At 40.6% G+C, this 72,089-nt stretch overlaps 1 pseudogene; it reads right to left on the bottom strand.

Moving 5' to 3' along the window:
- Nucleotides 1-13,550: 13,550 nt before the first annotated feature.
- Nucleotides 13,551-66,302, bottom strand: LOC141632385 (ABC transporter A family member 2-like; annotated as a pseudogene).
- Nucleotides 66,303-72,089: the final 5,787 nt, after the last annotated feature.

The following is a 72,089-nucleotide window of genomic DNA, read 5'->3' as shown; positions in this document are numbered from 1 at the left end:
AAAAAAACATTCAAATGTTATGTTGTATATACAAATTTGATTTCTCGTTAACCTTTTTCTTTGAGAAATTCCATTTTACACAAAATATTTACTTTTATAAAAATATTTTGATTATCTTGGAAATTTTGAATTATGACTAGTTTCAAAGTTTTGAACTTCTCATTCTCTTTTAGTTTTGGGTTATCATTTAAAGTTGGTTTTGTTTCGAAATGACTTGAAATTCGTTTGAAAATACTTCCGAATTTTGGTTTTCAATACTTTGGTGCCTTTAGAAACTTTCAAATTAAAGTGGTGTTGTATTTTCAAAATTTGATTTGTTCAAAGGCTTTAAGTAAAATTGGCACATTTACTTTTGAATTTCGACATTGGTGGATGCTAGGACTTGTCATTAAAGACGTTTAATGACCGGTTCAGTACTTGCTGATGCATGGGTGTAAGATTTGATATTTCAATTGTTGACTTACCCTCATCTTGGACGACAAAATCCTGATTCGCGACAGTATTCCCTCGTTCCATGAGATGAGACAAGTGATTTTTAATAGTTCAATTTTGAAAACTGGTTTAAAAATTGTTTATGCCTCAACAATGACTTTTCGAATCTATTTGTCAGGAAAAAAAATGTCTTAAAAGGTCTTTATGCCTTAAGTTTTGTTTTTCTACATTCGAGTTTCGAGGACGAAACTTTTTTTTAGTGGAGGAGGTTGTAACACCCGTCATTTTTCTAATTTGATTTCGTAATCGTATTTCTTTTTCGGCTACGGTTTAATTGGTATGATTCGAAATTTATTCTCGAGTCATTTATGTTTTTCCCTTGAATTCTTTTTATCTCAAATATTCTTTTATTCTCGAGATTTATTATTAGTTCTTTTTATTGCCGCCTTACTTTATTTAATTTTATTCCGCGTTAATTTGTTGGACTTTGGAATTTGTTTCTTTTGAGCTCATTTTATTCTTTTTAAATGGGAAGATATTTTTGGTTGTTTAAACAACCATTTTGCCCAGTCAACTTAAAATTTTTAAGAAACCTTTATTTCTTATTTTAGTCTCTTTTGTGTAGATTCATTAGGGTTCCATTCAAAAAAAAAAAAAAAAAAAATCAAAACTTTAACCTACTGCTTCTGCCGGCCGCTATTTCTAAAAAATCTACGTGATTGCCTTCTTGGTTCTTTATTTCAAAATTCTACGTACGTGCTTGCCTTCTTGCTTCTTTATTAAGATCGATCTTCTCTCATCATCCGTTCATCTATACTAAAGGATTTCGTGATGATCCGCACAAGGACGAGTACTTAATTGATTCGGATTCGTAACAAGGTAACTTCGACGTTACTTGGTATTACATCGATTTATTTGTTGTAGTAGTATGTATTATTGGATTTTTAATGTTTTATGATGATTTATTGATACATATGGTTTTTGAAACATTTAATTTCTGATCTTTTGACATCCATAATTTAGTTTGACTATGTATAATTTTATTTTGTCAATAGGGTATTTATTTTGGTTGATTTACAAGTTTTATGATCAAATCTATTATTATGATATAAAGAGAGTTTAAATTCGTTTTTATGATTTCCATGTGGTGTAAATTATTTTTCTGGGTTAAATGATAGATTTTAAGATACCATGAATTTTCGTGGTAATTATTTTGGAGTTTTAGTATTTATTTCGTAATTTTAAGTATTGACGCAGTTTCTGCGATTACAGCGATTCTGTTCGGTTTTAATTATGTTAAAAATATACTAAATAAAATTATAAATTCACAAGATTTTAATATGTGGCAGAGACATGGAGTATTAGGTTGTGTATAGATTTGTAGGTCTTTAATCATTATTTTCGATTTATGGTGTATTTTACAAATTTGATGCAAACCGTTGTTAAATCTGTCAAATATGTTTGCCTGTTTGTAAAAATCATATCACCTGTTCTTATTTCGAATTTGCAAAACTATAAAAAATAGACTCCTATTATTTTAAAGTGTAGAGTCTGCATAAAAAATTTCATAATATTTAAACTTACGGTTTGGTCAGAATAAATTATTTGTAAACAGCTCGCTTGTAAAACGCGCTTCTGACTTCTCTCAAAGATTCATTTTTAAAAGATATTTTTCTTTTGATACAGTAGCTAATATTTTTATCAAAGAAACTTTATAATGTTTAATTATGTTTAAAATTATGCTTTGTCTTAAAATGTTTTCTAAAAGTGGATTTATGGACTGAAACATTATGGGTGACGTTTTCTGACAGTTTTAAGAAACGAATTTTTAGACCCCTGATACTTTCGTAATTTAAAGTTGGTCAAAAAATGAAAGTTGTATCTTAAGGCTTCAGGAAACCAAGAAAATTAGCCTTGCATCATTTCGATGTTTCTGTAATTAATAATGAATTTTACAATACTGCTGTTCAGTTTTATAAACTAATGTAGAACTCCGTCTCACTAAAGCCTAAGTAATAAGTCTTTACTAAAGTACCTTAAGTCAAAGGATGGTCTTTAAAGTTTAATTTCAGTAACTTCATTTATTTAAAGTCCTTAAATAAATTTTATACTTTTGGATTTAAGTTTAAGTTTTCTAATTCGAAGAAAATAAAAGTGTAGTTCACTTACGAACCATTTGAATAATATACTATCCTTGGGATATTTTTAAGTTTGGAATAATTGAAGTAAGGGCAAAGAATAATAAACTAAGGCATACGGGTTCTTATACAGCTATATGATTGGGTACCCTTGTGAGAGGTACAGATTGTCGTAGAGTCATGTACATGTACTTAGACTGGGACTACGCACTGCGTGGTAAGACGAGTCATGTTATAGTTTGTTGTCTAGTGAGTGGACTTGGAGTTGGTCACCTTTGCGTGACACTGGGTTCCCGAAACTAGTGTAAGATGCTGCGGTGTCAAGGAGTATAGCTAAAGTTAAATATCTAGCCCGAACTATATTATTTCCATTCTATCATTTGAGGAATTTTGCTTTTAAGCATGCAACACGTTTATTTTAAGCGTGAGTTTGATAATTTATTTTTGTTACATACTTACATATGTTTTTGATATTTCAATCTACTTTTGATATATTATTGTTTCTGTAACATTTATATCATGTGATATGGCTGGGAGAACGTCGAGTTACTCCCCACTGATTGTGGCTGTTATGTTTATAACATGATAGGTATTTGGTTTGGCCGGGATTTTCTGTGTGAGCTAGCGAGTAGTTTGCAGATCCTACTCTGTTTTATGCTTTCTTTTATGGTTTTTAGTTTTAACACTTTTGAGGAATTTTATTTTCGCCCTTTTTATAAAAGTGGCAATTGTTTAGACTTGACCAATTTTTTTTTTTATCCTTGAGAATTTTATACATTCTCAATTTATAACAGTTAGAACTTTTATCTTTGTGTATTTAATCTCATTCGACAGTGTTTCCGCCATTGTTTTGCACTAGATTTTATAGGGGATTACAATATACTTCATATATGAACTTCAACATTTGCTCTTATAAATATTTTTTTCTCAAATTTAATATTTTTAGTTTTAACTTCAATGTTCTAAAATAAAATATATAAGAGTTTTAATTAAAACTAATAAGTGATAATTAATTATGCATGATCAACGTTTTATAAATAAATTTATTACTGGTGAAATATCATATTAATCAAAATATAATTTATTCGAATAATACAACAATCAACAATAAGCTCTCAAATTATATCATTTCACGATACTTTATGTCTCAAATCAATTAATATTTATTCAAAATGATGTGAACATAATTTTATGTAATTTTTAATTTTTTATGTATAACATGTGACATTTATCTATCAAACATATAGAGTTCAAATTCAACTTATTCAAATGTTTTGATTCTGTCTTGCATGTGATATGTGTCAAACATATTTATGAGAAATTTGCACCTTTTGTTTTTTTAAACAATTATATATAATGATGTTTAAGAGTTTATTACCTATAAATATAATAGGTTGAACTTTTTCAAATATTAGTTTTTGATGTTTAACTTCGAAGTATTTAAAAGATAACATATAAAATATATAACTAAAAATAATACGGAATATCTGGTTAGTCATAATCAATATTTATATTTAACTTATACATATTTAATTAAAGATATTAAAGAAAAATGTAACGTATTTTCTACTTTTTCAAGCTCTATATAATACTATATTATTTAATAATCATTAGTTTTGTTTTGATTATTCAAATGCACACGCAATCACTATGTACATACATACTTGTACACATACTCGTTATCACACTATTGAAACCTATCAAAATCTCATATGTATTCAATTTGTTCAATATAATGTTTTTCATTCTCAGACTATAAAAACTTGTCTCTTAGTAGTGTTTTAGAGTTGTGTTTTCAATATATACAATGACTCTTACAAATATATTTTTCTTAATGGATTTAATAGTCTAAGTTTTATAACTTTCTCAAAATGTTTTTTTTTACGTAAATGTAAAACATTATGAGACACTCACTTTAATCTTTTCTACAGATCAAAATAAATAATTTAATAAATATAATGAAAATTATACTCAATTGAAAGCATTTTTCACAATGAACGTAATTATTTACATTTTGGCATTTTTATCAAAATAACTTTTTAGTAAATTTAGAATAAAATCATCGTGTAATTATTTAATGTAATTTTATAATAAAATTTATTAAACTATAATTAATATTTTGCCGAGATTTATACAGCATTTATTATGTTTGTATTTAATTTCAGCTGTAATTAATACGTGTATTTAAGGCTGGGTTGACACGTGGCGCATCCACAGCGTTTCACCCAGATTATATATATATATATATATATATATATATATATATATATATATATATATATATATATATATATATATATATATATATATATATATATATATATATATATAGTATTGGGTTCATCTAAGTCCACCTCTTACATCTAAGTCCATAAGTCCTCCTTATAGCCCTTGGATGAAGAAAATGAAAGGCTGAGATTTACACAAAAAAAAAGGAGATTAAAGCTAACAAAACCCACTCTCTCACTACCACACTAATTAATCCTAATTATTCACTAATTTAATATATATACCTTTTTCCTCCCACCTACTTATCTCTCATCCACACAATATCCTTTCACACTCTCTCTCAAAACCTCTCACTCTCAAAAACCCTAAAATTCAAAAAAAAAAAAAAAAAAAAAAAAAAAATCCCGCCTTCCCCTACCCCCACGACCACCACCCCGGCCCCACACCATCACCACAACCCCACCATGGCACAACGACACCCCCTTTACCACCGACCACAACACACCATTCTCGCCACCTCCCCGACACCACCACCGCACCTCCCTCACGCAACCTTTACGACCAGCCTTTCCACAACCCCCTCACGCCACCCCCTACGACCAGTCCTCCCACAACCCGTCACCACCACCACACCTCCCTCACGCCACAAGCACAACGCCGCCTCCACCAGTTCAAATCTGCCGACACCACCTCCCTTGCCGACACCACCGTTCCTCACTCCTACCACCCCATACACGCACCACCGTCACAACCACAACCTCACCACCTCGTCTATGCTCCTCCTAATCTGCCGCTCCGCGCGCGTCCCTCTTCTCCTTTTCTCCCTCATTTTTTCCTTTTTTCTTGGTTTGTTCTCAGTTTTTCATTGTTTAAGATCCACTTTTTTTTTTCAAATTTTGTTTCTTGCTGTGTCGTGTGTCGTCAAATCTTGTCTTTTTTCTTTTTTTTGTGTATTTATTCCACATTAGTCTTGTTGTACATATTGTTTTCAAATTTCCTTTATATTTTTTCCTAGATCTTATTTATATTTTGTGAGATCTCATTTTTTAATTTTTTTTACTAAATTTTTTAGTCTTGTAACTTTTTTCGGCTAGAATAACATTTTTTTCGGCTAAAATTACACTTTTTGTTGTCAGAATTACACTTTTTTCTGTTAGAATTCCACTTTTTTTTCTGTTAAAATTACACTTTTCTCCATTAAAATTACACTTTTTTCTGTTAAAATTATACTTTTTTCTGCTAGAATAACACTTTTTTCGGCTAAAATTACACATTTTGTTGTTAGAATCACACTTTTTTCTATTAAAATTACACTTTTTTCTGTTAAAATTACACTTTTCTTCATTAAAATTACACTTTGTTCTGTTAAAATTATACTTTTTTTCTAGAATAACACTTTTTTCGGCTAAAATTACACTTTTTGTTGTTAGAATTACATTTTTTTCTGTTAGAATTACACTTTTTTCTGTTAAAATTATACTATTTTCTGCTAGAATAACACTTTTTCTGCTAAAATTACACTTTTTGTTGTTGTTAGAATTACACTTTTTTCTGTTAAAATTACACTTTTTTCCGCTAAAATTACACTTTTTTCTGTTAAAATTATACTTTTTTCTGCTAGAATAACACTTTTTTCGGCTAAAATTACACTTTTTCGGCTAGAATTACACTTACTACTATTGGACTAATGTTACACTCTCCATGGACTTGGTCATATTCTCATATTCTCATTGGACTAATGTTATACTCTCAATAGACTAAAATTACATTCTCAGTGGACTGAAATTATACTTTTCTGGACTAAAATTACACTTTTCTGGACTAAAATTACATTCTCCTTGACTAAAAATAACAATCTCATTGGACTGAAATTACACTTACCTGGACTAAAATAACACTTTTTGTCATTAAAATAACACTCGTAAAATGCTAAATTACAATAACTTGTGATAAAATTACAAAAATTCAAAATATTATTCGTTAAAATCACTCGGAAAAGATTGAAGTTAAACTTGTAAAACGCAAAATTCTCGAAAATATTCCTTAAAATTACACTTTTTGCTGTTAGAATTACACTCGTAAAATCCTAAAATGTCGAAAACTTGTCTCGAAAAAAAAAAATATGAAAAACCGAACCAGGAAAAATGTTAACAAAATTTTCACAAACTTTGAAGTATAAGACAAAAGGTGGTGTTAATTGTGTATGATAATGAATTAGTGAATGTATTACTAAAACTAGAGAGAGAAGTAAATTAATTAGTGTTAAGTGTGTTTCTTGCTTTCAATCTCAACCTTCCAAAGATGCATGATCCAAGGGTTGTGGGAGGGACTTATGGACTCAAAATATATAAGGGACTTATTTGAACTTGACACTATATATATATATATATATATATATATATATATATATATATATATATATATATATATATATATATATATATATATATAATTAGGATCACATGAGTCCACCCTATCTTTTTGAGTCCCGTGAGTCCACTTATGTATCACACGCTCTACACAAAAATATCACGATTTTTTTTTATGAATTAAAAAAAAAAAAAAGCCCTTCATCTCCCGCTGTTTCACACCCACATTCAAAAGATATTCATCAGTATTGATTACACCGCCATTAATATCGTCCTTTAAACTTTCACCCTTTTTAAATTAGAGTGATCTTCCCTTTGGCTGGCATTATGTTCCTGTGAACTCTAATTATATTTAAAGTGCAAGCACTAGAAACACAATTGACAGATCAACAAAAGACGAATACAATTGTCATCCTATTGTGGTACGTAATAGTTTGAAGCATTCACTGATTCACATAAACTATGCCAGCATTTTTTGACTACTCGTATTTTTTTGGTTTGAACAATTGAACTTAATCTATTTGTAAGTTTGTTGGCTGTGATATTGTTTTGTATAACCCGTGATATTGTATCTGAGTCAAAAAAGTATCACAAGTTATACAAAACAATATCACACCTTACAATAAACAATACCACTGATTGTACTAAACAATATCACGAGTTATACTATACAATATCACATCATTGAACCTAAAATACGTTTTCTAAATGACTAAAAAACAAAGCTAAACTGGGATTCTTGTGTTTTCCTCATTTGATTCCACGGTTAATGGGTCGATCTCACGTGTACTACTGTCTTATGTAAAGTTTAAAGAAGTATGGACTATGGAAATCTAGAAAAATTGCTAATTGGGAAGTTCCATTCTAAATTTAGCCGGAAAACTCAAATTAATTTATGTACCCAACGTTGAGGTCTTACCAAGGACCGCCACTAATGATGCCAGCGCGATCAGTTCTACAACTCGTTGGGGTTGTCTGAGGTCTGTGCTTATAAGCACCTTTAACAATTGAGTAGGAGATGGCCACCGAGATCAAAACAGCAAATCGTTCAAATATTTCTTTGCACATAACTGAGATATGTACTGCAGACAGTTGGACAGATTGTAAATCCATAAAATTTCCGGTAAGTATATTGGGCTTATTTCTTTGATTGGCCAACACGATTGCTTTTGAATAATTGTTGAACTCGTAATAACTTTTGAAAAAGCGGTAGGAAACGGAATATGAACAATTATTGTGCAAGTAAGGGATTCTTGCGTTCATGTTGTGCGGATAGGCTTGTTGTTTGGTTTAAAAATTAACAAGTGATATTCTTGTGTACAGCGTGTGATATTTAAAGTGGACTCATGAGACTCAAGAATATAGGTGGACTCACCGGATCTTGCCTCTATATATATATATATAGTGGGTTATATATATATAGATTTAGGATCCGGTGAGAACGATCACTCGGTGAGAACGACCTACAATTATTTAGATTATAAAAATATTCAACGCTGAATAATGCACACAATTTTGTATAACCCACTATTTTGTCCAAATTTCTCTCTCTGTCCTATCATTTTTTCGGCACTTCAATCTCCCTACCCAATTTTTCCCCAATTCAATTTCCCCCAATTTAATCGCACCAATTCATTTTTTTCGTCAAAATTCATGTTAATCGAATGATGACAACGACGAACGGCGCTCATTCAACCGCAATTTGTTCAGCTTAGTTTCCGTAATCGAATGTCTTTCAGTTTTGTAAGTAGTCCTGATTCAATTGTCAATTCCATTTTAATCGCCGGTGTTAACCATTAATGTCAGCCAAAAAATGTTTATTTCAATGTCGTCAATTTCTGCAGCTCCTAATGGTGATTTAATTTGTGTAATTGAGAGTTTATCAATCAATCTGATTGTAATTACGATGTAATTAGCGAGGTCGACTTCGATGCTCAGAGCTTTGATCTTGATGAATCTATTCATTCACTTTTCGATAAGTCTTCAAGAGGCTGGCAGAGAGACCACCACCGAAGCAACTCCGGCGAGTCCAATGAGCATCACGAGTCCCCAATTTCCCGATATTAAAAGCCCAGGTGTGGAGTCTCCTCCTCTGATTGTTGCCGTCTATGACAACCATCAGAAACGCCGGCGAACATAAATGATTCCGGCACAGCTCCAGCGAGACCATGGAGTATCACAAACCTCCAAAATTGCCGATTTTACGAAGCCCAGATATGGATTCTAATTTAAGTTTTACGCCTCAATTTTGTTGAGTTTGTTACCTGTTATACTCATTTATGTTTAGTTGTTAGTTTTAATTCTAATTTGGTGCAGTGGCGACAAGCCTTGGTTGTCTCGATTCAATTGCTAGATTGATTTTCTGTGATTGGTTCAATTAGGAATGTTTTCTTGTCGAAGTTGCGCCGTCATCAGGTCGACGATCGAAAATAAAAATGGAGGGAGGAGTGGAGGAAAACGAAAAGTGTGCTGGAGAAAGGAGGGATATGTCGACGACAGAAGAAGTGTGGAGGTGCGGTGGCACGACAGTGAGAATGGCGGCAGTTTGACGGTTAGTTTCACATCAACGGATGGAGAAACATGATAAGAGAGTAACGTTAGTGTTCGTCGGCGTCGTCTGATAGTGGTGATTGATCCGGAGTCGCCTGGTTGTGGTGGTCGTGGTCGGTGGCAGGCGTCAGTTGTGGGTGTTGTTTAGAGGTGATGGTGGTAGTTAGGGTGGTGGTTGGTGAATTGATTTTTGGAAAATAGGGTTTATTATTTGGGGAAAGTGTATCTAGCATGGAAAAATGGGTATATACATTTTTATTAAGTGTATCCAAAATTTATGTAAAAAATCGTATCTACATTGTCAAAAAATGTATCTATAATATCAAAGAGTGTGTATAGAATTCTAAAAAAATGTATCTACAATGTCAAAAAGTGTATCTAGAATTATGAAAAAAAATGTATCTACGATAAGTTTTAGTGTACCTGAGATTTTTGTTAAAAAAAAAAAAAGTGTATCTAACATAAAGAATTTGGTAAAAAAAAAAAAAAAAAAAAAAAAAAGGTGTTTCTACATTCTTAAAATGCGTATATAGAATTTTCTTAAAAAGTGTACATACTTTAGTTAAAAGTGTATATGAGTTTGGGTAAAAAAAAAAAAAAAAAAAAGCGTTTCTACATTCTTAAAATGCGTATATAGAATTTTGGTAAAAAGTGTACCTACTTTAGTTAAAAGTGTATATGAAATTTGGTAAAAAAAAAAAGTATCTACATTCTTAAAATGCGTATATAGAGTTTTTAAAATGCGTATATAGAGTTTTGTTAAAAAAGTGTACCTACTTTAGTTAAAAGTGTATATGAGATTTCGTAAAAAAAAAAAAAAAAAGTGAACCTTTTATTTGTATTCTAATGTATCTAGTGCGTTCTCACCGTTCTCACCGGATCCCACCTCTCTCTCTCTATATATATATAAAAGATGTATGTGTCAGAACGTATGAATGGTTAAATGATCCTCCTAGTGAGGATGTCATTGCATGTCTAGCTAGCTGAAGGGTCTCGCTTGTAGTGGATTATATTTTGTGTTGGTTGATTTATCAATGAAAGATTAACCTTTTACAAAAAAAAAAAAAAAAAACAAACAGAAACACATCTTGCACTAATCAATCAGAACTCATAAGTTCCTTTGATTGCCAACATCTTACTTTTTTGTATCAACCCATGTACATGTTGTACACAACCATCTGAACTTCGAATATTTCATATTGTTGTTTGAGTCCCCGAAAGAATAAGAAGCAAAATACAAAGTAAGGCAATTTGAGGAAAAACTTATGTATCCTAGCAAGTTTGGTCAACCAAAATGTAACTCTTATCCCACACTATTCTACCACCATTATATACACATGTAATTATGTATCCACTGATCACCATTTGCGACAATCACTATTCTACCCCGTTCCAAAAACTCATTTTCCTAAACATGTAACATTATTCCCAAAATGATTCGAGGCAGACAAACAAAAGCTTTGACTTGACTATCAACAAGAGGCTTGGTAAAATTAGCAAATTCATCTTCAAGTTTTTGGTTCGACTCCTCTTCATCAAAATCACATCTTTACATCACCAAAATCGGCAAAAAGTGTTATTTTTTGGCTGGGTCAATTTAAGATAAGTTGGGTTTTGGTCATGCTATAGATTTCTAGCGGATCTGATATGGGGTATAGCAGTTCTAGTGGATCTGATCTGGTATGGTAGATTATGCTAAAAGTATAAGATATCACATATCAACATTATAATCAAAATTTCAGGTGCTTACGCTAATTACACATTTGAGATATCATATGAATAAAATTCATCTTGTAAATAATTTATAAGCAAGATAGTTTTGAGTTTAAATAACGTGAGATGAAGACATGGCTTGTGAAATAAAAGCTGACAAAGAAAAGAGATTATAGGTACGAAAGGCTCTATCCGAGATGAGAGCATTGGCTCTGGACACAGGCTCAGGCTCTATCTCCATCTCACCTGACATTGGAGTAGTTCAACCATTAGGCAAATCAAGCTTTCTATTAGCAAGTCCATCCAACTCTCTTGTATTAGCAAGTTCAACCAACTCTCTTGTCGAGTAGTTAGAATTCCATCAAAATAAAGTAGAATATATAAAAATATAAAATCATCAAAGATTATGCCAATTTTTTGAAAAGTGTACAGACGATACTTTTTGTTTAAAAGTCGGAATCTTGGAGGAATGGTTGAATCACTATAAGTGAAAGGGAAAAAACATGAATATTTTTTTACATTCAGGCGCTACGCCTTCTAACTAATGACAACATAGATATCTTGTACTGAATTTGGATGAAACCTCCCCCGTCTGATCTTTAATGTCATTTAAGTAATTAAGTGTATTTTGGTTTTTATTAAATTAACCGATCAAATTCTCTTCTGCTTGTTCGATAGTTAAGATAAAGAATGAATTAAGTCTCATTACCTTGTGGCCTTTCCCCCAAGTATGAAGTGAAACGGTCTAAATTTCAGTTCACTATGTTGTTCGCCTTTATAATGCTTGTAATTATAATTTTAAATTAGATGGTCATAAATCTCACTCAAAAAATATTGTATGTCAGCTTTTGCAATGTTTAATTAAAATAGAGAGATTAACTATAACCGTATGAACATTCAAAAAAACTTAAAGACCAACAAAGTGAAAGAAAAAAAATACCTTCTCCTCATATGAGGCTCTAAAATGAATATTACACATTTTAGACACCTGTAAAGTTGCAATAATGTCAAGAAAGGAACTGCGAAATAGCAATTGTTCCCCTTTTGATGGATAAATTGATCGTTGTTGCCGCTAATTTTAGTAGTAAAGACACTCAACCCATTACTACTAATTTGATTGATCAAGTTTTTAGACCTTACTATGTATTGTTTGCACAGTAAACATAAACAAAAGGTAAATATCTTGTGATGTCACAATGGCAAATTATAACAAAGAGGGTTTCTCTCCATTTCCTAAAAAGAAATGGAGAGGCCATTTCCTTTCCGTGGTCCAGATCGTATTCTGGCATCATCGAACGGCTCAAAATTAATGGGTAAAAATAAAGGAATAATGAGATTTGGTGGGAAAAATATTATTAAATGAGTTTAAGAGAGGAAATGGAGAGGAAATGAGAGAAAGAAATGGAGAGGATCGATTTTGAATTCTAACCAACAACCCCTTAAAACCAACACGATTATCACTGTCCCACCCGGTCATTTTCAAAGGCCAACTTGCAAAAAGCCTTAAAAACCAGATATCAATACAGTTAATAACAAACACGGTAAATAATTGGCAACATAAACCAAAAGTTACATTTAGATGATACCTACCTAGGAGAAACAAGTGTAAGGGTTGGATAAATATATATACTGGTTCTGCCACTGTCTTTTCATCAGTCATCAGTAAATATATACTTAATCTATCCCGGTCTTTTATTTAATCGTTAAAATCCTTGAAAAGACAAACAAATGAGTGGGAAGGATTATATATATATATATATATATATATATATATATATATATATATATATAAAGAGGAACTTGAAGAAGAGACATGGCGCAGGTTATGTAACTGTGCATAAGGCCTTGACAGTCAAATCCAAAAAGATCAGATATTCACCTTGTAGGCTCCCTAAGTCGTTGATACTGACCAACCTTTGCACATAAAAAAAAAGGAATTAGAAAGGTTATAGCAAATAACATTTAAATGATTTGGAGTACTCAAGTGATGATTACTCTGATATCATAATTATACCTCTTCAACCATCCCAAAAACTTTAGATCTGTTACAACTTTGGGATTGACTAAGGTGAAAACGTGAGATTACCGAACAAGCTGTTATGATGCCTTCAGATACAATTTATCTACTATCAACATCAAGAGTCAAGGGAGCTATTCCAAAGAAGACATGGGCTTGAAAATATAGCAAAACATAGAGCAAAAGGGCCGCATATAGATATGGAGCCTAACAGAAATAAGAAGTTAAATTTATTATCAAGTTAAATTTAAAATAGTATAATAACCTGCAAGGACACAATATCATAAACAATGTCAACCTAAAGGCAGAATTTTCCATTACTCCACTGCTCACTTGAAACTGTTGCCCCCACCAGTTCCAGACATCGACAAAAGCATATTTTGTTAAGCTGATTAAATACATGAGTGCTACAAAATGTAAGGAACTAACCTTTGGCGTCAAACCCACGAGCACCTTAATTAGGTTTCGGTATATTTTTGGCGATTCTACCAGGTTCCTTCTGAAGGACATTACCTTCCCACCAGCCATTGTGCCGCCCTACATCAATGAATACAGAAAGATGAGATTGGTTAAGTAAATTAACCAGAAAAACAAGCACCTGCTAATTACAGATATCCTAAAGGCTGGCCAGCGAAAAAAAAACTATAGGGATTTATGATCAACAACAACAACAAAAATGGGAGGTTGGATTTGTGATCAGACCAAGAAAATAAGAAACTATCAAGAAGCCTAATTTATATATATCTGTAAGAAGAATCAATCGTCAATTTCAAGCTTGTTACAGTTATTCTCAACACGTAACCCCAGAAGCAAAAAAAATGGAGTATGGGAAGTAAAACGAAAACACCTCAAAGAGTATGGGAATTAAAAAGAAAACACCTCAAAGAGTATAGGATTTTTTTTTGTTCTTTATGATTTTCTTCATAAAGATCAAATTTACACGGAATCACCTCAAAGAGTATAGGAATTAAAAAGAAACACCTCAATTTAACTGGTATCATGTTCTTAAACTTATAAATGTTCGGTAATTTTATATTAATCATCTGCTCGAGAGTTCATAACGTCACCCTGAAATACAAAAGAGTAGAAATATATAGGAGAATTAACTTCATTATAGTTTCCGATTTTACATCTTTCATCACAATCCAGCACATTAAAACTAGCCTCCATAACGATTATATACAGTGACTACCATTAAGATCGTGAAGAAACCAATCCAAAAGTTCTCCACAAAACGAAAGGCAAGTATTGCATCAGAGATAAAATTAATTAGTTTAGTTCCAACAAAATTCACTTACATAGTTTCAGTGGTAAGGTGACCTCGGTGTAAAATGTTCAATTGATAAGCAACAAAGTTAGTGTCCTCAACATTTATTATTGTTTGGAAAGAAAGTTAAGTAAGTCGATGGCCCTGGTTATCTAACTTAATGCTCAAAGACAATATAAGCTACCTCTATTTCACTCTAGAAAAGTATATTAATATCCAAGTAATACCCTTTACATCAATGCTACGACACTCCTGGAGTTTCTGCAAGAACTGTATTAATCGAAGTACTAAACTTAGGACAAATCACATATATGTGGAACTAAAGCCACTTTTTTCCATATAACATCAGAACAATGAAAAAATAGGTGTACAAACTACTGCCTGATTGGAAGTGCTAGCCCTATTAGGATTCTCACACTATAACCTCAGCAAATGCTTAAAACAACTACAAAGCACCCAGTTCCGTGCAATTTCTACCTTCCTCTTCCCACCCTAAACTATACTCCCTCCGTCCGGTTCATCTGTTTACCTTTGATTAAAATACTCCTCACAAAGAATTATAAAAGGTAAACAAATGATTGAAAGGACATATTTTTGTCATTTTGTTCAATAAGCCTCATCCGTCTTTCTCTCCGAGACGGATTTTGAGTCGCGGAGCTCATTGACTGAAATATACGTGGTAGATAAGGACCAGTACCTTGAACCTTACTCCCTACTTTGCCAATCAAATAGCCAGGGTACAAAAAGTAAAATGCGGATTTTCTCACTCCATACGGGTTTGGGATTATGTTGTCCATGTAAAGAGCGAAGACAAACCAAAGAATGAATGATGCAACAAACCATATAAAGATGTCGTTTTGCAGTTACAAATACAAGAATTAAGCATCATTGATATTATAGAATACGGGAGTATTCAGAGTATGATTCGTAAAAGAGAAAGAGTCTTAAGGAATATTTAGAAAACAAATGAAGTCCATTTCTAACAGATTAAGCGGACTGTTTTCGTACCATTGTAACTATACAATCATCGTCATTTGAAGAACATTTGGTCCTACCATTCCAGCTTATATACCAGGATCTCGATGTGTTGCAGTCGCATCTGTGAGCATCTTTAAAGCTTTGGCCAGCAAATTTGGAGGGAAGAAGGACCATATGATCCTGTACCCATTAGCGAGCCTATCACTATACGGAAATCCAAATTGTGTCACAGCCCGCATAAGTGGAATTAATGGCAATGTTGTGAAACATGATTGTTCCGGGTGTAATTCCAGAGCAGTTATACGTTACCACCCGTTCTTGTAGAATGACGTCTTTGGTTGACTCCTCCTTGCGGTCTCCTGAAACAATGAGCAAACTGAGGGCTCGGCTTTGGGCCGAGCGAACTCACTCCGACGCTCAAGTCAGTAAACTTAGAAAGATAAGTTGTTGTTACTTGGTGAAGTATATATTGTAGAGAGATAAGGAAGATATTACCGGATGAATAGTGATTCTTAGGTTAAATTGTGGATCTCCTCCTCAATGAGAGTTGAGGAGTATTTATAGACTTTCACCTTTTGTCACGTAGTGGCCAAGTGGCCAAGTGGCTAGCGGTGGAAAAGATCGATCTACCCCTCGGCCGAGGGACCCATGGCAGGCCGGCGGGCCCCGTTGACTCACCGCCGAGGGGTCTTGGATATGAGTACGCGGATGTGTGCCTCGGCTGGCTAGTTGTCCCCGCCGAGGCACAAGAGACAGGCCGACAGGTGGCGTCGGTTAGGCTGTCTAAGCCGTTGACTTGTTGTGGATATCTTTGACCTTGCTCAATATGCTGACTGGTCAGCGGGTGCAGAATATGCCCCCATCAATTTGCCCCCACCGTAGTCTATGCCGTGGTATGGGCTCCGATGTATGTTGAGCGTATATTCTACGTAAGTAAAAATTTCTGCCCCGGCTTCTTCTTCCTCGGCATGGCTCGCTTAGGCCGTACCATATCCCCCTCCACATGGATGTGTAATGGACATCCGATGTGGAAAGAGGCAATGATATTTGGCCGAGACCAGGGTGGAGAGTGCCGGTTGTTTCGATTGCCCCCGGCAGGTGCTTTCTGGCTTGGTTGATCATGTGGCCGGCGGATAAACGGATACTTAGGAATTTGTTGGGGAAGATGAACAGGCAGAGAGATATGAAGGGGCGTGTTGAAGACGCTTGGTCACTGTTGCATTGATTGACGTTCAACTGTTGCAACGATTGACATTCCGTGGTTGCATGTCTGACACGTGTCTGTTTGCTGATTGGCTGACGTTTCATGGGCTGTGCCCTGATTGGTCCTTCTTCATGGGCTTTTTCCTATAAATAGGGCAGTTAGTCCCTGAAATTGGGCACCAATTTCATTTTCTCAAAAATTTTCTTCTTTCTAGCCCTCTTTGTCGAAACTCCTCTCTAGCTTTCTTAATCATTACTCCGGCGTGGCATTTTTCTTCAAGGTAAACAAATAAATTTCCTCTTTTTAACTCGTAAGTTTTGTTGTAACATGTCTTCTGCTGGTGCCGGACTAGTAAGCTGCGCGCCGGGGCTCCCCGTCGCGTCTTGATGAGGAGGAGATACTAAACGCCATCCCGATAAGGTTTGGGGGCCCTAGGTCTCCGTCTCCGAAGTCGATCCAAAAGCTCTGGAGGGTTAGGAGGATGATGATGTTGATGATGACGTGAGGAAAGGATTCCTTTCGGTGAAGAGAGGCCGCATATCCCGGATCACGGCGAGGCGTGCATGATCGCCCCGACCGTGCCTCGGACCAATAAATCCGCTTGATTGTTCGGTGGAACTCTTTTCGAGGGTCATTTCTACTTCGGTGAGGGGTACAAAATTGTTATCCCTGAGGAGGGTCAGGCGGTCTGTTGCCCTCCTCCGGGTCATATCGGCGTATATATCATGCATCTGGAGTACGGGCTCCGGTTTCCTTTGAATAAGTACGTCACGGCCATCATCAAAGCTATGAACGTCGCCGTGGCTCAACTGCATCCGTTGGCCATTAGGACGATAGTTGGCTTCGTATGGCTCTGTCTTTTCAAGGGGAGGTACCTACGATTAACTTATTCCGCCGCTTCATCATCTTCGGGCATCGACCCCGGAAGGTGGGGTGGTACAGCGTGCGAGATGGAGCGGGCGTCCTCTCTCGTTGATAAGCTTTCTTCTTGCAAGGACCGGAAGGGGCGGCGGGTGTATGTCGAAGTGTCGGATGACTATCCGCGCCCCGGTCCTTCCAGCACCAAGTCAACTTACGGTGCGAGAGTAAGAGGGAGCGTGAAAAATGGGTCTCCCAGAGTAAGCTCGAGATGGATGCCAGTAGGGTTCCTCTTGGTGCGGACGAGGAGCGGGCGATGCACTGTTGTTTGATCGAGAAGGGATGGGTGCCCCGACTCGCATTATTCTTCAGGATGAGTTGCTTTGCCGCGTCGGCCTCATACCGGCCCTCAACCAGGGTGAGTAGGGTCGGTGTGAGGCCCATCTTGCCTCTGTTACGCTCCTGTTTTTAGAGCTTTGTTTTACTTCTTTTATGTAACTCTTGTCCGGTTTCTTGCGCACCGGTTTGGCCAGGATCTGTCTCGGAGGACCTTGAAGAGGTTAGGGCTTGATAAGGACGGGAACGTCGTTGAGCGGCACCTCGGCCGACGCGCGTGATCGTAGATCGGCTCCCAACGAACTTATGGATAAGCGGTGAAGGCACCGGATCCGGCGGCGGCTCAAGCACGGGGTCTCGGAGGCGTGCCAAGAGAAACCAAAGGGCGTCTAGGTTGGCAACGGCGTCAATCCCAACTCCTTCTTCGACCCCAACGGCCCAGAAGGGACATGTGGAGGTCATCGATGTCTCCGAGGAGGTGGTGACCGTTGCGAAGGGGCCTCCTCCTCCGAAGAAGGGAAGAGAGCCACGCCGGCCTACCGTCGCCGGGAAAAGAAAGATTCACCCGGTCCTCCGTCTAAGAGGGCCGGACGGTACGGACCTAACCGTGGTTCGAGACTTAGCCTGGTTCGTTATGCATTCCCGATGTGAGACTCTCGATGTGTCAATGAATGTTGACATGGATGCGCTGTGTAAATTTTTTGTAGATCCGCCGTCGGCAGCCGCCGTTCTTGCGAGCGGCAATTAGAGAAGAAAACGAGAAGGCGGGTGATAGGAATGTCACCGTTGACTCCGACTCCGAAGGTTCCCCGCCGAGCTTGTGGCAGAGGGTACAAGAATATCCAAGAGGTCGGCGAAGTGGACTCAATCGGCCGGCTCCTACCTTATGGAGCAAGAATGGGCCATGGCCCAGCCGGGCCACCGATCCAACGGCTTAAGCTTGATCTCTCGCCGCAAAGGGACAAGCCGGAAGGCTAAGCTTGACCTCCTAGCTGTTCGGAAGCGTGCGGAGGAAGCCGAGAAGCGCCCATCGGCCGAGAGGGCCAAAGTTGAGGCCGCCGATGCCACCTCGCCCGATTCTTTGGAGGAGCGGGACGGTATAAGGGTGGCTACGACGCCGTTGTTGCCAAAAGGGAAGAATGGAGGGAGATGTATGAGGCTCAGTCGGAGGCACTCGCGGACACTAGGGTTGTTCTTGCCCAAAGGGAGAAAGATATTGAGGTGCTTCAAACTAAGATCCTCCCGACCGTGCGCTCAATTCGGGATCGGGCCGAGGAAGCGACCGGGGAGGCAATCAAGAGGCTCATTCTCGAAGACTCCTTCCCGTGGGAAAAATTTGAACAGCTTCTGGATGAGATGGCCGATGCCGCGGAAAAAGCGGTTGCGGAAAAGGAGGAGGCGGCGAAGGCGGCTCAGATAGCCGAGGCCAAGGCGGCCTATGATGCAAAGGTGAAGGAGGCCGAAGAGGAGGCCGAAAGGTCAAGGCATGTGGAGATGACAAGCTTTTCCTCGGGGCCGGCCACCGAAGTTGACGCCGCGCCGCCGATGGTGGGCGACATCAGCGTAGGAAGACGAGCGGTCGTCACCGACTCACCGGCGTCTCGGATAGCTTTAGCGTTCGGGGGCCAACTCGAGCCTTTCCTCCCTGCCATCTTTTGGCGCTTCAAATGTCATGTCTGTAACCTTTTGCTTTTCTTTTCCTTGTTTTTGTAAAACTTTGGTAGGTTGCGTTTTGGCTTATCCCTATGGGGACGGCCGTCGTCTGCATTCTTCTCGTTTGTAATCTGTTATCATTAATGAAAGTTTGCTTGCTTTGCCTTCGGCTTGGCCGAGGTCTTTTCTTGTCTTCTTGCGTTATTAATTGAGCGCTTTTTCATTTTTACCTCCGGCTTAGCCGAGGCAGCTAGAATGCGTATCTCAACTGCGTTTAACGTCTTTTTCTTGAACATGTTAGCGTGTTGGTCGCTTCCTCTTTCACTCTCGGTCTGTCCGAGGCGTCGGATTTGCGCTCCCCAACCGCCGTTGTGAACATGTTAGCGTATCGACCGTTGTGTCCCCTGCCAGGCCATCGGCGGACCGAGGCGACTAGGGGTTACGGCGCGACAGCGCACGTTAGCGTGTCGATCGTTGTGTCCCCTGCCAGGCCTTCGGTTGGCCGAGGCGACTAGGGGTTACGACGCGACAGCGTAAGTTAGCGTATCGATCGTTGTGTCCCCTGCCAGGCCTTCGGTTGGCCGAGGCGACTAGGGGTTACGACGCGACAGCATATGTACCTCTTGGGGTGACTTCCGTGGTGTCTACTTCTTGATGGTGACTATGGGGAAAATGAACACTGATGGAAAATTTGGATGGTTCTTCATTAGATATAAACATGCGTCGGGGTGCCCACAGTTGTCTTTGGGCACCTCCGCCGCTACACAAAGTATTTCCTGAGATTGTCAGTGTTCCAATGGCTCATCAGAGGCACACCCTCCATGTCGGTCAGCCGGTATGTGCCCGGCCTCATTTCTTCAACCACTTTGTAGGGACCCTCCCAGTTGGCCATTAGTTTACCATGAATGTTTCACTTGTTGGTGGCGGCCGACTTTCTTAGGACTAGATCTCCTACTTTCAAGTCCCTTCTGTGGACTCTTCGGTTGTAAGCTCTTCTCATTCGGTTTTGGTATACCGCCAAGTTGAGGCGTGCCGTATCTCGGCTTTCTTCAACCAGGTCTAGGGAGGTTCTTAAGCCTTCCTCATTTTCAACCGGGTTAAAGGTGGCCGTTCTGAATGTCGGCACCGTTGCTTCAATTGGCAGGACTGCTTCGGACCCGTAGACTAAGTGGAACGATTGTACACCGTTGCTACTTTTTCCGTGGTTCGCAGGGACCACAGACGCCGGGTAGTTCATCGGCCCATCTTCCCTTTAGGTCTTCAACTGTCTTCTTCAAACCGTTGAGGATTGTTTTATTGGCCGCCTCCGCCTGTCTGTTGCTCTGTGGGTGACAGACGGAGGAGTATGCAAATTTGATACCGAGTTCCTCCAGCCAGCTCATTATTGTGTCACTCCAAAACTCTCGGCCGTGGTCGAATACCATGACTTGGGGTAACCCAAAACGAGTTATGACATTTTCCCAGATTACCTTTCTTACGGCTGCCGTCGTCTTTGCAGGTACTGCTACAGCTTCAACCCATTTGGTGAAGTAGTCAACGGCGACAATCAAGAACTTTCTTCCGCCGGATGCCATTGGAAATGGCCCTAGTAGATCCATCCCCCACTGTGCGAAAGGAAGGGGATTAAGTACCGGCTGCAGGTCTCGGGATGGCGCATGTATCACCGGAGCATGCATTTGATTCTTTGCATTTTTTGGTCTTGGCTCTGGAATCCGCAAGCATGGTGGGCCAGAAGTAGCCGGCTCGGAGAGCTTTGTGGGCTAGTGTTCTTGCCCCCATGTGATGGCCGCAGATGCCTTCGTGTATCTCTGTCAGTATTAGCTCCGCGTCGGGACCGACGCACTTTAAGAGTGGCCTCGTCACGGACCTCCTGTACAATTCCCCCTCAAACACCAAGTACCTTGCTGCGATCCTCTTTATTTTCTGCGAGAGACTGCGGTCCTCCGGTAGTTCACTTGTCAATTTGTATTTCATTATCGGAGTCATCCACGTTGTCTCGGTCTCTATGTTACCCACCATGCCGACGGCCTCAGTAATGCTCTTGGCATTCCTGATGTCCACCAGCACGGTTCGGCTGACATTCTTGATGGTTGAATCGGCGAGTTTTGAGAGAGCGCGGCTCGGTTGTTCTCGACACTGGGAATGCATTGTATCCGAAAAGATTTCAACTTTGAGGTGTCGGCTTTTACCCTTTCCTGTATCTTATCATTCCGTCGTCTCGAGTCTCGTACTCTCCTCTGATTTGATTAGCCACCAAAAGTGAATCTGTTTTCAAAATGATGTGCTCCGCCCCTGCGGCCCTAGCTAGCTCGACTCCGGTTATCACCGCCTCGTATTCGGATTCGTTGTTTGAGGCCGAGAAGGTAAATTTCAAGGCGTACTCGAACTCGTCCCCGTTTGGGCTGATGATAAGTATGCCGGCTCCTGAGCTGTTCGTCGTGGAGGACCCGTCGGTGTATACCTCCCATACTCCGGGGTTTTGCTCTTCTTGGTATGTGCATTTGGCCAGGAAATGCGCCGGTCTGTTCCTTTATCGAGGGCCTCGGCTTGTCTTCGAATGCCAAGCCGGATAGCTCTCGCCCATTTGATGAGCCTCGCCAGGATTGCTCAAATTTTTCCAATGCTTTCTCCAACGGCTGGTCGGTTAGGACCGTCACGGGATGTGCGTCGAAGTAGGGTTTCAGTTTCCTTGCAGCGACGACGACAGCAAAGGCTGCTTTTTCAATCAGCGGGTAATTTCTCTCGGCGGGCAACAATGTATGGCTGACAAAGTAGATTGGGTGCTGTTGCTTGTCCTCTTCTCTGACGATCACGGCACTGACCGTGGCCGAGGTAACTGCTATGTACGGATATAGTGTTTCCCCAAAGATCGGCACGGGGGGGGTTGGGAGAGTCCGAAGATGAGCTTTCGGTTGTTTGAAAGCCGTGCTCGCTCCTCCCCAGCCGAAGTCTTTATTCCCCTTCAACACCTTGAAGAATGGGGTGCTCTTGTCGGCTGACCGAGAGATGAAACGGGCTAGAGCCGCCATCCTCCCGGTCAGCATCATGACCTCCTTTCGATTCCTCGGCTCCGGCAGGTCTAGGATCGCCTGGACTTTGTCTGGATTGGCGTCAATTCCCCTGGCACTGACAAGTACGCCGAGGAACTTACCTGCCCGGACACCGAAGTTGCATTTCATTGGGTTGAGCTTCATCTTGTACTTCCTTAGTGAACAAAATGTCTCGTGTAAATCGGCTAAGTGCTCGCTGTCGGACTTGCTTTTTACAATAGCATCGTCGACGTAAGCCTCAATGTTTCGCCCTTTTTGATTTTGGAACACTTTGTCCACCAGTCTTGTGTAAGTTGCACCGGCGTTCTTTAAACCAAACGGCATCATTTTGTACATGTATGTGCCGTCAGCAGTGATGAATGCGCATTTAGGCATGTCTTCCTCGGCCATGAGCACCTGATGATACCCTGAGAAGGCGTCCAGCAGGCTCAGCATAGTGTAACCTGCCGTCGCGTCGATTAAACTATCTATTCGAGGCAGGGGATAGCAATCTTTGGGGCATGCTTTATTAAGATTGGTAAAATCCACGCACATCCTCCATGCCCCCGATGATTTCCTCACCATTACAACATTAGCTAACCACTCAGGATAGGTACAAGGCATGATAAAGCCCGCCGCCAGTAATTTATCTACCTCGGCTTTTATGGCCTCATCCTTCTCTACCGAGGAGTTCCTCATCCTTTGCTTGACAGGGCGAGCGGTGGGGAGTACGTTCACTTGTGAACAATTACCTCCGCTCACGCCGGCATCTCGGCCGCCGAGTAGGCGAAGACGTCTTTGTTCTTTCTCGCAGATCTAGGAGTGCGGCTCGAATTTTGGCTCCAGGTTAACACCGATAGTTACGGTGCGGCCTGGGTCAATCTCTACCTCTTCGGTCTCCGCTCCTTCGACCATGCCGACGGTGGTGTCCATGCGCTTGCCCTCCTGTTGCAAGGATGGGCTCTTCCCCTTCTCTGACTTCTTCGCCACTTTGAAGGATTGCATGTTGCATCCTCTGGCGGATACTTGGACATTTACCACTTCGTCCTTTTCGTTCTTTGAAACGAGCTTATGCGCTTCCCCCCGGTCCGAGACATACATCAATGTCAGAGCCCGGATGGACATTACTGCATCGGCCTCGCTCAGGGTGACTCGGCCTATGAGAACGTTGTAGGCGGACGAGCCGTCAATGACCACGAACTCAGACATAACGTTCTTGGCCGCACTTCCCTCGCCGAACCTCACCGGCAGCCTGATTGACCCAAGGGTACCAGGCGGCCCGAAGAAAAAGTCCTGACAACGGGTTGGTGCGGGGGCTCAAGTCTTCAACCTTCGGACCGAGGTTGAGAAAGCATTATTGTACATAATGTTTGTGTAGGCGCCTATGTCAATCGTGCACCTCTTCACCAGGTGGTTGGCTATGTCCAAGTGGACTACGAGTGGGTCATTTGTGAGGGGCGATGACTCCCTCGTAGTCCTTCTTCCCAATAGTTATATCGGGGATGTTGGAAGCGGGAGTCGCTGTGTTGGGCACAAAGTTGATGGCCTGATACAGCTCGTTCAGGTGCCGTTTGTGCCCATGAGCGGACCCACCGTTCTCGTTGTCCCCGATGACAACATGGATTACTCCTATCCGTTCGAAGACGGATTTCTTATCTGAACCGCCTGCATCAGTCTTTTGGCCTTTGGCAACATACTTGCCGAGGCTCCCCTTCCGGATCAGTTCCTCGATGGCATTCTTCAGATGCCGGCAGTTGTCAGTAAGGTGACCGGTGTGGCCGTGGTACTCACTGTTGGGGCTGGTGTCCTTTACAGTTAGTGCAAGGACATTTAAATCTCTAAAAGGATCAAAGGGTATACTTTTGTATCATAATCAGTTGGTCCACGTTTATCAATAACGGTTGGCTTGCTAGATAAGTTTGACGTTATTGTCATACAGATGGCGGTGATTAACTGGTCCCTAAAAGTCACACCTATAGGATACGTTTGAGAGATGTGACGGTATGAAAATACAGTCATGTAGATGCCAAATTTGACTAACCAGTTAGTCTGAGTTATTTGACTAATAATTAGTCAAAATGTGATGTTGAGATATTTTATTTAATACGGATTAAATAATAATGGCTAAGGCGAATTAAGCAGTTAATTCGTAAATTGAATATAAGCGTTTTATATTTAATTAAATGTATATTGAATATAATTATACAATATCGTCTTTGTCGGACATGTATTAATGTTTCAACTAATCCGTATTATTAGTTGATGCTTTAATAACCGATAACCGATGACGATTTATAACAAAACCGCGTCATATACATTTTAGCGATTTGCGAACCAGACCATGAGCTAAAACTAAAAGGAAGTGGAAGCCCACTTCCCTAGGTAGCCCATGGCCGGCCGAATGGTATAGACAAAAGAGAGCTCTATCTCTTTTGTAACCTAATCATAATCATTTGCAAAATAATTAGGGTTTTGAGAAAATTGCCTCTCAAAATTCGGATCTCACATCCAACGAAAACTCACAAAACAATCCTCTCAATATTGCAAGGCAATTAGAGGATTCTTTCTAGCACAAGGGCATTTCTCAGACGATCTTGGGTGCAACAATTAGGAGGAGATCTACTTTGATATCTCATTGCCGAATTGCACTAGGACCGGAGGTTATTACTTAATCTTTATCGTTTCATTGTGTTTTTCGTTTTATGACTATTAATCACGTATAAAATTTGCGTTATAATCCTTCAATTTGTGGGTTTTATACGGATATTACCCTTCAAGTGGTATCAGAGCGAGGCCACGTAAATTTTTCTATGTGATTTTCATCAAACGGATTTTGAATCGGTAAATTTTTTGATTAAAATCCTTGCGGCACAAATTTTTTTTCCTCGGCAATTTTTTTTTAATTTGCGTTTTTTTTTTTTTGTGCCTTGGGATCCGTGTCTTGTATACACGGTGATGGTTATCTTTTGTTTTGTTTTCATTTTGATCTTTGCATATTGTTTTGTAATCGATATTCATCGCAATATGTTAAAGACCTATCAAAATGATTGCATAAAATTTCGTGTGGCAATTTTTTTTGTCTCGGCCAGTTTTTTTTGGAAAACCGTGTGGCCTTTCATGTATCACGGCCTGTTTTTCTTGTTTTTGCATTGATTTGCGTGCCACACAATTTTGTTAGATCGTTTGATCTCTTGTTTTCAATCGTTCTTCACATGTTGTAATTTTAACCGATAATTATTGCAATATGTTGAAGATGTAACAATTGTAGTTTGATTTCTATACGGATTAGATTAAAATTGCAATTGTGTTTTATCAAACCGTTTTGTTTTGATCTCTTGTTGCTCTCGTTTTAAGCCGATTGATTTTTTTTTTGGCTTTTTGAGGCTCTCGGCATTTCAGCCTTATAAAAAAAAAAAAAATTTTTTCTTTCTGGTATTGTTCACGTACAGCAGTGCAGAAGAAAAAAAAAAAAAATTTTTGTTTTTTTTTTTCTCGGCCTTTTATTGCATAAAACGGTTTTATGCTCTCGCTTGATAGTGAAACGGTTCACCCACGTAAAATTAAGTTACTTTAAAACGATTTATAGTAACGGATTATCTCGGATTAAAATTAACTTGACTAAAGCGGTTTTGTCATATAATTTTAATTATCTTTGGTGGTTTGGATAAATTTAACATAATTACGGAATTATGTCACGAATAAATTTAAATTTTAGTTGATGCATTTTATTTATCGTTATTTTGAATGTTTTGAATGCTTTTATTTACGTATTTATTTATTTTGCAAACGGTTGTAACTTAGTGTGGCCTTAGTAGAACGTGTTACCGTAATGATGGAACACGGTCTTGGTTGTATTTTGAGATCTCGTATCTCCTTTTATTTCTTTTAATTACAGTTTTTATTTAGAATGTAAATAGGTTTATATTTTGTAAATTTTAATTGTAATTTTGAGAAAACTAAAGAAGGAGACCGGATGCTCACTCCCGCTACATGGACAAAGATGGAACATCAAGACAAGCTTTTCGGGTCCAACGGTGGATTCCAAAGTTGTATTATGTTCTTTTTACTAGGATAGGCCACACTAGGAATTTTTTATTTACGTATTGCATTCATTTATTTATTTATTTTATCGTAACGATAGTATGCATCATATTCCGCCTAAAAACCAAACCACCTAATTATTGCATGAAAACTGACTCATGTAGAGGTCACGAGTTAGTTTTCTTTGACATTCTCATGTCACACGATTTAAGCCATCATCTAAATTAATTCATTCACGCAGTTGCTAGTTATTCGTTCACTTAAAATGAATTGAAACTTAGTTGATGGGATCTTCCTCGTATAAACAAAAATTGAGAACGGTCTTTATAGGTCAAACTCCAATGAATCCCTTCTTCGTCGGTAGGCATAATATGACCCCTTCTACGTCGGGTAAGTTGGAACCGATTGACTTATTTTATCTCAACACTATGGTCACTCGTACGATCCTGTGATTATGGTGGACTATAGATAGGATTTACGGAAATCTATCGACCAAGAGTTTTTACGGAAGAACTAGCTAAACAGTTGGCTTATCAATTTACGGAAATTGAGTCTTGGGATCACTTGTATTATTCTTGAGGGAGATCAATTATACAAGTGCAATGAGTCTACACGATTAAAATGAATTTTAATAGACTTAAATCACCTCGATGAGTTGCTTATTTCGTTTTTGTTTTTCTTTCTTTTTCAATGTAGATCACGTTCACATAAACTGCTAATAACAATATGGTGGTCACTTGAACGACCCAATGCCAAGTGCCACATTGGACCGTGAGTCCTGGCTTCGGATCTTCATGAATTAGATGAATCATCAACTCGATCAAGAATGATGGATCAAACTTCGCGGATCGGGAGGCAAAGATTACGGAATGCCGCCGCCGCCGACGGAAGCTCACCGCCGAGCCCATGCCGTCAAACCCAGGCCCCACGGCCGAGCTAACGAGATCGCTACATATAACGATTTCGTCATGGAAGCGGGTGCGATTAAAAACGTGCTCATTTTTGCAATGGAATCCAATTTGCAGAAACGCTTCATAGCCCAAGGTGCAAACAAGATTTTCACCACGCTCACCAAGGAATTCTCGAAAGCACCGAGAATCGTGACCTATGAGCATACCACTCGCTTCTTTGATGCGAGACTCCGAAAGGGCCAAGCGGTTAGCCCACACATTCTCAAAGCATGATTGAGAATGTCGAGAAGCTGGAGACGCTTGATTGTAAGATCGGCGAGAACATTGTTATTGACCGCATGCTTCACTCACTCCACGGTGGTTTTTCGCAATTTAGAGCGAATTACTATATGAATGATTTGAAGAAAAGTCCCCATGAATCGCACTCCTTCTCGCATGCACGAGAAGGACATGAAGTTCAGTGGGAGCTATAAACAGGATGTTCTCGTTGTGACAAACAAGGGAAAGGGTAAGGGCAAAGCTCAGGCAAACCTAGCAGTAGGTAAACCGAAGTTTAAGAAGTCGGGTCCAGGTAAGAGTGGGCCTGGTGAGTCGAGCACCTCATCAGGCGCGACAAAGAGCAAGAATGAAAACATGGAATGCCATCATTGCCACAAGACTGGGCATTGGAGGCGTACATGTCCTGTTTATCATGAGGACTTAAAGGCAGGTCGTGTTAAACCTGTTGGTATGTCTTCTTCTTCTACTTTTATTCATATGATTGAGATTAACCACGCAAGTTACGGAACTTGGGTACTTGATACTGGTTTTGGTTCTCATCTGTGTAATCATGTGCGGGGGCTCCAAACATCGAACCCCTCGTAAAGGGTGAGGTGGACTGCGTGTCGGGAATGGAGCAAGAGTGGCCGCCATCTCAAAGGGGACATATGTGATCCAGCTTCCTAGCGGATTTGAGTTGTCATTATATGACTGCTATTATGTACCTAGTCTTTCGAAAAACATTATTTCAGTTTCTGCACTTGACAAACTTGGTTTTTCATTTGTAATAGAGAATAATACTTGCATTTTCTCATTACACGATATGATTTATGGCAAGGCAGTCTCCATGAACGGAATTTATGTTTTAGATCGGACCACCGAAATATTACACGTAATGAATAAAAAGTTAAAGGTTGGTGACAAAGATCAAACATATCTATGGCACTGCCGTATGGGACACATTAATGAGAACGCAGAAAAACAGCTCATTAAAAATGGAGCTATCTCGGCCTTTGATTTTCAATCATTTGGCACGTGTGAATCATGTCTCATCGGTAAGATGACTCGTATTTCCTTCAAAGGTGTTGGAATGCGCGCTGCTGACCTATTAGGACTCATACACACGGATGTATGTGGACCTATGTCAATCACCGCACGAGAAGGCTATAGGTATTTCATCACTTTCACGGACGATTTAAGTAGATATGGCTATGTCTACTTAATGAAACACAAAAGTGAATCCTTTGAGAAATTCAAAGAATACCAGAATAGGGTACAGAACCTATTGGGTAGAAAGATTAAAACACTACGTTCAGATCGTGGTGGCGAGTATCTTTCTCACGAGTTTGATCAACACCTAAAGGACTGTGGGATTGCCCTACAGTTAACTCCACCTGGAACACCTCAATTGAATGGTGTGTCCGAACGGAGAAATCGAACACTACTTGATATGGTTCGATCCATGATGAGTCACACCGTGTTGCCTGACTCATTGTGGGGTTATGCTCTTTCGTCACCTGCTCTAATACTTAATCAAGTCCGTCTAACGCTGTTGACAAGACTCCATATGAACTATGAAAGGGAACGGTCCCTAACTTGTCCTTTATACGGGTTTGGGGCTGCGAGGCTTATGTCAAGTGGAGACACGAGGATAAGCTCGGCCCGCGATCGGTCAAGACATACTTTATAGGTTATCCTAAAGGAACACTTGGTCATTACTTCTATTCGCCAACCGAACAACGTGTTTTTTGTTGCGGCTAGTGCGACATTCTTAGAGAAGGAATTTCTCGAGAATGCAAAGAGTGATAGAACCTTCGACCTGTCGGAGATTCCAGAACCAAATACCGAGCAACCATTGGAGGAACCAATTCCTTCAATCCCGGCTGCGGTGAATATTCCTGAGGAACCTAGGAGGTCGGGCAGAGTCTCTATTCCTCCAGACAGATACATTGGTATGGTCGAGGAACATGACATAGATGACGTTCTACTCTTACAGAGTAGTGAACCCGCAACCTATAAAGGTGCCATGACTAGTTCTGACTCAAAGCTATGGCTTGAGGCCATGCAATCCGAGATGGACTCTATGTATGAGAACAACGTATGGGATCTTGTTGACTTACCTGCTAAGGTTCGTCCCCTTCAATGCAAATGGCTTTACAAGATAAAGCATTCTGTGGAAGGTCAATAAGATATCTATAAAGCACGACTAGTTGCTAAAGGTTTCACCCAAGTGCCAGGTTTGCACTACGATGAAATTTTTGCACCCGTAATCATGTTGCGTTCCATTCGGATTATCTTAGCGATTGCCGCTTTTCATGACTATGAAATTTGGCAAATGGATGTGAAAACCGCCTTCTTAAACGGCTTTTTGGAGGAAGAGTTGTACATGGTACAACCCGAAGGTTTCATTGATCCACAACATCCTAAGAAAGTGTGCAAGCTTAAGCGTTCCATTTATGGACTTAAGCAAGCATCTCGGAGTTGGAATCATCGCTTCGACCAAGTGATTAAAGAAAATGGATTTACTCGATCGGTCGAGGAACCATGTCTTTATATCAAGTCGAGTGGGAGCAAGATTGTCTTCCTAATATTGTATGTCGATGACATACTCCTGATTGGGAATGACATACCTCTCTTAACTTCGGTGAAAGTATGGTTGAAAAACCATTTCCGGATGAAAGATCTGGGTGAGGCGCAAAGAATTCTAGGCATCCGTATCTATCGAGATAGATCACGACGGATGTTATCTCTCGATCAGAGTCTTACATAGACAAAGTCCTAGAGAGATTCAAAGCATGACTAACTCCAAGAAGGGGTTTCTTCCTATGGCTCCTGGGGTGCATTTGAGCAAGTCTCAGGCACCGGAGACACCGGAAGAGAAAGAGCGCATGACACGGATTCCTTATGCCTCGGCTATAGGATCAATCATGTATGCCATGATATGCACACGTCCGACCGTGGCATATGCATTGAGTATGATAAGTCGATTCCAACAAAGATCCGGGTGAATCACATTGATGGTGTCAAGAACATTCTTAAGTACCTACGGAGGACTAAAGATTGGGCATTGACTTATGGAGGCGAACAAAAGCTATGCGCAACCTTGGGTTACGCAGATGCCGCTTCCAAACGGATCGTGATGACTCGAAATCTCGCCTGGATTCGTTTTTACTCTTAATGGCGCTGCAGATCAGCTGGAAGAGTTCCAAACAAATGTTACAGCAGATTCTACGATCGAGTCCGAGTACTATGCCGCATCCGAAGCTACAAAGGAAGCGATATGGATGCGTCAATTCTTACATGGACTATCTGTAGTGCCTAGTTCGAATGACCCGATCACCATCTATTGCGACAATAGAGGTGCCATCTTCCAAGCTAAGGAGCCAAAGTCTAGCAACAAGTCTAGACACGTACAACGGAAAGCTCATCTAATCCGAGATTACGTGGAGCAAAAGGAAGTAGTGATAGAAAAGATTGCTACTGAGGATAACATAGCAGATCCTCTCACTAAACCATTACGACAAGATAAGCATGAAGGGCATGTTAATTCCATGGGAATTAAACGTGTTCCTAAGTTGTAGTACTCTTTTATGGATTAGATTCATTCTCTTTTGTACTCTATACGACATCATCGTTTTGATAATTATTTATATATTTTGTTTTTCATGTGGTTTTGTACGACAAATTTGAACACCACAAAGTGAACTGAACAAACATAATATTTTTGGTCCTTAATTGCCCACGTGAGCTGATAACTCAAGGTAATTATTTTGTGACGTTGGTTGATGGTGGGTTCAACGAGCCATAAGTCAACAGGTTGACTGACCAATCACAGAGGCGATTTATACGGATATCTCGTAGGACACAATTGTGACATCAACGTGGAGTCCTAAATGTTTTATAACATTCGGTGCTCGGTCGTGGATAGGACCTCCATGGTGATCCTAAGAGTCGATTCTTTTGACTATCGACTGTCTCTTGAGACTAAGGCAGATTTTGGGTGACTTTGGTTTCTTTCTCACGGTCATCCGTAACAGGGGGCCAAGTAGATTGTTTCTGGGTCATTTCATGCTGTGCTTAGATCGGAAGGATTTCGAGTTGAAGGAAATATTCAGCCTTTATCAGGTACTCGATATTTCTCAGGGCCACTCGAGGAGCTGTAACTGAAATGCATGGCCATGCTCGAATACGTATTCGTTTTATCAGTTAAGTTACTCTCTAGTCGGGGAAACCACTCTAGATACAGATCGATTGTAAAATACGACCTTTGCGGATCCGGATCTGCAAATTGTTTTACATTGAGTGGGAGAAATTTTAAATGAATATGAGAATCGGTTATCGCACATACACTTGTACGGACAAGTGGGAGTTTGTTGGAGCTGTGTCCTCCAGTTAGTGCGGATAACGTCATTGCACATACACTTGTACGGACAAGTGGGAGCTTGTTGGGGCTGGTGTCCTTTACAGTTAGTGCAAGGACATTTAAATCTCTAAAAGGATCAAAGGGTATACTTTTGTATCATAATCAGTTGGTCCACGTTTATCAATAACGGTTGGCTTGCTAGATAAGTTTGACGTTATTGTCATACAGATGGCGGTGATTAACTGGTCCCTAAAAGTCACACCTATAGGATACGTTTGAGAGATGTGACGGTATGAAAATACAGTCATGTAGATGCCAAATTTGACTAACCAGTTAGTCCGAGTTATTTGACTAATAATTAGTCAAAATGTGATGTTGAGATATTTTATTTAATACGGATTAAATAATAATGGCTAAGGCGAATTAAGCAGTTAATTCGTAAATTGAATATAAGCGTTTTATATTTAATTAAATGTATATTGAATATAATTATACAATATCGTCTTTGTCGGACATGTATTAATGTTTCAACTAATCCGTATTATTAGTTGATGCTTTAATAACCGATAACCGATGACGATTTATAACAAAAACCGCGTCATATACATTTTAGCGATTTGCGAACCAGACCATGAGCTAAAACTAAAAGGAAGTGGAAGCCCACTTCCCTAGGTAGCCCATGGCCGGCCGAATGGTATAGACAAAAGAGAGCTCTCTCTCTTTTGTAACCTAATCATAATCATTTGCAAAATAATTAGGGTTTTGAGAAAATTGCCTCTCAAAATTCGGATCTCACATCCAACGAAAACTCACAAAACAATCCTCTCAATATTGCAAGGCAATTAGAGGATTCTTTCTAGCACAAGGGCATTTCTCAGACGATCTTGGGTGCAACAATTAGGAGGAGATCTACTTTGATCTCTCATTATCGAATTGCACTAGGACCGGAGGTTATTACTTAATCTTTATCGTTTCATTGTGTTTTTCGTTTTATGACTATTAATCACGTATAAAATTTGCGTTATAATCCTTCAATTTGTGGGTTTTATACGGATATTACCCTTCACTCACAGTACTGGCTCGTGTCACCGTCATTCCTCGGCCTGGGAGGCCTCTCCCACTTCTGACCCTCGTTCTTGCTCAGGGCGAAAACCTCGGCGGCAGACACGGCCAGGGGGGTGTGATCATTGTACCGCTTCGGCGGTTCGTTCCGAACTCCCCGGCGTCCGCCGAGTTCATTTCCTGGTGGACTCGTCGACCGTGACCCATTATTGTCACGGCGTCTTTCATCCGGTTGTCCTCCGGCGGCTTTTCCTTCGAGTGCTCGGCCTCGCGGGGCCTACCCAGGTTTTGTGGTAGTCGTCCACCTTAATGGCTTGATCGGCCATTTTCCTGGCGGAGTCTAGTCTCTGGCCGCCGCACTTGATGAGCTCATTCTTTAGGTCTCCTCTCGGGAGGCCTTTCATCGCCGAAGGTCGCTAGTTCATTGCTCGGCTCACGAATCTGCTGAACCTTGGCGTCGAACCTCTTCACATAATCTCGGAGAGATTCGCCTCCTTCCCTGTCGATAGTCGGGAGGTCCGAGGTCTCCACGGCCCTCCTCTTGTTGCAGAATACTTTGGGCTAGAACGTGTCCTTTAGGTCGGCGTAACAGATACCGACCCGTCGGGTAGCCCCTTGTACCAACTTTGTGCCATCCCATGCAGTGTCGTTGGGAAGACTCGGCACCAAACCTCATCGGGTTGCTCCCATACTGACATGTGAGACTCGTAAGCCTCGACGTGGTCGGTTGGGTCGCCTTCTCCCTTGTATGCTATAGGTGGCAACTTCGACTTAGTCGCACCGGGGTATCTAGGACGAGGCGCGAGGGGCCTGTCGACCACGTGTCGAACGACACGCGGCGACCGGCTCCTCGCATCCCTAGTCCGGCTCCTCTCCCCGTGGCGGGAAGGGCTTCTTCTCCGACTCTGGTGAGTCGGGCTTCTTCTCCGACTCTGGTGAGTCGGACTTCTTTCACTCCTCTAGGGGGTGCCTCGTCGGCGCTGCGGTGACGCCGTCCTCCCGCGAGTGCGGGAAGGACTAAGGTCTACCACTAGCGCTCTGGGCTCCCCCGGCGTCTTGACAGGGCCAGCTTCTTCCAGTGCTCCATTCAAGTCTCTTGGAGTCACATTCTGGGCCCTGGTCTCCTGGACGGGTTCCGCCGCTCTTGTCGGTGTGACAGTGTGAGCCGACGTACTACCAATGAGGTCCAGGAGTAGCTTCAGTTTTGCTACATCAACCACATGTCCCATGATGGTGACCTGGTCGGCGGGCAGCAGATATCTTGTTCCTTCGGCGCCCCGTTTGTCGTATCGTGATACGGCCGGTGGGGACCGCCGATTTCTGAGTTGTGGAATGTGTCGTCTTGGTAGAATTCGTTTTCCACCAACACCTTCTCTGGTTGTTTCGACATCTTCTTAGCTTTTTGGGTGGGTTTTTGTTTTGTTTTTTTTTTTGTTTGGGAATGAATGTGACTAGCTTCTAGTATCTTTTTCCCATAGACGGCGCCAATTGTTCCGGGTGTAATTCCAGAGCAGTTATACGTTACCACCCGTGCTTGTAGAATGACGTCTTTGGTTGACTCCTCCTTGCGGTCTCCTGAAACAATGAGCAAACTGAGGGCTCGGCTTTGGGCCGAGCGAACTCACTCCGACGCTCAAGTCAGTAAACTTAGAAAGATAAGTTGTTGTTACTTGGTGAAGTATATATTGTAGAGAGATAAGGAAGATATTACCAGATGAATAGTGATTCTTAGGTTCAATTGTGGATCTCCTCCTCAATGAGAGTTGAGGAGTATTTATAGACTTTCCCCTTTTGTCACGTAGTGGCCAAGTGGCCAAGTGGCTAGCAGGTGGAAAGACTGATCTACCCCTCGGCCGAGGGACCCATGGCATGCCGGCGGGCCCTGTTGACTCACCGCCGAGGGGTCTTGGATATGAGTTCGCGGATGTGTGCCTCGGCTGGCTAGTTGTCCCCGCCGAGGCACAAGAGACAGGCCGACAGGTGGCGTCGGTTAGGCTGTCTAAGCCGTTGACTTGCTGTGGATATCTTTGACCTTGCTCAATATGCTGACTGGTCAGCGGGTGCAGAATATGCCCCCCCATCAATGATACTTGTAATGACAGTGTGCTAGTGTTCTCTTTTCTCTTCACGCTTTTTTTTTACATTTAATTAATTTGTCTATGGTTAATGGTTTGTCTCATATGTAAGACTCTGTAGATACCTTATTTCTGCACCTCCCACCAACCACCCAGTGATGATTTGGCCGCGTGTTTGATACGCGGAACGATTTTATGACAGTTCGTAAGTTCATCGACAATTGATAGCTCAAACACTCGAGTCAACCTCATGGTCGTCATCTACGCACCGATACGGCGTTTTGACAGTAATTAGAGTTCATTTGGAGTCCGGGTCAAAAACCGCTTCATTTTCTAAAAACCGTTTAAATGCCGAGTCGGAATGTTCCGGAGTGTTCTACAATTCTCTGGATATTTATTCCTAATTAAATTTAATATTTTTAAGGAAATATCTTCCGTATATTGTGTTTCATGGAATAAGGAAGTGCATATCTACCGAAATTCCATAAAAAACGCGGAAATTTTTTTCGTTGAGGAGGAAACCTCTGGGGAAATGACGCAGCAGGTGCTGTGCCTCTTCCAAGGGTCGCAGTGGCTGCTGCCTCTTCCCCAGCCCTCTTTTCATGTTTTCTAGAATATTTCGGTAATTCGTTTCCGTATCCGTGTCATTCCTAAACTCCTTCGCGTGTTTAGTATAAATAGAGACCTTCCGCCTCCATATTTGGCACGCGAGTGTTCCGTCCCTTCTTTCTCCCTCTCTTTGCATTCTAGACTACGCTTTTGCTTTCGACGCCTATGTGCTTGATCAATCGACCACGTATCATTCTGATTCCCAATCACGTTGCATAGACCGACCAATTTGACCAACTCCACCATAATCAATCTAATCAGTCTTTTAAATTCTTTAACAAGGGCACTTTCCACGCATATTCAAGTCGAGCAATCACTAAATGATAACTTTAGTCAATCTCGTTTCGTCAAACATGTAAGTCTGATGGTATAAATCCTATTTTATTCATTGTAATTTTATTTTGTATCATCTAATGTAAGGTTTATATCACAAGTACGTTCAAAAACCGTCTTAAAATCCATCTTTTAAAACCGTTTTAATAAAACAGCAGAGGTCGGACGTAGAGAAGAAACGCAGCAGCAGCTGCGCCTCTTCGAAGGGTCGCAACATCTTCTGCGGCTGCCGCTGCTCCTGCTCTTCTTCTTCTTTCTCGACCATCTGCAATTTTCTATTTCTCTTATTTCTTTCGTTTCTTTCAGTTTCAGTGTATAAGCAAGTTTTTAATATTCCTTTCTAAACTATAACGCATAATTTGACATAAATCCCTTATAATTCAATATTTACGGGTTTTCGTCATCTATTTCAAACCCGGATTTTCGAGGTTCAATTTTCTCATATCGATTCTCTGGAATGCGTCTTTTGTACATAGTTTTCTTTATTTGATTTCAGTTTTACAAATTCAATTACGCTTTCAAGTTAAAAGTTTTGTTCTTTTGTATTTCCGACACGAGTTCATCGTAATCATGTAAATCGCTGTGAATTCTCATCTTTAATTCGTTTTATGACTTGTCCAGATGCATATAATCAATTAAAATACTTCAACTTGAGTCCTAATATCAATAATTGACCTTAAATTTACCAATGAACGATAACAATATGCAGTTGTGACTTCACAGCCAGAGCCCAACTCAAGAACAGACGCAGGAAGTGCTGCGCCTCTTCCAAGGGACGCAGTAGATGATGCGCCTGTTCTGGGTTGGCTACTGTTCCTGAACTCTTTCTCGCTTTGACGTAGTTCCTAATTACGGTTTAAATCAACTATTAATCGTATTATCACCTCTAATCTGACGTATTTTCATACTTTTATTTTAATTTTACTTTTCTTTTACTTTCTTCTTCGAAATCCCGTTTTCGAGCGTGCTTTTGACATAGATCAAATAAACCTTATAATTCATTGTAATAATTATTCTAATTTATTTATCGTAATTATTATTATTATGTATGATTTATTTACTTAGTTTTCACATGTAATTAATCTAACATCCACTTCGACCCAATTTGTTTGCTAAACACGTGCTAACCGACATAGTTTAATTTCACATGCTAGGATTAATCTATGTTTGTTGCATTGCATGCATTACATCGACAACATATCAAATATGAATGATTTCCCTAATCATTAGTAGAGGTCTCTATCGAGGCGGGCGAGATTAGGTGTTCGAATTAAAGAGCTTTCTAATACGTAGTCTCACCCCTTACTCCAGTTATCTCTGGACATCCGTGTCCATTGGCATCTTCAAGAGTCATTCTAGACATAGAATGCTAAGGGTAACGAGTTCTTGGGGTTCATGTCACTACTTTGTGTCTTGACATGGCACGAGGTATTCGAACGGTTTCCAATTTTTCCACAATAAATTGGTGGCGACTCCACAAATGCAAGCTTATTCAACCTTCCACCGGTTTCAATGCCTCACCAATCGGTAACGGCCCATGACGTGCTTTGGCAAACCAAGGTTCCGTGGGAGAAGTGATGCCGCCTCGAGACCAACGCGCGGGTGCGCGCGGCGTGGGTGGCCCATGTCCACAGTTTGGCGATTCCGTTGGGGATGATACACTTACGTGTTACCCAGGATGAAACTTAAACAAGGTTAGGGAATATTTTATACGAGACAGTTGTCGGTTTTCATTACTCGACCTTCTTAGGTCCTTTCATTCGGCCTTCCTAGGCTTAACCCAACCCATTCGACCAATCGTCCCGTTTGGACGGTCCAAATTCCTATCTGGGCTTAAAGATGGATAGCGATTGACGTTAACCATACCGCGGTATATACTCATGTTTGTATCAAGAGCTTTCACTACTCGAGGAATTGGACTAGGAACCGACCTTACTCATGTTTGGCACGGGCCTCTCCACAGACCAGGGTTTGGTTGCTTGGTATGACAACCCACCCTTTAAGCCAAAACCCTTTAAATGCACTTAGCATACCGTTATAATGCCCATATATATGTTTGTAGTATATACGTGATCACCATTTTGTAAACAAAATCACGACGAAATTTTGTAAAATAAAACCCTTTTTAAAATGTTAATATTTTCAAAAATGGCCTAAAATAAGCGCAAAATAAGCCGAAACTCTGTCCAAATGTCGAATCAAAATTCGGGCCTCAAACCAATTTCAAACGTCACTTCGAGTCAGCACTCCTACAACTACACTACAGTTGTCTAGGACAAACATTTCAAAATTTGTCATTTTCAAACATCACTTGACACAGTGGCACACGCCCACTTCACGAGTCAAGTCTCTTTTTTGAGTAAGTGTGCTAAAAATGGTCGATCGTGTTTTGATTCGTCGTCGATCTCTTATCCTCAGTTCCAAAATGGTGGGAACTAGTTACGGAAGAGTTAATGGTCAACCCCAACCGTCCGTAAATGGTAATGATCAAATCCTAGCTGCGCTCATTCGTCTCTAGACAAGCCAAGACCAAGCTTGTGCTCGCCTCAACGCCATTGAAGGCCGCATTGTCACTGTGGAAGTTAGAATTCCTCCTGCAGAAGATGCCATTCCCAACATGGTCATATACGATAATCTCCCATCCTTTGTTGGACAACCAGAAGTCAATCTTCCACCAGGTCTTACTGAAGCTGAAACACGACTCCAATATTTGGAGGAACAACTAATGTACCTCAAGGGAGATTACATCTACAGGGAAAACAGCCGCAAATATGAGGCAGTAAATGCTCAACTGCCAACTAACTTCAACATGATTGACATCCCGAACTTTAAGGGGCACGAAAACCCGTTGAACCATATTCGTGCCTTCAAAGATTATATGTCTATCAAAGGCTTCAAGCCAGAGATGTTCCTAAGGATCTTTCCTTCATCTCTCGATACTATTCCTAAGCAATAGTTCTACTCTTTGGATCACAAGAAAATTGCTACCTGGGATGATGCTGCAATTGAGTTCATCAAACAGTATGCAGATAATGCTGAAATTCAAGTCAATAAGCGCACTCTAGATGTTCTTACCCAAAATGAGAAAGAAGGATTCACCGACTTCCTAAGTAGCTGGAGAAAGACTAGTACGCAACTCCTCAAACGCCCAGACGAGGCTACTCTTGTTGAAAAGTTCGTGGACAACTTAAGGCCAATTTATGCGAACCACCTAAGATACCAAAACATAAAGTCTTTTAAAGACTTAACTGTATTACGAACAAGAATGGAAGATGACATTCGTAAAGGACTCTTGTCCAAAATAATAGGTCGCATGTATCAAGGCACAACGAGTCGTTCTTATGGCTCCACTAGCAAGACCGACGAGGTCAACCTTGTCTAATCGTCTACTATGAAGAATAACCCGTAGAGGAAGTTCACCAACGTTGGTGACTCGTACTCCAATACTCTAAAAATATTGATGAAACAAGGCAAGCTTTAACCTATAGGACCTAGACCTGACCCAGAGAAGAAGTCTAGGTTCTGGGATGAGAATGCCTACTGTGAGTACCATAGAGGCGAAGCGCATGATACAGAGAAATATTTCAAATTAAAACATGTCATTCAGGATATGATTGAGGATGGGCGCCTACCCATACCTCCTGCAAGAAAGCTTAACAATACTCAGAATCCTCTTGGATTTCTGATGATCACAGACGAGGAATCCACCTTGGATTCCTCACACCTCATTTCTCCAGCTGAAGATAAGGTCAATGCACTAGAAAATGAGGAGAGTTATTCCACCATCTCCCCTACTATCGCTGATTTTATCGCATGGGCAAAGAATATAAGTAGACAAGTTTCAGAGTTAGAAGCTGTAGTGGAATCCCTACGCAATCCAAGCACTATACCTAGGGAAAATAGGTCAGTGGTTCCAATCTTATCTCAAGAATCCACAATGCAAGAAGTGATCGCAGTGACCGACGATCTAGTCGAGCAAATAATCAGCCTAGAAGCTGAAATCATAAGCTTAGGAGAGCTCAATATCGTCAATGGAGTTTGGGAGGATGACGATGAAGATGTTTACCTCACAGAACACCCTCTAGTCAAGGCTAATGAAGATCAAGATGTGGACCACCTTACTTGCCCAGGACGTCCATATCAAAATGTCACTCAAATGAATGGTCTAGTTACTACTAACACCAATGTCATCATACCAAACGATGGCGATGATACTTCTCGTGACCATTTATTGAAGCAATTTCAAAAGACAAAGGCTGATCTTTCAGTCTGGCAACTAGTTGCAAGTTCATTTCCTCATCGCAAGGCTTTACTGCAAGCATTGGCTAAATTGAACGTATCGCATGACTCTACAGCTGATGACGTCGTCAACCTAGTCTTCCAAGACTCAGTCAAGCTAAGTAACCCAGTTACTTTCTCAGATGAGGACTTGCCTCCCTTTGGCGTCACTCATAACCTTGCTCTATACATCACAGTCATATGCTTGAAAAAAAATTGTACCTATGATTTTGGTGGATGATGGCTCCGCAGTCAATGTCATACCACTAAAAATAGCATACAAGTTAGGCATGAAAGAATCAGACTGGACTCCTACTAACCAAGGCGTTCGGGTGTACGATGGAACGCGACGTAAAGTAGTGGGCTAGTTAACCTTACTGTGGTCACTGGGCCAATCGAGCGAAAGGTTAATTTTTAAATAGTGGACATCGGGGCATCTTTCAATATAGTTTTGGGTAGGCCCTGGATTCACGCTTCCAAAGCAGTAACATCCACCTTACACCAAAAGATCAAGATCCCTCTAGATGGTAAGGTAGTGACGATCACTTCATCACCTATCAAGGCCGTGATAGAGAAAATGTCAAGCAACCAAGTAATTGCAGATCCAGTGTACGAACTTGGAGGATTTCAAATCATAAACCCTATAGAGAACGAACTGGCTCCCTTCTATTTCAACCCATACTCCAGCTTAGTGGTCAACCACATACTCAAAACCCAGGGATACTTCCCAAGAATGCCACTCAACCCTATCAGAAAGAATACCTTTGCACCTTTCAAGGAAGGTGACTCCCAAAGGATAGGACTAGGCTTGGGGTACAAGCCCACAACGGTCGAAACCCTCGAAATGCTTGCTCAAGTTCAAAATCACAAAAGTCAGGGAATCCAAATGCAACCATATCTCTCTACACTAAACTGTTACTTCGTCAGAGAAGGGGACTATGAACATCTTTATGCATTTGCCGAACCTTGGAGGTACAAAGGCATGCAACTAGCTGGAATCGAGTTCTTCCATGATTGCTACTTCATTCCTCCAGAAACGGTTCCTACCGTCAAAACTCGTCAGACACCTTGTCTCGACAAATAGGCTGTTAGCCTTCTGTTTGGAGAGGATCGATTCGTCAGGGCAGCACAGGATGAGATCATTACCATAATACTTCAAAACGACCATTTCAACCCTACAACACTGATCACTAACACCAACCCAAATCAGCAGAAAGGATGGAGAAAGTCGATCAAATGGATCAACAATCAAGGAAAGCTCTTCAAGGTCACTATTGGAGAAGGAGAGATGTTCAAAGGAGAACCCGAAGACGATGAATTCGATTCTGAGTCGGAATCAGAGTCGGAGTCGGAACCTAAGTCTAGAGAAGTCGCTAGAGAGTCTCCTCTTGTCGTCCAACCCCACCCCTCTGTTTCGCCTAGCATAGTATCATTTAGTAACAGTAGCTTGGGGCATGTCCCAGCAACTGTCCCTTTACCGCCAGTGACTACTGCGCAGATGGCTTCTTTGTTTCAGCTATTTTCAAACTTTAATATGAATAAATCTGATTATGCTTACTCCTTGTGTTATTATGAATGCAATTCTGTTTACGATAATAATGAGGATGATCCTGACCCAGACTCAATCGAATTACCTCCCTATATAATCAAAGAAATACTAGAAGAGGGGGAAGGGTCACCAGTCATAGAAAACACCGAACCTATAAACGTAGGAACGGAATTAGAACCCCAAGAACTTAGGATAGGGACGACCCTAGACCCAACTGAAAGGGCCAATTTCATCGACATCCTACATGAGTTTAAAGACGTCTTCGCTTGGTCTTACAAGGACATGCCAGGGATCAACAGGGACATTGCAGAGCATTGCATTCCAATCAAGCCGGGTTTCAAGCCTGTGAAACAGAAGCTTCGTCGGATGAGGACAGAGTGGGCTCTTAAGATTAAAGAAGAAGTTGATAAGCAATTCAAAGCCGGATTCATCAAAGTTTTCGAGTATTTAGACTGGGTGGCTAACATAGTCCCCGTACCCAAAAAGGATGGGTGAATCCGGGTTTGTGTTGATTTCAGAGACTTGAACAAGGCGAGTCCTAAGGACGACTTCCCTCTACCACACATCGATATATTGGTAGATAACACAGCCGATCACGCGTTGTTATCCTTCATAGACGGGTATGCAGGGCATAACCAAATAAAAATGGTCGTGGAAGATATGCACAAGACAGCCTTCGTCACTCAGTGGGGTACATACTTTTATACTGTTATGCCATTCGGGCCTACATACATACGCACTGCGACTACTTTACTACATGATATGATGCATAAAGAAGTGGAGGTGTACGTGGATGATATGATTGTCAAATCTAAGGCTAGGAAAGGACACATCCATAACCTTCGCAAATTCTTCCGCCTCAGATTGCGCAAGTACAACATGAGGCTCAATCCTCAGAAATGTGCATTCGGAGTAACGTCAGGCAAGTTTCTGGGATACGTCGACAGCCAGAGGGGGATAGAAATTGATCCATCCATGATCAAGGCGTTAATCGAGATGCCACAACCTTAGACAGAAAAGGAGGTTAGAGGATTCTTGGGCAAAGTGCAATACATAAGTCGATTCATATCGAAACTCACTATGATTTGCGAGCCTATCTTCAAAAAGCTCAAGAAAATAGACCATACAATATGGGATGAAGACTGTCAAAAGGCATTTAACAGGATAAAAGAGATACTGGCTAGGCCACCAGTGCTAATGCCTCCCCAACGAGATCAATCTCTTGGTTTATATCTCACAGTTACCCAAACAGCTATGGGGGCTATGCTCGCGCAGACTGTTGGAAAGGAAGAAAAAGCTATCTACTACCTTAGTAAGAAGTTCTTAGAGTACGAGAGTAAGTATACACCTCTCGAGAAGACATGCCTCGCTCTTGTGTGGGCAACAAAGAAGCTACGCCATTACATGCTTAGCTACTCTGTCAAGGTGTATTCTAAAATGGATCCCGTCAAATATCTCTTCGAGAAACCCGTTCTCAACGGATGCTTAGCAAGTGGACCTTAATGCTCTCAGAGTTCGATCTCAAATACGTACCCTTGAAAGTCATGAAGGGACGACCCGTGGCTGAAATCTTCACAGATAATCCAATCAATGATACGCAAGGAATAGACACGTGGTTGTTTCCAGATGAGGACATTCTACAAACCAGTATGGATTCTTGGGATCTTTACTTTGACGGGACATCCAATTTGAAAGGATTCAGAATAGGAGTGTTGGTCATTTCTCCTGAAGGCGAGCATACACCGTTTTCTATCAAACTCGACTTCGAGGTGACAAATAATGCAGCAGAGTATGAGGCCTGTCTCATTAGTCTACAAGCGGCAGTGAGTTTGGGGATCAAGCACCTTCGAGTTCACGGGGACTCGTCTTTAATCATCAATCAAATCACTGGATCCTGGAAAATCCGAAGTGAAAGTCTAGCACCCTATCAGGCTAGGATAGATCAAGTCTCTCAATTTTTCGATCAGGCTACTTATCTACACCTGCCTCGAGAAGAAAATCAATTTGCAGACGCTCTTGCAAAACTTGCATCCTTGATTAATATGCCAGACGACATGGTTGAAATGCCCTTGTGCATCGAACGGCTATCAGAGCCAGCCTATGTACACTTTCTCATAGATGAAGAAGAAAACCCAGAGGAACCTTGGTTCCAGGCCATTCTTAATTTCAAGCTCAACGGTAGATATCCACCAGATATGGATAAGAAGGGACGACGCGCCATACGCCTACTTGCCTCTCAATACCTCCTCATGGAGGGAGAGTTGTACAAAAGAACACCTCTGGGTGTCGTCTTGCGTTGCCTTTATCATTCACAGGCACGGAAAATAATGGAAGAAGTTCACGATGTTGAATGCAGTCCTCACATGAGTGGACCTATGATGGCAAAGAAGATTACGCGTCTAGGGTATTATTGGACGATAATGGAGTCAGATTACATCAAATATATCAGACATTGCCATAACTGCCAGATCTTCGGGAATATGCAACATGTTCCTCCCTCGATGCTATATACCATGACCACTCCTTGGCCATTTTCTTCTTGGGGAATAGACATCATCGGGAAAATCACTCCAGCTGGGACAGGAGGTCACTGTTTCATTCTAGTAGCTATTGACTATTTTACTAAATGGGTCGAAGCAGCATCTTACACCAGCCTTACAGCCAAACATGTGGCAAAGTTCATACAAACCAATCTCATCTGTCGATATGATTGCCCACATGAAATTATCAGTGACAATGGATCACATTTTCAGGCCGAAGCTACATAATTGCTAGCCAAATATAAGATCAGGCATCACCATTCCTCGCTATACAGACCTCAAACTAATGGCGCGGTGGAGGCAGCTAACATGATTGTTGTCACAATCCTCAAGAAAATGATCGACAATTATCGGGATTGGCCTAGCAAAATACCCTTTGCATTATGGGGATATCGCAAGTCAGTTAGGACGCCCACTGGGGCTACTCCTTTCTATTTAACTTACGGCATGGAAGCTATACAACCAGTAGAGCTAGAGATACCATCTCTGCACATTCTACTCGAAAGTCAAATTCCATAAGCTAATTGGAAAAGGGACAGGTATGACGAACTCATCCTCTTGGACGAACGAAGGCTACGCGCATTACATAATGTGCAGACATATCAGGCACATATTAAATGAGCCTTTAACAAAAGGGTCAAACCTAGAAATATCAAGGAAGGAGATTTAGTACTCAAGTCAGTCAGAGCTCTCTTACCTGTCGATCCACGGGGTAAATTTAAGCCTAACTGGGCAGGACCATTTTTATTCAAGTCCATACTTTCAAGGGGTGCGGTCAAGATCACAGACCTAGACGGGAATGAGTTTTCTAACCCGACCAACCTAGACCAATTGAAACGGTACTACCCTTGGGAATAAGATAAAATGCGCCTCGCGTGGACCACGTGCTGCTCGTGCGACACGAAATAAAACCGGCCCTTGGCCCGCTAAAAACTCATGACACATCGCTCTTGCGTGTTGACATTTTGACATCCTCATATCATCAAATAAATTGAATCGTATTTCTTTAGGAGTAAGTAAAGCACATGCTTATTTTCTAGGTTCATTACAAGTTCTTGCTTCGAACATTTATTCTTTTACATTTTCTCGAACTACGTATAGGGTTTGATTTCATTTTTTCTAATGAATACGTAGGTAATGCCTCACAGGATACAACCCATCATTTCAAGATGTAAATAGAAGGACATTTGCATGTTGCATTTGAAATTCGACAAGAATAAATAACGGAAATTTATGAAAGTTTCTTAACTAATAAATCTTTTATTCATTGTTCAATAAATAATAATAATAATACGCCGAATACATATAAATTTAAATGCTGAAATTTAAAATGCTAGACTAGGATTCTAAAAACCCCGCCGCTTATTACAACTCAAATAATAATAAATAATATTATTATAAAATGACAAAGGTTATTTTTCCATTTTCCCCTTGCCTTTTTCACCCTTGTCATATTTCTTGTCTCGACCACGAGCGGGGCGCTCTTGCGTTATCTCCGACCTAATCACCAATGGTCATTCTCGTGGTCTAGCATTCCCATTTCGATCCACCACTATCTTCTCAGCAGGAGCATTCTTTGGTTTCTTCGACGGATGAACAACCCGATATCCGGCCTCTTCTTCCTCCTCAGTCAAGTACCTTTGGTTCTCCTTCGCCACTTCGCGGATTTTGTAGTCTACATGCTCGTGCTTCCTTAGCTTCTCATGCTCCTCGGGAGTGCTAACTTTTCTCCGCTGAAGATATGAGTCAGATACCCATAATGAGCCAACCGGGACAGGTATGAACCACATATTCCTTTGGGTCCAGCAAATAGCCTACTCTCGACAAGACTCCGTATTATGCGCCAAGGCAGTTTGAGGAACAGTGTCTAGCTTCGGGATTTTCTATTTTAAGCCCACCTACCTCATCAATCTCTCCGGAAAGGTATGGACCATAAATTCCAAGCCAAGAGTGCGAATTGACCGTGTCGGATCTAAAGATGATACTCCAGTCACCGATCTGAGATGCCACCATGGCACTATCCACCTGATCAAAGGCCCACCTTCACTCTTCAGTTTATTTTCCCAATAATCACATACTCGAGTGAAGTCCACCATGTATAGCCTCGTTCTCATCGCAATTGACCGAGAGCGGTATCCTGCCACATCAACTGGGGGCTCGATCAAACGCAGTCTCTCCATTAGCCAAATATGCAAAGAACAGGAGATGGGAGTCAGTCCCAAAATTGGCCAAAAAAAAACGAACGGAAATAATAAAAATGACTAAATAGGACAAAAGACGGGCTCTTACCTGTAAAATGATAGGACTCCCAAGATAAGGATTCTCGCGGTTCGCCTTCCTATTATCCAATCCTAGGTTGGTCTCCCCTAGAATCAAGCATGCTGGGCTCCTGCGCAGTTCTATTTGCTCCACTATACCTAGAAATTGAGGGCCACCCCTCATCTCTTGGTCAACATGCCCTCAAAGGACATAACAATGAATAAGGTAGAATCCATAAGCTCGGCGCCTCGCTACATAAGAAATAGTGGGGTCCTCCCTATTTATAAATCGATCAACAAATTCAAACATGTGAATGCCTTTTAAGGTCACAAGACGGTCTACCTCAGCTTTGGTCAACCCAAGCAAATCCATTAATTTTGTTTTTATATCCTTGAGAGTTAGGAGGTATAGCTGGAAAACTTTCTGCATCCCATCCTCCAACAGCAGCAATTTCTTCAGGAAAAGGACAAATTTCGCCTCCCGGAAAGTCAAATACATGGAAATTCGAGTCCCAATATTCAAGACAAGCTTCCAAGAAGGGCCTCACTACCTTCACTAGCTTCAAACTTATGATTGATCCCAAATTGAAAGCACCCATGTCGTGTTTTTCCACATTGGTGATTTCATTCGTCCACTCCTTAATGCTGTTTTCAAAGGCATCCATTTTGTTGGAATTTTTGAGAAGATATATGGGAGGTTTTATGTAATAGACGAAGTCGAGAGAGAAATAATTGTGAGAATAGAAACTCAAACGAGGTCTCTATTTATACTATTCGTTGTTTCCTAATTTCAGCTGAGGACGGACAAGCTAGAGACAAGACGCAGCAGTTGCTGCGCCTCTTCGAAGAATCGCAGCTCCTACTGCGCCTCTTCCGTAGGTCCTTTTCCTCGTTTGACGGCCGCGGATCTTTCCTAATTCCGTTTTAGTTAAAATTTCCTATTCCTATAAGGATTTTATTCGGTAATTCCGTGTAATTGCCAAATTTGTGTTTCCTAATCTTTACGGGTTCGCTTTTCGAGGCAAAATCAACATTTTCGCCATATACGCACACTTACTCATTTTTTATTTTCTTTTTCTTTTCGGGGAATCATTTCACTCCCTCTTTTCAAAATATTCTAATACACTTAGACATTTCTTTTAAATTCTTTTTTTTTTAGGGGGTAGCCCTCCCTACCATCCGTCCGCGTCATTTATGTCCATTTTCGGGCACTTTTTTTTCATTTTCGCGCTTATTTAGGTCATTTATCTAAATTAATTCTTCTTATTATATGTTTCGATATGTGATTTTCTACGTGAATTTTGCCAGCATGACGGCGCAAACCGTCACATGCCAAACCTGTTTTTTTTAAGCTAACCTGCAGATACAGCAAACACCCAGCATCAAAGGCAAACAAGTGATACGTGCATTTTATATAGTCTTTTTTTGCCTCTTTATGCACGTATTTCTATGATATTCTCGTAGTTTTATGCTACGAAATGCCCCGAATATTCTACTTTGGTTTGTTTTGCTTTATTTGCAGGAATGGACCTGAAAGTGGTGGAATCAAGCCTTTTATCGTCCGTTTTGCAGGCATTTGGAGGATGAGTAGATTTGGAGCGAAAATACCGCTGTTATGGGATGCGTGAAGTCATTTCGGAAGCTAAATACACAAGTCAATGCTGAAATCAACGAAACAAGTAGCTGGTTGAGTTCAAGTCATTCGATCGAAAGGTTTTATGGTCGATCGAGTAGTTTTGGATAGAAGAAGTCTTCGATCGAGTAACATTTATGTTCGATCGAAATGCGCATAATTGGAGTTCCTCGATCGAGTAGGTTTTCTACTCGATTGAGAGGTTTTGCCAGGAATCTGTTCGATCGAGTGATTATAAATTGCTCGATCGAGTGGTTTTCTATTGGGCTCGGGCTTTTTCAGTCTTATTTCGTTTTTAGGTCAAATAATTTGTCTTTCCTATAAATAGGAAAGACGACACATCGCAACAGACGTTACTTTTTCTTCCTTTTACTGTTGAACACTTATTTCCTCTCTATTTTTCGGGTCTTATTCTGTAATCTTCTCTTTCCCTTTACTCTCTTTATTTAATTTGCAATGTTTGTTACCTTCTTATCTTTCGCTCTTGCCTCACTCATTACTATGTCTAGCTAATTTCCCTGCTAGGATTTAGGGGAGTCAATGAATTGTTGTTAATTGCTAATTAAGTTTACAGATTTTTCGGTGTTGTTTTGTCTATGTTGTTAATCATTGCTATTAATTATAACTAGCTATTTGAATTGATGCACTTAGCTTATTTAATCTTGGTAAGCCTTGATCTAGACTGGAAGGTTGGAAGGGGTGAGACCCGCAGTGAACAATAGGATGCTTTAGTGAGGGCGGAAGCTAAGCTAATAGTATTTTAGGGCGAATTGAGACCGGAAGGAGATATTCGTTGCCCCTTAGACTGACACATGCGACCGATCTCCGACCTTAGTTGCAATTAACTGGCATTCATTGATAACCCGACAATCCTAGTTTTCTCTCTCTTGTTAATCCCTCTTATCTTTAATTCTCTTCCTTTAATCCTGATTATTTTAGTTCAAACAATTAAAACCCCCACTTTAGTGACCTCAGACGGACTAAATTGACAAGTAGATAGTGACCGCCTCCCTGTGGAGATCGACCCTGCTTACCACTATCTTCTGTTAGTAGTATTTAGGTATTTATTTTTGGTACCTGACGACGGTATCAAATTTTGGCTCCGTTACCGGGGAGGCAACTATTTTTTTGCTTGTTATTTTTATTTGTCTTTAGCCTCGAGGAATTTATTCCTTGAGGCCGTTCTCATCTTTTTCTCTAGTGTTGTTTTGATAGGTCCTACCTAGACAATTCTAGGTAAAAGATCGTCAAAGGGAAGGCTTGAGTACCTTTGATCTTCCACCTATGTTCCATTATATGGCGCAGCAGGTGGTCTACTGTGAGAGATGTAGTACTGCTGGGCACGATGCCGCTATTTGCTTGGCGGGGAACGATGAGGTCTATGCGTTTAAGCAGCATAGACAAGCTAGTCATCCCACTGCAATTGTGTCGCCACATCCACCTTATCAACGAGGCTATCAAAAGCCTCCATTTGTTTGGTCACCGCAACAACAAGCTCCTCATCCTGATGAACAGAAAGAAGAGATTGCTGAACCGAAATCTTTGGTGAAGGCGCTTGCACTCCAATTACAGGAGCATGATAGATTTAATTACGCTAAAATTAATGAGCTCGAGTCTGAAATAGCTCAGTTAGCTGCTGAGACGAACTTTAGGCACGCAGAGAGTGGTCTTTCCCATGAAGGACCCGAGTTGCCTATCGATAACGATGATTTATATGACTCGGAGTATGACAGTCTATCTGAAAACGAAGCTTCACACGAGGATTTCTGCACTATACAGCAACAAATGCTCGATCGAACAGATTATAGTATTCGATCGAGTGATATGCCTGAGGAAGATCGAACAACAAATATTACTCGATCGAACAACTATTATGAGGAGGATCTCGATCGAGCAGTTTCATGTGTTCGATCGAGTAATATTCAGGAGGAAACCTCTCGATCGAGTTCTATCTCTGCTCGATCGAGTACTTTGGCCATGGAGAGCAATGAGACGTCACTTTAGTCCGTTTTAGATGACGATTTTGATGAAGATAATGGCTATGGTGAATCCCCCATTTTCAAAGCCGAGCTGGATGCGCTGGAGGCTGCGATTTACGGGATAGAACCCACGAAGGAAGGGAATGAAAAGACAGTTGAGTCAGTAATTGCTCCTAGCACGGAAGAGGTAATACATTCTTTTATCAATGATTCCGACGTTGAGAGCAACCAAATTAAGGTAGTTAACGATAATTTCATTATTGTTGGTATTACTCATACGCTATCTCATATGACTCCTATTTTTCCTTCCGATGCTCGACCCCCTCCCGTATGGATGAATAAGTTACTAAATTTTCACAATATTTGTCGTCAGAAATTCGTTACGCTAAAACGGTACCTTAGTTTATTTTTAAGTGCTCCTCAGCTCCTTTATTTTGTGGACAAATTTGGGAGCTGTCATAGGAAATTTGTTAGATTTAAACGATTAAACATGTTATTTTCCTATGATACCATTATACTATGGTGCTACTTACAGTTTTGTGTAGCACATGCGCAGCTATTTGATCGGTTGCTGCGTGCTTTGAGCTGTTTTGACCAGGCTAAATTAGAGAGGTGAAAAAGGAAAGAAGGTCGAGTTGGGACCTGTCTGAAGCTAGCGCTGTCCGAGAGGCAACTCGGAGTTTTAATTTTTAGTTGTTTTTTAAACATTTCGGTTGTGTGTGTAATAATTGGTTTTTAAACCATAAACTGGAACAGTTAAGCTTGTTTAGTTAGTTTCGCTGACTGTTTGTTGCATCTTTGTAGGAATTTATCGTGAATAGCTCGATCGAGTACTTTATATACTCGATAGAACTATTTTGCTGTTGATTTCACTCGATCGAGCATCTGCTACTTTCGATCGAGTACCTGCAAATGAGAGCATTTCGATCGAGTAACCTTTCTCTTCGATCGAACAGTTTTGCAGCCTAATATACTCGAGCGAGTACTAAACCCTCTCGATCGAGTACTATCGAGTAACTTGGCTTAATTTGCTTCTAGTGACGTTCTGGGGCTATTTAGCGACCTCCCATATTGCTGGCTGGTTTGGGGAGGTCCCTACTTCGCGTATTCTTGTGAGTTTTCCGCATCTCCATCTCTCTCCTTTTTAGTTTGCATTTCCTTTCCCTATTTTTGAGTACAATGAGGGCATTGTATGGTTTGGTTTGGGGAGGTTATGCATCCATATCTGTGTCTGTATTTATATTTTTATTGCATTTCTGTCATCACGTTTAATTTCTGTATGCATTGTTGTTTATTTTTATAAAATTCAAAAATTCCATAAAATTTGGAAAAATTCAATAATATAAAAAAAATTCACGTTTATTTTAGCATATAGGTCGAGTCGGAATGGTAAATTTCAATGATGAAATTGGACTGCAATTGTCTTTTTGCTTAAGCCTTGCATAAACTAATTATCTTTTTAGCTTTGTCATTTTGCATATCTACGAGGTAATGTTAAAATTTAGCTGAACGAATAGACTTGACCTGAAAATTTTGGCAAGCTACTTAAAATTTCTAAGATTTAGAGCTGTATAAACTGGTGTCATTTGTGATCAGTTTCATGTAAGATTGAGAGTAGTTACTCCCTGCATAACATGTATCATTAATTTGCATGTATATGAAATTCAATTGCTTTTTGCCTACTTACATTCAAGCTAGTGGTTGGTGTCACATGCAGGGAGGTGCTTATATTCCCCTTTCTTTCATCTTTACCCATTTAACTCCACATAAGCCAAATTTGCCTGTTGACCCTTAACTACGTCCAAATTTAGCCTGCCTTGTCAAGCTAGTTTAGATTGTTTTGTGGTATATATTTCATTGTGCCAAGTTTGGCTTGTATCTGATGATTTGGAGTTGGTAATTTATGGAGGAAGGAGGATGATACTTATGAAAAAAAGAAGTTGAAAAATTTGAAACAAGAAATGAAAAAAAAAGAAAAAGAAAAAAAAAGAAAAAGAAACCGAAAAAAAAGAAGGAAGAAAAAATTTTAAAAAATGGAAAAATGTTTGTTGACGGTTTCACTCCTATGCTTCATGTATTGAGGAGTATGTTTAGTTCGGTTTGGTGAGTTTTGGTGCCAAATGAAGGGCCCTTGTGCTTAATTCGTAATTGAGTAAGAATCGGATGTTGTTATTTGGTTCTGTTTAGGTACTAGCTTGGCCGCCTATACCTCCACTTTCCCATAAATGTTTTGCCTTTTCTTACCCATTGCCTCACTTTACCATATTTTTGTAAGCCCTCGGCTGTGACAGGACCTTGTTTGGTTGGAATGTGTGTCTACGGTAACTAGAATTGTCTATCATATTAGTTGCATGCATGTTTATGTGGGTAAAAGTTTAGGTGAGCGGCTATTTTCTTTCTCTCTTACATTTAATTGCTTACCCTTTGCTTTATGAGAGAAGAGTGACCCGTGAGAGTCCATTATCAAAGGTCTTGCAAGGTCGATAGTTCAGCTCTTTATAAACATCTTATAACTCGTTTGCATTTGACTGTTTTGCTATGAGTATTAGTTTGCTTGCATTAAATTGGTTTAAGTGGGCATTTGTAGCTAGCTCTGAGTTTTCATATCCGTTCCTTAGTTTGCATTTAGTTTACTCGAGGACGAGTAAAGGTTTAGTTTGGGTAGATTTGATACGTGTATTTTATATAGTCTTTTTAAGCCTCTTTATGCACTTATTTCTATGCTATTCTCGTAGTTTTATGCTACGAAATGCCCCGAATATTCTACTTTGGTTTTTTTTGCTTTATTTGCAGGAATGGACCTGAAAGTGGTGGAATCAAGCCTTTTATCGTCCGTTTTGCATGCATTTGGAGGATGAGTAGATTTGGAGCGGAAATACCGCTGTTATGGGATGCGTGAAATCATTTCGGAAGCTAAATAAACAAGTCAATGCTGAAATAAACGAAACAAGTAGCTGGTTGAGTCCAAGTCATTCGATCGAAAGCTTTTGTGGTCGATTGAGTAGTTTTGGATAGAAGAAGTCTTCGATCGAGTAACATTTATGTTCGATTGAAATGCGCATAATTGGAGTTCCTCGATCGAGTAGGTTTTCTACTCGATCTAGAGGTTTTGCCAGGAATCTGTTCGATCGAGTGATTCTAAATTGACCGATCTAGTGGTTTTCTATTGGGCTCGGGCTTTTTCAGTCTTATTTCATTTTTAGGTCAAATAATTTATTTTTCCTATAAATAGGAAAGACGACACATCACAACAAACGTTACCTTTTCTTCCTTTTACTGTTGAACACTTATTTCCTCTCTATTTTCCGGATCTTATTCTGTAATCTTCTCTTTCCCTTTTACTCTCTTTATTTAATTTTCAATGTTTGTTACCTTCTTATCTTTCGCTCTTGCCTCGCTCATCACTATGTCTAGCTAATTTCCCTGCTAGGATTTAGGAGAGTCAATGAATTGTTGTTAATTGTTAATTAGGTTTACAGATTTTTCGGTGTTGTTTTGTCTATGTTGTTAATCATTGCTATTAATTATAACTAGCTATTTGAATCGATGCACTTAGCTTATTTAATCTTGGTAAGCCTTGACCTAGACCGGAAGGTTGGAAGGGGTGAGACCCGCAGTGAACAATAAGATGCTTTAGTGAGAGCGGAAGCTAAGCTAATAGTATTTTAGGGCGAATTGAGACCGGAAGGAGATATTCGTTGCCCCTTAGACTGACACATGCGACCGATCTCTGACCTTAGTTGCAATTAACTGGCATTCATTGATAACCCGACAATCCTAGTTTTCTCTCTCTTGTTAATCCCTCTGATCTTTAATTCTCTTATATTAATCCTGATTAGTTTAGTTCAAACAATTAAAACCCCCAGTTTAGTGACATCAGACGGACGAAATTGACAAGTAGATAGTGACCGCCTCCCTGTGGAGATCGACCCTACTTACCGCTGACTTCTGTTAGTAGTACTTAGGTATTTATTTTTGGTACCTGATGACGGTATCAACAAGCCATCATATATACAGTCAAAAAAGCAAAGTGTACATCAAAATACGGGCTCCTGCCCAAAGTGACATCAAAAGAAAATGTACAATTGTACAACAAACAGCCAGCTAACTAGGCCTGACGACCCCTCAGCTCAGCTACTGTCGCCTCAAGAGCAGCAATCTTAGCATCTCTAACCTCGAGCTCTCACACCAGGCGGGCCGTCTCCTCCTGGGACTGCGCTAGCTCACGCTCCAAGCTACGCTCCCTTTACACAGAAGAAATGGAGCAATATTTTACTTCCCTTCACAAAGTTGGAAGTAGTAAAGATAAGAAATAAAGAACGGATATGGAAGGTTCATACCTGCCTCCCGGAGCCACCTGCAAGGGCCTCAATGGCTGTAGCTCATAGCCGGTTGGCCATCCTCCACAACTCCACGTGCCTGGATGGTGCCACCTTCATACAAATACAGAAAAGGTTCAAGCAAATGCATTCATATGTAATAAGGCGTAAAAGTACAAAAGACAGCCAAAGCAGGGGGCTTACCCTCCTCACTATGTACTGCCACTCATCCAAGCCAGCGTCGGTTACCGCCTCACTGAAGTCCCGGATCTCCGAGATCGTCGTCATGCCGGTCGAATCAGTGTACTCGAGTGTCTCTGGAAAAGCTGGGGGTCGACGCCTGCCACCTCGATCTCCTGCAAAACTCAAGTGATTCATTATTTTGATGATCATTCATCATTTATCAGTTTTATCAAAAAATAATAATAACAAGTGAATATGCTTACCACGATCGGCCAGTACGCTAACCACCGGCGAACAAACTCGGAATACTCCTCGCTAGGAAGAAGGAGAGCGTCACCACTCGCACCGGCTAGGTCAGTCGTCCTCTCAGCCTCTGAGGGCTCCCTAAACATCGTCCGTGGAGGATTGATGGGAACCGTAAAAGTGTCACGGGAGCACTGCTTAGCCAAACGCTCACCCAAGTACCACACAGGCCCCGTGGGCGTCGTCAAAAGCAACCGACTCGAACTCCGAGGACGAAGAACCTCGGTCACAAAGGTTGGAGCTCCGGTGTAGCTCTCCCAAGGCCGGGGCACCCACTAAGGCAGGAAAATGGGGGGTCATTCCTATGATCGTCTCCAAGCAAAGAAAAAATATAAAAATGAAAATCAAAGATACTTACGCTGTCTAAGCTCAGGGCATTCACACCCCTCCGACAAATGTCGTAAGAAGATCGCTAGCTCTTCCGACGACACATGATCCAGTCCCTCACGACGGGGTACTCCCTCGGTACGTCCGCCGCCCTCGTGGACGCAAAACTAGGAAAGTAGAAGTACACCCACGTCTGCAGATGAATAATAGTGGTTACTGCTCATTCTCTACAAAAATGATCTTTCATGTTTTCAAAAGAGAGAAGAATAATGACAAAATGATCTTTCATATTTGCAAGAAAGGTTCGTACGTCCAACAAAACTCCAGGACCGACAGTGGTAGGAGAAGTCCCCTTCTCCATCAACTCCGGAAGAACCATGGCCCTCATGTAACGTGTAAGGACCGCAAAGCTAGGAGTAGCCCAGTCCCAACAACCTAGGCTACTCAAGTTAGAAAGAAACGGAAGAAGCTTCGTCGACAGCCTTTTCCCCTTGTCTCCGAGGCAAATCGAAGACAAGAACCACCATAGCCATAAGCGATGCCACTACTTAGCGGTATAAGGTGGTGGAGGCATCATACGTCCATCCATCCTCACCCTGCCGCCGAAGTAGTCTCTCACGTAGGTACTCGGCACTAAACCAGGAACATGGGCCTCACTCGTAGCCAGGTTCCAGGCGTTCAGACTCCTCGCCTCAGCCGAGTCTACTCTCATGGCTGTCGATGGCCACACCAATAGCTCCTCTCCACACGACAGGTCCGAGAGCATACCGTAATCCTCCAAGGTGACCCCGATCTCTCCAAAAGGCATATGGAAATTCGAGGTCGTGTCCCAGAACCGATCAAGAAAGGCTCGAATCAAGCAAAGATTAGCCCAAATCTTCATTTCCTTGATCTCTCTCAAACCTCGCACCAAGGCGCCGAAAGCTCCCTGCTCGATGATGGCATGCTCCTCCTCCGTCAGCTTCCCGAAGGCATCCATCATCGTCGTGTTACCAGAGAAGGATCTCAAGTTCCTAGCCTTCTGCGTCAATTCAAATGAAAATTTTCTTAAGCATAGCAAATGACAAGAAATGAACAAACAAGTAAATGATAAGGTAATGGGTAAGAAGTAAATGAAATAAGATATGACAAGTTGAAGGCTTACCATACTCCTCGCCGTCCTGTACGACATGTGGCTCTCCACTGCCCAAATGAGATTTATGCCATCCCATTTCTCGGCCCACTCAGGCGCTCCTGCGAGCTCGTGGCCGCCTCGTTGGCACTCCGTGGGGCCTCCTCCTCTAGGTCCTCCTCCATCTCCTGAATGGTAGAACGCTCGACATCGGTCTCCATGAAGTCTCTCTCCGGCGTAGAAGGAATGTCCTCTGCAATCAAAGCAAATAAAGCAATGCTAAGCGTGTTTTCAAGCGTTTAAAGCGGCATTTTTTGTCCATCTTTGGCCATGCTTTCCAAAGTCCAACCACACGTGTGGTAGGATGGGTCAAGAAGAATCTAAGTTCGAGCCTAGTTGCGGGTTCGAGCCAAAAATTCAGCAGCATTTCGCTACAATGTCGATTATGCCATATAAAAGTGTCCCGGAGGAGCTGTCACAAATCAAAAATCCGGCATGATAGCAAGTTTACCCGTTACTCAAGGGTTCCAAAACGCCAAGTTTCATAAAAAATGGGCTATATAGAGCCATTTTCGAAGGGTTTTACGGTTTAGCAGAGAAACCGTCACATTTCGTCCTCAAATCCTTAATACTTGACGAAAATTCAAAAGGGATATATGGTTGTGTTCCTAGCATGGCCAATTATTCATTTCTAATGTCAAATTCATGAGGCAAATTCATTTGGGACGAAAGCCCCAAATTTTCGACATAAATGGGAATAAAAACCCTAATTTTCGACCCAAAATCAAGCTCAAATGCGAATTAAAGCAAGTAAAAAACATATACCTCTATTAGTCATGGTTAATGGCGAGATTTGATCAAATTCTTGACAGAATTTGGTTGAGTTTTTACGAAGAAACGAAGTATTTGTGCTTTGAAATGAAAATAAAACACGACTTAAGTCGGGTTTTTACCCAGACAGGGACGAGCTTGGGAAAGGACGCAGCACTAGCTGCGCCTCTTCCAAAGGTCGTAGCTTTTGCTGCGCCTTTTCCTCAATAAGCTTCCTCAAAATTCGTTGAAATTCGTTATAAGTTCGTTATTTGTGGGCCCAGGCTTCATGCGCCTTTTCCTCAACATATGGCTCCGTTTTGGGGTTCTCTTCGTCCGAATCAGCATTTTCTTCAACAAACTACGGACAACCATGACATTTTGTTTCCCGAGAGAGTTCATGATCACTAAATACAGTTCATTGGCTTCTCCTCTGTATCGGAATTTCGCTTGTAGCAACCCGAGCGGATTTTCTCCTCAGCGGTGCCAAGGGCGTGCCGTTGTCGATTTACACTTTTCTTCAATGATGCCAAGGGCATGTCATTGTCGACCTACTATTTTCTCCTCAGCGGTGCCAAGGGCGTGCCGTTGTCGATTTACACTTTTCCTCAATGATGCCAAGGGCGTATTGTTGTAGATACCTTTATTTTCCTCAGCGATGCCAAGGGCGCGTTGTTGTCGATCCTTTATTTTCCTCAGCGGTGCCAAGAGCGCGCCGTTGTCGATCAGATACCTTTTTTCTCCTCAGCGGTGCTAAGGACACGCCGTTGTCGATGAAACACTTTTCCTCAACGATGCCAAGGGCGTGTCGTTATCGATCTATTATTTCTTCCTCAACAATGCCATGGGTGCGTTGTTATCGACTCATTTATTATCTTTCTCCCCAGCGGTGCCAAGGGCGCGCCGTTATCGACCCAACGTATGATTCTTCCCCGGCAGAGTCATCAATATGTTCCCCAGCGAGAGTTAGTTGTCGCTCATAGCTCACGTACTTCTCAAAAAATAGAGTTCGCTTGAGACCGACGCAAGCAGGTTCCCTAGGTATAGTTTCTTCTTATGGCTGGAGAGCTTCCTTACGTAGTCTAATGGACTTTAAAAGACCCTCTCTGATAGTCGACAGACGCTAAAATGTTCCTGATGACAGGTCCTTGGTTCAGAGCCCTTGAGCCGCCTCGCGTCGCCATAGTCGTCAGGTTGTAATCTTCGATTAATCTGAGGGATATACATTGACTTTCGCCTTGTCCAAGCCTTGGTCAAAGTGGGGGCTCTGTAGATACCTCATTTCTGCACCTCCCGCCAACCACCCAGTGATGATTGGGCCGCATGTTTGATAAGCGGAATGATTTTATGACAGTTCGTAAGTTCATCGACAAGTGATAGCTCAAACACTCAAGTCAAACTCATGGTCGTCATCTACGCGCCGATACGGTCGTTTTGACAGTAATTAGAGTTCACTTGGAGTTCGGGTCAAAAACCGCTTCATTTTCTAGAAACCGTTTAAATGCTGAGTTGGAATGTTCCGGAGTGTTCTACAATTCTCTGGATATTTATTCCTAATTAAATTTAATATTTTTTAAGGAAATATCTTTTGTATATTGTGTTCCACGGAATAAGGAAGTGCATATCTACCGAAATTCCATAAAAAACGCGGAAATCTTTCTTGCTGAGGAGGAAACCTCTGGGGAAATGACGCAGCAGGTGCTGCGCCTCTTCTAAGGGTCGCAGTGGCTGCTGTGCCTCTTCCCTAGCCCTCTTTCCATGCTTTCCAGAATATTTCCTTGATTTGTTTCCGTATCCGTGTCATTCCTAAACTCCTTCGTGTGTTTAGTATAAATAGAGACCTTCGGCCTCCATATTTGGCACGCGAGTGTTCCGCCCCTTCTTTCTCTCTCTTTGCATTCTAGACTACGCTTTTGCTTTCGACGCCTACATGCTTGATCAATCGACCACGTAAGCTCAGAACATTCTGAGTCCCAGTCACGTTGCATAGACCGACCAATTTGACCAACTCCACCTTAATCAATCTAATCAATCTTTTAAATCCTTTAACAAGGGCACTTTCCACGCATATTCGAGTCGATCAATCACTAACGATAACTTTAGTCAATCTCGTTTCGTCAAACATGTAAGTCTGAGGGTGTAAATCCTATTTTATTCATTATACTTTTATTTTGTATCATCTAATGTAAGGTCTATATCAAAAGCACGTTCAAAAACCGTCTTAAAATCCATCTTTTAAAACCGTTTTCATAAGACAACAAAGGTCTGACGTCGAGAAGAAACGCAGTACCAGCTACGCCTCTTCGAAGGGTCGCAGCATCTTTCGCGCCTCTTCCTGAGGCTGTCGCTGCTCCTACTCTTCTTCTTTTTCTTCCTCGACCTTCTACAATTTTCTATTTCTCTTATTTCTTTCGTTTCTTTCAGTTTCAGTGTATAAGCATGTTTTTAATATTCCTTTCTAAACTATAACGCATAATTCGACATAAATCCCTTATAATTCAATATTTGCGGGTTTTCGTCATTTATTTCAAACCCGGATTTTCGAGGTTCGATTTCTCATATCGATTCTATGGAATTCGTCTTTTGTACATAGTTTTCTTTATTTGATTTTAGTTTTACAAATTCAATTACGCTTTCAAGTTCAAAGTTTTGCTCTTTTGTATATCCGACACGATTTCATCGTAATCATGTAAATTGCTGTAAATTCTCATCTTTGATTCATTTTATGACTTGTCCAGATGCATATAATCAATTAAAATACTTCAACTTGAGTCCTAATATCAATAATCGACCTTAAATTTACCAATGAACGATAACAATCCGTGGTTCTGACTTCAAAGCCAGAGCCCAACTCAAGAACAGACGCAGGAAGTGTTGCGCCTCTTCGAAGGGACGCAGCAGAGCAGATGCTGCGCCTGTTCTGGGTTGGCTTCTGTCCCTGAAATCTTTCTTGCTTTGATGTAGTTCTTAATTACGGTTTAAATCAACTATTAATCGTATTATCACCTCTAATCTGACGTATTTTCATACGGTTTAATGAGCTTCCTAATACGAACCCTCACCCCTTACTCCAGTTATCTCTGGATATCCATGTGCATTGGTATCTTCGAGAGTCATTCTAGACATAGAATGCTAAGGGTAACGAGTTCTTAGTGTTCATATCTCTATTTTGTATCTTGACATGGTACGAGGTATTCGAACGGTTTCCAATTTTTTCAGAATAAATTGGTGGCGACTCCACAAATGCAGGCTTATTCAACCTTTCACTGGTTTCAATGCCTCACCAATCGGTAACGGCCCATAACGTGCTTTGGCAAACCAAGGTTCCGTGGGAGAAGTGCCGCCGCCTCGAGACCAATGCGCGGGTGGCCCATGTCCATAGACTCTCTCATAATGTGTAATTTTCCATTAAGAACTTGCCTGGGTGATAAAGCCAACAATGAAGTTATAGAACCCTATATTTGTGGCTGAAGATGCCTGGTTGATGAAGCCCGATAGCATAAAGGCAAAGGTTGTCTGAAATAGATACATGGAAAGGGTGGAGCTCATATAACACGTTAGTGGATACTGCACAAACTGAACCAATTGGTATACAAAGTATGATAATAATGAATAAAAGGAACTTGCCATGTTCAACTGGAAAAGGAAGAACACAAGTAACAATATTGCAAAATTGTTCTGCAGGAAAAAATCGAACTCAAAAATCATCCCGAACAATATGATGAAAACAGATGAGATGGCAACGATAAGGCCATCCTAAGCCAGCCTTGATAGCCAATATGCACTATCAAAAAGACCCATGATACTCATTACCTGAAAAGTTTTAGCAGAAATAAGGAAACATCCAAGTTTAACGATGTGGTCATCAACATCACTAATGACTGATATTACCAGCTAAATTTGAAGGTTTTCGGTACACAAAAAAAATCTTGGAACACAAAACAAATAATTAAACCTATATTAGAAGGGAGACAAACCTATCTAAGTTTTAGCTCTTTCTCAGTCACCAAGGAAATAATTTGGAATACAAAACCAAACATAGCAACGGCTAAGAAAAAGGTTGGAACACTGGACTCCATGGCTAAGAAGGGATCTGCTCGAGGGTGCGCGAATTCTGTCAAACCGACTGTCCAACTAAAATTTAGGTCTGGCCATTATCCAAATAACAAAGGAATCCTTAGTTATAAACACGTCATGAAATTTAAACAAAATGACTGGCTAAATAAACTCGTGACACTACATAAGCTGAAGTGGGAGTTGGAATTTGATGGTAGGGTCTTCGAATTTGCCTCTTATAAAGACTGCTGTCGAGTTAATTAGAAGATCGTAGCCGATTTTTCCATTTTTCTTTTTGAAATCCAGTGCTCCTGGACTGTGCATTGGGTTCGTAAGAAGCCATTCATGACCTCTTCCTCTGTCCTAAATGACTTAACCTGCAGAACTTGAGCATGACATATTCTCTTCTAATGCTAATACTCCATTCATGCTAATCGAATTGTATTTTATTCTAACTTAATTGGTAAAGACATGAGTGACATTACTCATGAGGGTTCAAATATCGTGCGTCTCACATGATATAACATAACTAAAGACAATATTAATGGGATAAAATTTTAATTAACATAGCCTAGGTACTCTTACATGGCTACTGCTTATGGAAAAGTTGGTTTTACTGCTCCTAATCTAGTCCATTGTGATTTAAAGTCCTCTAAAATTCCCATCAACCAAACGAAAATATGAAAGGGAATGTTGTAAACAAAAATCTTGGAATCTGAAATCTCACAGAAATTGCATGAGCACTTGATGCTATGGAAGGAGATACAATCAAGAAAAGCATGCTTTACAAATAGCTAATAGCTGGAGAGGACCTCTTCCAATACACAATAACATTCCATACAACATAATTCAAGGATCAAACAAACAACCAAATTTCAAGACTAACATGCCACCATAATCTGTCTAAAGCAAGCATTTAAAGGAATCCACGGATCTGAGCTGGACTTGATCTACTGAAGTGTTTGATTTGGGCTTTGCTGATGATTGACTGCATTTAAGCTTATTAAATGAATTCCTTTACTAGTCGATGAAATGTGAATTTATATTGCAAGCAGAAAGAAAACAAGTCATTTTAAAGATGCAACCGACCCAAAAAAAAAAACATAATGCACTCAAAGAAGGCAGAAAGAAAAGAAGCATAATTAAAAGAAAACAAACCATACCAACCGAATAAAAATGCAATCTTTATCAAACTTGGGGGTGAGAAACAACACAAAGTTCACATATTTGAATGGTGACAATAAAGGCGTTCAATAATCGTTAAATGAACATAACCTCGTGTCAGAAACTTATAAATCAAACTATAGCTACAACTACATCAATTAGTAACCTAAAATCGAATGAAAAGTGGCACTTCTCTAGACTTACCCATCAAATTCCAAAATCCTTGCATAATAATCAACAATTGAAGAAGTTATAGCCTGCATTGTATAATGGAAATCAAGGACAGAGAATCAAAAACACTGTTAAATTTTACACCAGTGATACAATCTAAAAATATATGAGTCCAACAGAACATAGTGAACCAAGCAGTAAAGTGATGATCAAGTTCTCACCTGTGAATTAGCACACGAAGTTCCAAAATCCTTGCATAATAGTCAACAATTGAAAAAGTTATAGCCTGCATTGTACAATGACAATCTAGGACAGAGAATCAAAAACGCTGTTGAATTTTACACCAGTGATACAATCTGAAAATTTATGAGTCCAATAGAACCGAGTGAACCAAGCAGTAAAGTTATGATCAACTTCTCACCTGTGAATTAGCACCCGAAGTGGAGAGACGAGTAGAAAGTGGAAAGGAATCACCTCATGAAAAGGGCAAACCTACCGACTACACAGAACACACACATCTAAAAAATTGCGATGAGTAAGAGTGAAAACAAAACCCTATAATCAATCGGGAATTAAACATTTGAGGGCTAAAAATAGAGTAATTCTTTTTTATAAAGTTGATTTCGTTGCCACTCTCATCTCCATTTCCTGGAATCTTGTACTCCCCTTTAATGCCGCCTCAAATGAACTCAAAACCCTAATGTATTTCAACAGGGAAAGGTATTGGGAAAAAAATGAAAATTCAACAGGGACCTGCGGATAATGATTAAAATTAAAATAACCTTACAATAGGATCCACAACAAGCAGATAAATAGGAGATGATGCTTATACCAATGAATATAGGATGACATTGAGCGTCACAAATATACTGAAGGAGAATGAGCAATAGGAACTAAAGGAGATTAAGCAGTTTGATTTGATGGGGGAAATGAGTGTAGAATACATTAATACGGATGCCGTTCAAACCAATAATGGATCAATGTAGCCTGAAGTTGAAATGGCAAAGAATGTGAAGAAGCAAGGGCAAAAAATGAAAGGCAATCACGATTCTGAAATTGGCAATAAGAACAAAACCAAAAGGGCAAAAATAATCAACGTTAACAAACCTGTATGGAGATGAAGATGGAGAAATGGATGAATCATGAATGGAAGCACCTGATGCGGGAACCTGTACACACGAACTAAACAGAACTTAGTAAACTCAAGAGAACGGTGGACTAAACAACCTAATCAACAGCGTAAAAGACCGACCTGCCTAAAAATCAAAATAAGGAAAAAAATCTAAAAGAGCGGAAATACTAAACTGGAGAAGAGCCCAGCCCCAGGAATATCCTATAGTGCCGACGGTGGACGAAACAACCCAAAGCAAAAAATTTACGGAAAACTCACGTGGTACCCTTGAAGTTTGCCACTTTTCCTATGGTACCCAACTTTTTAAGTTTGTGTATAACATACCCCTAAACTTCACATTTTTGCCTATATGCCAAATTTACTAACTTCTGTTAACTTTCTAACGGAATTATTGATGTGTCACAAATTAATTCTAGAGTGTTATAATTAATGGCTTTGAGGAAGATGATTAACAATATTTAATATTTAATAAAGTTTATACACTCAACCCACTAAAGATTAGACCACTAGCCAAACTTATTCGACACTCGACACTCACTATCTACTAACACCAATCATCACCACAGGAATATGATACACCTAGCATAAACTCTCTTCCCAATCTAACCACAAGTCCACAAACACTTGAACAAAGTGATACTTCCCTTTATAGTTGAACAAAGTGATACATACTGCATAGTCCATACTTGCTAATTGCTATTGCTTTAGTTTCTACACTTTGGTAAATCAACAGATGCTACTGTATTATTTACTCATTCATCCTCTTTGCCCTCGATTTTAATTGTGGGTGATGGTGATATTTTGAAGATCAGTTGATTCACAACTACACTACACTTTGGGCTGTTGTTAGAATTAGGATGGTGGAGTACTGGAGCAGGATGTAATAAGGTAGAGCTGACGGTGTTCAAATTAGTGAGGCCGGAGCGATTATTGATGTGTTGTGTATGTGCGGTGGGTTGAGGATGATAAATTGAGAATGGTGCAAGGATGGGATAATTAGGAAATTAGGAAAAAAAATTCAGGTGTTTAACATTAACATTAGCTTTAATTAAGTTGGTAAAGGGGATATTGTTAAATGTTAACGATGTTATAAGAGAGAGGATAAAAAGTAAGACTTTTGGGCAGCTTGTGCACAAAAAGTAAACCATAAGGGTACCTTGATCACAAATATAAAAAGGTGAATACCATGGGAAAAGTGGTAAACTTTAAGGGTACCATGTGAATTTTCCGAAAAATTTAAAAGCCAAAATCAACATACTTAGATGAGAAATGAGAAATGGGAAAAAGCTAATAACAAGAAGGAGACTGAGATAGAAAATATATCCGACATTGTTGCGCGATGGAGGTGATTAATTGTTGCCTACACAGCAAAAACAAAAACAAATCTCAAACAACGGCAATGTCAAATTAGTTAATCAAAACCAAAATGAAGAAAAAATCAAAATAAGAAAAAAAATCTTAAACAACAGAAATACTAAACTGGGGAAGAGCCCAGCCCCAGGAATATCCCTATAGTGCCGATGGTGGACGAAACAACCCAAAGCAAAAAAAAATTAAAAGCCAAAATCAACATACCAAGATGATAAATGAGAAAGGGGAAAAAGCTAATAACATGTAACAGATCTGGCAAGTCAACTGTCCACGTCAGCCCATGAGTCAAGAAGTTGTTAGAAGTTGTTAGGAAGTTAGTTACAAAAATCAGCTAGGCTGTTAATAAGACAATTATAAATAGATGACAACAATCATATTTTGTCATTCATTCATTCATATAACTTCATTACAACTTCTCTCCCTAAAATCTCTCTAGATTCTTTGTAATCATTTAGCTGTAGAATTCTGTTACACTTGTAATCTTTACACTTGTAATCATTCTTCAAGCTAATATAAATCTTTCGATCTTCATCCGAACTCTTTCTCTGTTTGGAGTTCTTGTGATTGATCTATCTTGTGTAACTTTTTCTTCCGGATTAATTTCCCTGAGAATCGTTGCATCTGGTATCAGAGACTCTTTCCTGGACTCTGAATATTGTCTGTCATTACAAGTTTGCTGCGAATTTCCGCCATTGTTACGATTAGTTGGAGCTTGCAAACATCCGCCATTAAAGTCTAATTTGAAGCTGGCGAAACTCACAATTGTCCAATTACAAGCACAAATGGAGGATAGTGATGGATATGAAGAGGAGTGTGAGCTGGGGGAGGAGAGTGACCTCACTACAATTGGGAATGACAGTGGAGAGAACTGGGGGGAGGAACAACCTTTAATCTCTCTTAATGCCATGGCTGGTCATAACTCTTTTCAAACAATGAGAGTGTCGGGGAAGGTAAGATCTAATTCTGTGCACATCTTAATAGACTCAGGCAGTACACACAACTTCCTAGATGAGGCTGTGGCAAGGTGTAGATACCCGTATCCGTCGATATTGGAATTTATAAAGAACCCGACAAACACCCGATGATGATAGGACACATGTATTTATTAGTTGTCATTGTCATTATTTGGGTTCGTTTTACGATGTAGAATGAGCGTTGTCGACGGAGTATTTTAATTTAAATGATATTTAAATTAAAGTCTTTTTTAAGGTGATTTTAATTTATTTTATTTTATTTTGAATTTATTTTCTTAAGTTTATTTTATTGAAAATAAAATAAATATTTGATTTGAAAAATCATTTTATGAGTATATTTGATTTGAAAAATCATTTATTTTAATATGTTAATCGATTTGAAAAATCGATTTTAAAAGCGAAGAAAACTCGTTTTAAACATGTGTTTTGAAGCTCGATTATAGCTCGGTTTTTGAGCTCGTTTTCTTTACGAGTTGGCACGAATATCGAGTAAACTAACCAACCTAAGCCTCTACCCATCCAACCCCAGTTCGAACCCCATAACCACGGCCCAAATCATACCCCAAATCACCCCCAACAGCCCGCATAAAACACGAACAGCCCCCCTGTTTTGCAGCTCAAATCCCGAGCCCAAAACCCGCTCAAAATACCACCAAAACCCGTGCCCATTAACCCTAACCCATACCCTAGTATCCTACCCATATTACCCTAGCTTAACCACCAAGAAAACCCCTCTCAAACCCTCACAAAAGCTGCTGGACAGCAGCTATGCGTGAATGAGCCCGTCTGCCTCTCCCCCCTTTTAACCTACTTTAACTTCTTATAAATATCCCCCCTTCACCATACATTCATTCCTCTAAGTTCTCCATACATACAACCGTCACTTACAAGCTCTAAACTCCAGAAAAAAAACCCTAATTGCCTCTCAAAAACCCTCCACAAAACCGACTTGCAAACTGGAACAGTTTGTGTGTCCTCTTCGAAATACAATTCGTTCCTCCTTCAAAATTCCATCAAAATTCGAGTTTCTTGTTCCAAATTAACCATACAACATCCGTCTACACATTAGACAAAGATTTACGAGCCAAATTGCCCTTGAGAGTACACGAATTCCCTCGAAAAACAGAGTGTTGTACACTCTGTTTTCGCGGCTTTTTCCTGTCTGTCCAGTTCTGTTTGTGCTCGTTTTGTGTGCCCAATAACTCAAAACGAGCAGGGGTTGCTTTAAGATATCTGTTCTCCTCTCTTTTTAATTTTCAAAACATATTTTAAATCAAATTTTCACCGTGAAACGAGAGAGAAATCGCTGTTTGAAAGTTGCTGTCCAGATTTGCAAAAAACGTGTTGTTTGCTTTGTTTCTTCGTCGACGACGGCCTCTCGAGATAAAATCTACGATCGATTACGACCCAAGACGGTGTCAATGATACATGTAGGTTGAGGGTGCATCAAATCCTCCTCTTTCTCCCTTTTATTTCATTTTTTATGTTTGTTTTTTATAGTTCGTTTTTGTTTGTTTATCGTTTTTTGTTTATCGATTGTTCTCATTAACTACGAAACTAGTTTAGTCCGAGTATGAGTTAATGTACCACCGTGAACACCCGCGTTGACTTGAGATGGGAAAGAAACCGCTACATCAGTCGGTCGTACACCCCCGTCTCATTTACATATCCTCGTGTTCAAGGTAGGGCATTAATAAAACGATTTCTGACTTCGTTCTTCGCTTTTGACCCCTCCTTTGTTTCGTGTGATTCGACCCACCTTAGGACCATTCACATGTTAGTATGACCTCTGATTGTTAACATATAACTCGTTTAGATGACATTAGATCAATTTAATAACCTAATTAGACACTTTAGGGTACATCGACATAGCTTTAAAAATCAACTGACGATTCTGTAACTTAATTGAATACATCTCTCTCTTTCACCTAATTTCTCGTTAGTATAAGAGTGCGTGATTAGCACCTTCTTATTAACACTCGATGAGTTAAATTAATTAGTAAACTTGACCTAATTTGACCCCTTTAGGCCGTGTAGAATGCGCGTTTGCAAGGTATCTTTCCAAATCGATCAACGTCGTTTCTAACTTGTTTTCTAGCCCGCTTTCGAACTTGTTTCGCAATCAATTGATCTAACTAATGAACCTGACCTAGGAACTAGGGTTGGACGTGGCTTTAGGCCGTGAGGCTTGGCCGTGTCCTTTGGTCTTTCTTTTTTCGTTTGTTTTACATCATTCGGTCTTTATTTGTTTTGTCGCTTGTAATTTATCGTTTGTTATCGAGTTGTAATTTTCAAGTTAGCTTTCTTTTGTCGAGTCAAAACTCCTTCCAAAAACCTTAGTCTTGTTTGGTTAGATGGTTGTGCCTCAATGCATGTAAGAGCGTAGTAAATCGCATGTTGTTTAAAGCGACATGGCCCGATTTATGCTAGTGCATGCTTTGGTGCGTGGCCTTATGTCTAATTCGATGAGATTAAGTGAAAGCACGCATTACGAGGAGTGACCCAAGGCCGTGAGTCATGTAAGCCGTGGGCCACCCCTTTGTGCACGGTTTCCTAGGCCGAATGGCCGTGTTTTGCGTCGTGTGTATAGCGTTGTATTTTAGATCGAGTTGTATCTTTAATTTATCGTTGTGTCGGCATGAAATGCCTGGGTTGTAATAGGGTAGATCCCAACGGCTCCCCCATTCCCATCAAGCCTTGTTTGTTTCGTTTATATGTTGTTAGATCAATCCACCCACATGCTAAATTACAACTTTGACAAAGTTAGTTTAGTTGCATCTAAATCGACATAGAAACTTCACATGTTAGGGTTTTAAAAACGATGTTTGCATATCATATATCGTAGTAGCTATGACCTTGTTTGAAATCCGACACTTGACTTAGTAGAGGCCGTTATTGACGGGCGGGGTTAGGTGTCCTTATGGGCTTCCTAACACGTACCCTCACCCCTTACTCAAGATCTATGGTTTGTGGATCCGTCTAAATACCATTGGATTACGAGAGTCATTCAAATCGAGTGATATAGGGTACAAGTCTTTATCTTTAATCACTCGTAGTCGATTGGCTTTATGCTTTTCGATGAAAGGTGTAAAGTTGACTTGAACGGTTCCAAGTTCCCAAAAAACTTGGTGGCGACTCTAATTTGTCTTAATTCGATTCGAAAGAACCTCGAGTCGATTATGCCTAGTGTGGATCCCGCGGACGCAGTTCCCGAGGGCCTTGTCCACGATTTGGCGACTCACTGGGAAAAGAGGACTAGTTACACTTTGTTTCTAGGGTCTTTTCCTCCGAGGTGAAACTTGAAAAGAAAGTATTGGAAAGTAAAACATTACTCATAGTGCTACGATTCATGCATAAACCCTTAAGGATTTTCCCGGGCCGTCCCAGCGTTTCTTTGTGATGCGTGGGGGGCGACGTCCCACTATGCCAGGAACTCGCACATTGCTTGCTTCCGCTCCGCCTCGCGTGGTTCTTGATGGTGGGGATTGTCTTCTAGGTACTCTACCTAAAGGCCCTTGCTCTATAAGACCGCAAAAGGATGGAGGGCATAGACCTTCTTGTAGAAGACTTGCCGAGACTTAGAGATGTCTAAGAGCATACATCCTTATAACATGAGAATGACAATGTGCAAGGTGCTTTCCCGAGTCTTTTCAAAATTTTCCATGTCAATTTCAAAACCGAACTTTTGAACAACTTACTTCCAAAACTAGCATGGTTTTAAAAACGCGGAACGCTGCCCAAATAGGACTAGAATTTTCGGCCAAAACAAGCTTTTATAGCCGGCATGCTGTCCATTTCAAATCTCATTTTCAAATCGATCCTTCGTTTTTTTCAAATTCAATCCAAAATATTTCCCGAACCTTAACCAAGCATGAAATGCATCGAGTCGTGTCCGGGTCATGGCCGTGTTAGGCCAGGCGTTTTTTCGTCCCAAGAGTCTAGAACACGACCCTGTTGGGTCACCGAAGCTCACCTCGTGGGCTTTGAGTCATGTTGGTCGACCATTTGGTCTAGGATAGTCCACAGAAACGTCCAAGCTAGGCCCTTTAGGACGTTTCACTCGAACCTAAGGACTATGTTGGTCCAATCACGGGTTTAGTCACACCGAGTCCAGTTTAGAATCGAGCTATGACAGCTCGACTCATGTCGTTTTGTCGAGTCTAAAATGAATCGAGGTCTAAATCCAACCGTGAGTCGAACCTTTGGTTAATCCGTCTTAAGTCGAGTTTTTGTTTGAGTCAAGTTGGTGTCGTGTCCTTAAGTGTGCAGGGGCTCTTACATTCGAATATTGACTCAGTTCGGGGTTTTCTTGTAGAAAGGCCGCCAAAAACCCGACGTCAAGCAATGGAAGATGCTGTTAACAAACTCACTGAGGCCGTGAACCTCATGATGACCAGAATGGATGCAATCGAATCTAAGCTGGGTGAAGATTCCTCTTCATCTACCCCACCTCTGACTGATCTGGAGAAACGGTTCAAATTCATTGAAGGGGTACTTAGCATTGAAGGGAGTACCTGCTGACATGCTCTCTGAAATTTTCGCTCAATCTCTGGATGAACACCCGAAGGCGTGGTTCTATAATCTGGACCTTAAGAACTTCCCCACTTTCGACGATATTACGGTGGAGTTCGTAAGCACTATCGATAATGTCGAGATTGAAACCAACATAAGAACATTGGAGGTGATGACACAGAAAGACAAAGAAGGTTTTACTGAATTCCTTGCAAGATGGCGCGCTGAAAGCGTGAAATTAGCCAAGAAGCCTGACAAAGTTGAAATGGTAGATAAGTTCGTAAAGAATCTACGACCTATTTACCGCAATGCTCTGAAATACCAGAATTTTGGCTCTTTCAAAGAATTGATAAGAATCGGGATAAAGGTAGAAGATGATGTCATAAGGGCAGAGGCTGAAAAGCCTAAAGGGTACCAAGGGGCCTCATTGTCTAAGGGCAAGGCCCCAGCAACGACCCATATTGATGAAGCCATCAATCTCTTAGAAGGGCAATCGAAGAAGCCGCAGCGCCAAACACCTAGGGCATTCACCGATATCGGATGCACTTATACATACGCTCTCCAAAGGTTTATAGCCCAAGGAAAGTTGAAGCCTATTGGTCCAACTCCGGACCCTCCCGCTGATCAATAAGGTAAATGGTATAAACCAAATGCCTACTGTGCCTTTCATCAAGGGAAAGGCCATGATACTGAAAGGTGCTATCGACTGAAGCATGAAATCCAAGACATGATTGAGAATGGAACACTCCCGATCCCAACTGTTAAACCCAATAACATCACCAATCCATTTGCCGATCACGCCAACTTTGTTTCTATTGAAGACAATGTCGATTATTCTCATCTTATCATCCCATGTCACTTGAAAGGGGTGTTTATCGGGAAAATATTTGTGGATTGCTTTGAATTCTTGCCAAACCCGAAGAATGAAATTCAAGTCGGGAGTCTTGCTCTAGAATGTACTCCTCTCATTAACGAAGTTAATAAAAGACAATTC

The sequence above is a fragment of the Silene latifolia genome, chromosome Y, assembly GCF_048544455.1.
Source record: "Silene latifolia isolate original U9 population chromosome Y, ASM4854445v1, whole genome shotgun sequence".
Classification (NCBI taxonomy): domain Eukaryota; kingdom Viridiplantae; phylum Streptophyta; class Magnoliopsida; order Caryophyllales; family Caryophyllaceae; genus Silene; species Silene latifolia.
Note: the sequence above shows the minus strand (reverse complement) of the source record. Positions and strands in the feature narration are given on the sequence as shown.